This window comes from Lathyrus oleraceus, chromosome 3, assembly GCF_024323335.1.
Source record: "Lathyrus oleraceus cultivar Zhongwan6 chromosome 3, CAAS_Psat_ZW6_1.0, whole genome shotgun sequence".
Classification (NCBI taxonomy): domain Eukaryota; kingdom Viridiplantae; phylum Streptophyta; class Magnoliopsida; order Fabales; family Fabaceae; genus Lathyrus; species Lathyrus oleraceus.
The window spans coordinates 388,829,590-388,901,678 of record NC_066581.1 but is presented as its reverse complement, the minus strand read 5'-3'; the positions used below and the strand labels follow the sequence as shown (position 1 = coordinate 388,901,678).

The 72,089-nt window shown below is 38.9% G+C and overlaps 1 protein-coding gene and 1 non-coding gene across 2 annotated transcripts; one reads left to right on the top strand and one right to left on the bottom strand.

Moving 5' to 3' along the window:
- The first annotated feature begins 34,158 nt into the window (after window positions 1-34,158).
- LOC127134205 (small nucleolar RNA R71) lies at window positions 34,159-34,265 on the top strand. Its single transcript, XR_007807960.1, has one exon. It is a non-coding gene; the product is annotated as a small nucleolar RNA R71 (small nucleolar RNA).
- A 32,999-nt stretch (window positions 34,266-67,264) lies between these two features.
- LOC127131394 (uncharacterized) lies at window positions 67,265-68,644 on the bottom strand. Its single transcript, XM_051060320.1, has 2 exons — window positions 67,751-68,644; window positions 67,265-67,273 (listed from the first exon to the last, which is right to left on the bottom strand). The coding sequence occupies exons 1-2, from the start codon at window positions 68,642-68,644 to the stop codon at window positions 67,265-67,267; spliced, it is 903 nt and encodes a 300-aa protein (XP_050916277.1).
- Between the last annotated feature and the right edge of the window lie 3,445 nt (window positions 68,645-72,089).

The following is a 72,089-nucleotide window of genomic DNA, read 5'->3' as shown; positions in this document are numbered from 1 at the left end:
GATATAACATTAGTTGATATAACGTTCATCTTTATGGAAAGAAAATGAAAACGCATGGTTATTTCTGGAATCTCAAACAAAATTAGTTTTCTTCTAAATATCATTTTAAAACAAGCTTTAAATAAAAATCTCACAAATCCATCAATAAACACACAAATTCATCATGAATCAAAACGATAAAAAAATAAATTTACCAAACGGAAGAGAAACGAGATGGAGGCCAGAGCTTTTTAATGGCGGTGGAAAAATAGGCGGTGGTTGCAAGGTCACATACAAAATCATTGTTGTTGTTGTTCTAGGAAGATGGAGATCCAAAGGTTGTGTTGCACGGAGGATGATGCTTGTTAGGTGGTAAATCTGCGGTTTTAGTTAAGGTGCCGGTAGGATTTCGCTGTGAGGTGAATGGTGTGAGCGGTGGATGCAGAAAGTGTGGAGGTTCGTCGGTGTATGGACGGAGATGAGTTGGAGGTTCAGCAGCCTTGATGTGAGGTTTGGGGGTTTTCGGTGTGAAAACGAAGAGGGTTATGCGGCGGTGTGTTGGGTAGTGGTCGAATTCTTCTGCCGGCGGAGGTGGTTAGTTGGAGACGCAAGGGTTTGTGAAGGTGAGGAGCGATTGGAGGTGGGTGTGGACGGAAGCGCAGTGGCTTTGTGGTTGTTTTGACAGTGATGATGGCTGTGGAGCTTTTAGTGGATGGAGAAGAAAAGCCTCAACAGATTTATTTTTTGCTTTTCTTTTCAAGAGAGGTGAGAGAGAAGAGAGTGTGAGAGATTTTGTGAGGATTTCAGAGAGTGATGAGTGGGTGAGTTGGAACGTGAGAGAGACGTGTGGTTATTAATGATGAGAGGATGAGGTGGTGTGGATAGAAAGAGACGTTGAGAGAGGGAGAGAGACGTTACGTGATAGCTGGCAAATGAAAGAGACGTGTGGGCATTATGAGTTGTCCAATTACAAGAGAAAAAAAAGAATCCAATGTTGATTAAATATATCTATTTGCAAACAATTTTATTATCTAGTATTAAAAATTAGTTATTAAAAAAAATCTTTAAACAGTAATTTAACTTAATAATAGTAATAATAATAAAACTCTAATTTGGATTTTAGACAAAGAAATAAAAGGATTAATTACAAATAAAAGTTGGATGTAAATTTGCTCGAAAAATTAAATCAAACACACTAAAATGATCAGCACAAAATATACTTATTGAAAAAATACAGCGTTTCCTCAAATTCTATAAATTTGCACCGGTCAAAAGGCTCAAGCGGATCAAAATGTAATCGAAACAGTCGCTTAAAAAATACAACGAGCACACCAGGTTAAACTACGTGAACAGTAGATTAATAATACTGGTGTCTGCAATTTTAAATTTGAAACTTTTTACCCGCTGATTTTGCATGTTCTTGAGTAACGATTTAACCAATTTGTCTCTATTCTCAATAAATTTATTCTGACTGATATTTCAGGTATTATTCATGATGAAATACATGTCATACTGTGCATATGATGCAAATTAAAAAATGAAGTCAGATTTACAAAAATTTAAATATGCCCGGAGAAAATTGAGGTATGACAGCTACCCCTATTTAATTACCTTGAACCAGAAAGTATGAATGACAACAGGCTTCGTACATTCATGGTGGAAGATAATTAAATACGAAAAGACCCGAATTTTGTCCTTTGAAATGCAAGGGAGAAATGCAGAAAGAAAATGCAGTGAGAAATACAGTAAGAAAAGTTATTATAAGGTAAAATGAAACAGTCAAGACTCTCTAGGAATCGTTAGAACAGTATCTTGGATGTCATAATCGAGATATTCCAATAATGGAATGATACCTCAACTGTATCTAAGACTTTTTGATAATATTAGAGCAGTATCTCAAAAAAGAAATCTGAAATGAGACTCTTCATATTGATGAAGCAGCATCTCAAATAGTAAAAATGTGATTCTCTGTATCGAGTCGAAGCAGCATCTTATATGATAGAATTAAGATATTCCAACAAGGGAAAGATACCTTAATTGAATCTAAGACTCTCCAAGGATATTAGAGCAGTATCTCTATGAAATCTGAAATGAGACTCTTCATATTGATGAAGCAGTATCTCAAACAATAAAAATGAGATTCTCTGTATCGAGTCGAAGCAGCATCTTATATGATAGAATTAAGATATTCCAACAAGGGAAAGATACCTTAATTGAATCTAAGACTCTCCGAGGATACTTAGAGCAGTACCTCTAAAAAAATCTGAAATGAGACTCTTCATATTGATGAAGCAGTATCTCAAACAGTAAAAATGAGATTCTCTGTATCGAGTCGAAGCAGCATCTTATATGATAGAATCAAGATATTCAAACAAGGGAAAGATACCTTAATTGAATCTAAGACTCTCCGAGGATACTAGAGCAGTATCTCTAAAAATCTGGAATGAGACTCTTCATATTGATGAAGCAGCATCTCAAACAACAAAAATGAGATTCTCTCAAACAGAAAACTGAAATTCTCCATATAAATGAAGTAGTATCTCAGATGCTCGTCTGTTGGGGGAAATATTTTAGAAAAGACTCCCTTTGGAGGAGATTTACTGGCAAAGCTCTGCAGGGGGGAAAGCTCATAAGAGACTTTTTATGGTAACCTCTGCTTGGGGAGCAATGATAGCAAAGAAAATGTTGTGAATATCATTATTAATCATAAAGTTAAAGAATGACTGGCTGGGAAATAATTCCACGAGCACATGCAGGGTAATAACTCTATTGAATTAAATGAGTAAAGTCCGGGATACATATGGACGAGCCTGGATCTTGATATTTTATGTGTGATTTTTGTATGATGCTCCATTTTGGATGGAAGCATCATGCATGGGAGGATACATGAGATGTATGTAGTATGCAATTGCCAGGGATATTTGGCTGCGCATGTAGGAATGCGAATGATTTTTATTTTGTTGAATTTCCCATTTTATGGGAGTGTTATGCATGGGTATGCTGATGATTGATAGGATTGTGTTTTTTTTTTAATTTTCTATTTGGTAGGAAAACCATTTATGAATGATTCATGTGATGCATGTGGGAATGCAACTAGGTAATGGGATGTTTTGTAGGGTTTAATTCTTGATTGCCAATGAGGTTCGAATTTAAATGGGAACTGCCGGATGAGAGCTGGTGAAGGAGATTGAACTACCAGATGAGGACAACACTTGAAGGATATGTTACTAGACGAGAACTGGTAAAAATAATTGAAATGTCAGACGGGACTGAATTTGTTTTTGTTTGTTAGACGGGAACTGACTTTTAAAGTAGGCTACCATATGAGAACTGGTTACGAAAAATAGACTACCAGACGAGAACTGGTATCGAAATAGGTGACCTACCAGACGAGAACTGGTATTAAGAGATAATTTACCAGACGAGAACTAGTATTTGGCAAATGATTTGTCATACAAGAACTGATTTTTGATATAGTTTGCCAGACGGGAACTGGACTTTGGAATAAGTTGTCAGACGAGAACTGGACTTCGAAATAAATTGCCAGACGGGAACTGGGCTTTGAAATAAATTTCCAAACGGGAACTGGGCTTTTGAAAAAGGTTTGCCAGACGGGAACTGGGCTTTGAAATAAAATGCCAAATGAGAATTGGACTTTGAAAAGGTTTGCCAGACGAGAACTGGACTTTGAAATGAATGCCAAACGAGAATTGGACTTTGAAAAGGTTTTCCAGACGGGAACTGGACTTTGAATTGCCAAGTGATGTTGGGCTTTGGTGTCAGATTTTGTGCTTCAAGGCTTTTTGATGTCAGGTTCAATGTTGTGGGGTTAGGCCCGATGAATATTATGATATGCACGGATTTGTGTTAGAGCAAAGCGACATGACTAATACATGAGGATGATTTCCTTGCAGGTTTTCAAAATGCCCCTGCGTGGGTATTGGAAGAGAATGTTCTTTGCAACAAGGCTTCTGTCTGTCAAAAGGTTATTTTATGGGGTGGTAGCATGATTCCCTGACACTCATCTTGAACTCTGCATTTGTTGACTTGCGAAAAAGCTTTTGCTTGAACTGCTCGAAAACATGGAGAGGACTCGCTCCTGTATGGCTCATCTTGCCCCAATGTGATGGGTCTATGTGAAATGTTTACCTCGAAAGGATTTTGAAAGCAATTGTACCATAATTTGGAAATGGATTGCCCCAGAATTTCGATCCATAAAAGGATTTATCCTTGGTTAACCGACTCTTGGAGTGGTTGACTTTATGTGCTCTTGAGGTAGATTGCCCCGGTATGAGCGTTGAAGCGACTTAACTCACCCTAACTGAATATTGAAGGGGTCTGCCCCTAGCCAACAGAACCTCTAGGTGATCTGCCCCTAGTTAATAGAGTCTTGAGATGATTTACTCTGGATCAAATGATTCTTGAAATGACATGCCCATGATTAACAGATGTTTGGATATTGTTTAAGACTGGCCAATTCTTGGAGTAATCTTCCTATGGTCAACTGATGTTTAGGTGGCATGCCCCATATTCATAGGCTCGGAGGTAGTCTTAATTCTGGTGAATGATCAAGTTCCATTGGTTGTTCCTTATTGTTGGAATTTCTCTGACGTCAAGTACTGACTTGCAGTTAAAATTGTTTGTTCAGAAATGGTAATTTTAATGCAATACTCATGCAAGTTTTGAAAAGAATTTATTTGAATGATGTGATAATGTGAAACGAGTGGACCATGAGTCCAAATGTAATGCTGATTTAGCAATTTAAAGTGTGAAAGACACAGTGAGAATAATGACATCGATGTTGAAGTTTAGCAAATCTTTAGGAGTCAGTTTGCGCGATGTTGCTGTAATATGCTTTCAGAAATAACCTTACTTCAATTAGGTCTTTTAAGGATTGTAACGTGGCTTGGTTCATGGTTTTTGAAACAAAGGATGTAAGGCTCAAAATTGTTTCTGTACCCACCCTTCTTCTTGATAAACTCCAGTCCTATGCTTAGTTAATTCGCCATACACATTCAACTTTTAAGAGAGTTTGCAGGTGTAAGATCTCTTGAAATGGTAGTCATCTTATTTTTCTCTTCATAGATGTTGGTGACCCTTTGATTTTGGTATGGTGGTCACCGAATCTTGTTTTGTTTTGTTGAGGGTTTTCGTGACCTCTTTTGATCTTTGTTTTGATCCCTAACTTTTGCCTGGACCACTTTTTAAAGCTTTGGTCCATCGGGATTGCCCCTATTTTTGCCTAAATCGCCTCTTTGGGTGTTCGACTTAGCGGGCTCTTTCTTTGTTTTTTTTAAATTGTGATTGCCAAGTCATTGGTCATTGAAGAATAACCGACATAAGATTTGGATTTTCTCTGGTTCTTCGACACTTCAGGATGTGCACGAAAAATAGCACGTGGTTGATCCTCGGACGGGATGTTTCATCTTGTAATTCGAATGTGTAGTTAAGTTAACTGAACACTACCCTGCCCCAGGTTAAGCGTAAGGGTTTGTAGATCCGAAAGAAACTCCTACTTCTAGGCTCAAAGTGGTTAACTAGGGATTAACTCCTTATCTCTCCAGTGTTTGGGAATTTGAAACAATGTCTGTACATCATCAGCAGGATCTTATCTGAAAGCATACAGTCAGCAATTATGGGTATTTTATTTTCCTCATCCTCCATCCAATTTTGCTTAAAAAAATTTGATAAACGAGGTGAGGTGGAGAACATGGATGTATATTATTTTATTTTATTTTAAATAAGAAAAGAAAAAAATGAGCGAATGCGATATAATTGGTTCAAAACATGCGTCATTACTTCATTAATATTACCATTAAAGACAACAACAAATTTTTTTAAAAAACAAGTAGCACTTAATCAAAGAAATTACAAATGCAATGATAAAAAATGGCCAAAGATTTCCAATGTTGAGGATGTCCTTTTGCATGAGCCATTGGCACTTAGAAGGAACTCCATAAAGTCTTCAAACTCATTTGGGTGAGAGGTTGACATGCACCAACAGGTTTCCTTCTGGAAAGGATATGTACTTTTTGTCAATCAACTGTTGAACCTTGGCTTTGAAAGCATTGCATTCTTCAGTCGAGTGCCCTATTGACCCGGCATGATATCCACATTGCACATCAGGGTCATATCCAGGTGGGTATGGTTCTGGAAATGGCCTGAGAGATTTGGGATCCACCAACGAGTTTTGAATCAGATATGGCAGAAGTTGACTGTATGACATAGGAATTGGATCGAGAGGAGCGTTCATTCTTTCCAGATTGTTTCGAGGCCTAGATTGGTTCAAAGGATGATTTTGATATCCTCGACCACGAGATCGTTGATTTGTGTAAGGAGCATACCACGGTTGCTGGTATGGTGCTCTCGGCGTTGCTGGTTACCTGACATCGGTTATGACTGCATTGGTTTCATCCTTTTCTTCCTTTTGGGAATTGCTGAGGGATTCTGTCTCGCTAGCTTGGCTGCTCGAGGCGCCTTGAATTCTTGCACTTTTTAGGGCACTCTCGATACGTTCTCCAATTTTCACTAAGTGGGCGAAGTCCGATAACGCATTGCCTACCATCCTTTCAAAGTAAGGACCCTGCAAGGTATCCATAAACAAGTCGACCAATTCCTTATCCAAGAGTGGTGGTTGCACTTGGGCTACCGATTCTCTCCAGCGTTGTGCATATCCTTTGAAAGATTCGTTGCTCTTTTGGGATAAGCTTTGCAGCCGCCTTCGGTCTGGAGCCATGTCCAAGTTGTAGTTGTACTGCTTCAAAAAAGCATTGGCTAAGTCTTCCCATGACTGAATATGGCTTCTTTTCAATTTCATATACCAACTCAATGATGCTCCAACCAAACTGTCTTGAAAATAGTGAATCATCAGCTTGTCATCGTGAGTATGTGATGCCATTTTTCGGAAGAGCATCACCAAATAGTGCCTTGGACAACTATCCCCTTTGTACTTCTCGAAGTTGGGTAATTTGAATTTCGGGGGGATTGTTAGGCCTGGTACTAAGCACATATCAGGCCTAAAATTGTCATTTACATCCATTGCTCGGACTCTCTCCTCAAGGGCATGAAGCCTTTCAACATCAGGATTGGTCAATGGCATTAACTAGGATTGAGTAGGAATGTTCACTTGTGGAGGATTATAGTCAGACAGAGGGTCATACATTGGGTTGGTAATTACAGTAAAGCCTGATGAGGCACCAACATTCTCTGTGACACCATGTTGAAAATTGTTCTTTGATTGGGCTAGCCTAGCCTCCAACATCTGGTCTACCTTTCCTTTCATGTCGTTCATATCCATTTTCAACTCAACTTGATTATGTTCTCAGTGCTCCCTTGTCTTTTAGTAGCTCTCAAAGGTTCAATACGAGTGTCAGGAAATCAGCCTGCTGGTAATTGGCAAAAGGACGGGATGAGTTTTTTGTATTGGAAAATGATATGCAATCCATGCTGATGAAATGCGAATGCATGAAATTTTATATTTGCATGCAAAGAAAATGTAATGCAGGTATAATTAGGATCCAGGATATCATGAGTATCATATGGTACACCCTATACGGAGGTTCTATGTTCTCTACCCCACACACAAAGGATGGCTCCTAAGGTTGTTCGTTTTCAGGATAAGAACTTAGAGTCATGGACCAAGTTCAATCTTCCATCGCAATAATGGGCTAGCCACATCGAAATGGAAATTCTGAATCAGTCTACTCTAAGTGGGATCCTTGTATTGTTCGAACAGGGTGTAGACCCTTCGGTTCAATACTACACGATCGCCAATCATGAAGACGAACTTCAGTTTAAGATGAGGTTCCCAGAGTCATTGACCACGTTCAACATTTCCTCGCAATAATGGGCTAGCCATATTATGATGGAAATTCTGAACAGATCTACTCTAGGTGGAGTTCTCGTATTGTCCCAATGAGGTGTACACCCCTCGGTTCAATACTACACAACTCCGGGTTCTAAGTTCTTCTCAAAGCTCGGGTACGGAGCTTATCTCACAACATATGTCAAACACCATAGATCACCCAACATAATAGCAGAATAAATTACATAGCATAAATAATACATCAAGATATACAAAAGCAAATAAAAAGTTGTATTCTAACATTCATAGCAAATTGACTAAGTTAGGCTTGACTCTCTCTTGCTTGGAGCAGGGTCCCCAGCAGAGTCGCCATCTGTCGCATCTCGAAAAATACGATTCCTCGCGATGGTCGCGGAAATATTTATGTTCGAACAGAGTCGCCACCAAACTTTATTTATTCCAATGAAGGAAAGGGAAAATATCGATAAAACATTTAAGAAAATAAAATAATGGTCGTCGCAACCATATTCGGGTTCGGGAGTCGATTACGCAAGGGGAAGGTATTAGCACCCCTCACGTCCGTTGTACTCAACGGGAACCTTTTAATCTAATTTTCTATTTGAATGTTAGTTGACTGTTATTTGCTTGCTTCGAGTAATTAGAATTGATGATAGATATGGGTGAAGACCTCAAAAGGAGAAAAGGGGAGTTTTTTTATTAGTGTGCTCGCGAAGATACAACAATCTCATGCCTACGTATCCTTATGGTGCAATAAGGAAATCAGAGCATTCGTAGTTCGGGGAACTACTATTTTGTTGGTATCTTTTAATGAGCGGCTGTGTAGATTGCGTTCTAAGGGCTAAACGCTAGCTTGTCTACTCTCGGCGGAGGCTTAAGCATTGGTTTGTGGTGCGCATTAGAAAGGATTAACAGTGTTCTTTCGAAAAGAATTTTGGTCATGCGGGGATGACAATGTTGAATTGATGTGTTTGATGTTTTTGGTTTCGATCGCGCGGGGACGAGAAGTTAGTTTGATTCATTAGGGTGGTTTGAAGAACGACGAAAGATTGAGCAATGTGGTGCACACCAATCGTCCAATTCTTTCGAGGAATAATAAGGCGAACGCCTTCTACTCCTTTTTCGTTCGAATTATTTTGAAAGTTTGTTCGTGGATGTTGAATATGCATGGTAGTGAGGCGTATGCCTCCTACTTGCTTATTCAAAGAATAATGGGGCGAGCGCCACCTATTCCCTTATCCAAGTTTATTTAAAATGTATTAATCGGAAGTCGATGATTTGTGCAATATGGCGAGCGCCACTTATTCAAATAATCGAGAGATGGCGAGGCGAACGCCTCCCATCTTTTATCATCCGAGGTTTAAATTGTAAAAGAGATGTTCTTTAAATGTTGTATTTTATTTGCAAAAATAGTTTGAATTTTGAATTGGTAGGTTTTGAAAAGTCGATGATTTGGGCAATGTGGCGTGCGCCACTCGTTCAAATAATCACAGAATGGCGAGGCGAACGCCTCTCATTCAATCAATTGACGTTTAAGTTATTAAGTTTGTTTTCCGAAATTGGATTTGATCTAAGAGTTGATTTGAATTTATTCGATCGCGTTTTAATTTGATGACGAGAATTCGATCAATATGGCGTACGCCAATTATTCGAATAATCGAAGGATAATGAGGCGAACGCCTCCCATCCTCTTACTATCGGAAATTTAGAATTTAGAATGTTTTTAGAAATCATATTAATTTGGAAGATATGACTTGAACATTATGGTTTGATGTTTTAATCGGGTGACAAGAATTCGAGTAATATGGCGTACGTCAATCATTCGAGTAACTGAGAAATAGTGAAGCGGACGCTTCCTATGTTCTGTTTCATCCCAAGCTTTAAAATTTAAATATATTTTTAAAAATTATATCGGTTTAATTTGGAAAATGATTTGGATTTGTGCGATTAAAATTTTAATCGGAAGTCGACAATTTGAGCAATATGGCGAGCGCCAATCATTCAATTATTCGAGAGATGATGAGGCAAACGCCTCCCATTCTTTTTTCAACCGTTTTTATAAAAACATATTCATTTTTATTTTATCATTGTAAAATATATAATTATTTATGACATATAAAACATTTATTTTTAAAAAATCTTGATTTCATGTAATCATTATAAAAAGAATATAATTATTTATGACATATGGAATGTTTATTTTATTAAAAAAAGCTTGATTTCATTTAATCATTATAAAAATAATACAATTATTCTTTACCTATTACAATCCACAACAACCATGATTAGTGAGAACTTAAATCCAATATGAATGAAATGATAATAAAGCCATATTCATATTTTTCTATCATCAATCATTAATAAATATATTTTCCTAAAACAAACTCACTTACTAACACCAAACATTAGGACAAAATATACCCAAAAATAACAACAACAAAAAAAGTCAATGATAAACTTATAGCCAGTCCATGAACAAACCGAGTGAATTCACCCACCGACTCGACAAATTAGATCATCATGAAGCAAATGACTTGATTCTACAACAAACTCAAAATCATTATTAATATTTCTCACATCCACATGGAAAACACTTATTTTCTATCAGAAAACAAAAAGTATCATATAAAATGAACATATCTTCACCAACCAAAAATAGTTCCATTTTTTCAACAGTTGATATAACATTAGTTGATATAACGTTCAACTTTATGGAAAGAAAATGAAAACGCATGGTTATTTCTGGAATCTCAAACAAAATTAGTTTTCTTCTAAATATCATTTTAAAACAAGCTTTACATAAAAATCTCACAAATCCATCAATAAACACACAAATTCATCATGAATCAAAACGATAAAAAAATAAATTTACCAAACGGAAGAGAAACGAGATGGAGGCCAGAGCTTTTTAATGGCGGTGGAAAAATAGGCGGTGGTTGCGAGGTCACATACAAAATCATTGTTGTTGTTGTTCTAGGAAGATGGAGGTCCCAAGGTTGTGTTGCACGGAGGATGATGCTTGTTAGGTGGTAGATTTGCGGTTTTAGTTAAGGTGCCGGTAGGATTTCGCTGTGAGGTGAATGGTGTGAGCGGTGGGTGCGGAAAGTGTGGAGGTTCGTCGGTGTATGGAAGGATATGAGTTGGAGGTTCGACGGCCTTGATGTGAGGTTTGGGGGTTTTCGGTGTGAAAACGAAGAGGGTTATGCGGCAGTGTGTTGGGTAGTGGTCGGATTCTTTTGCCGGCGGAGGTGGTTAGTTGGAGACGCAAGGGTTTGTGAAGGTGAGGAGCGATTGGAGGTGGGTGTGGACGGAAGCGCGGTGGCTTTGTGGTTGTTTTGACAGTGATGATGGTTGTGGATCTTTTAGTGGATGGAGAAGAAAAGCCTCAACAGATTTATTTTTCGTTTTCCTTTTCAAGAGAGGTGACAGAGAAGAGAGTGTGAGAGATTTTGTGAGGGTTTTAGAGAGTGATAAGTGGGTGAGTTGGAACGTGAGAGAGACGTGTGGTTATTAATGATGAGAGGATGAGGTGGTGTGGATAGAAAGAGACGTTGAGAGAGGGAGAGAGACGTTAGGTGATAGCTGGCAAATAGGCTCAGGCGGGTGCTAATACCTTCCCTTCGCATAATCGACTCCCGAACCCTAGATTTGGTTGCGAGACCTTGTCTTTTCCTTCTCTTCAGGTTTTCTTCGATCGTTTCCTTTCCCTCCTTTGAGATAAATAATGATTGGTGACGACTCTTCTGTTCTCTTTTTTTTCACCGGTTGTTTTTCGCCTGGTTGCGACAGCTGGCAACTCTGCTGGGAAATTAAACTAAATAAGGTGGGGTCAGGATATCATCATCCCCCAAAAAGATTTTAAAAATATAAATCCAAAATAAATTGAAAATGCGAAATAAAATTCCAAGAAAATGTCAGGTTGACTATGAGACAGTGGTTAACCTTCATCCCAAAAATCAAATGCTAACAATAATTTTAAGTCATAAAAATAAAATCAATAAAAAAAGTGTGTTAAAATGGACCATTTAGAATAAATAATTAAAATAAAATATTAATATTAAAAAAATACGAAAATAAAAATTATATAAAATTAAATAAAACGTTAATAAAAGTGAAAAATATTTTTGGGTAATTTTATGGACGAAGAAAATATTTTAAATAAGAAAAAGAAATATGAAAATGGAAGGATTAATGGTGATGAACATGGTAAGCAAGCGTAGATATATCAAAACATGGCAATGGAAGAGATGATTACCTAATGGAAAATAGAAGTGGAATGGAATCTGATATGTGATGAAGCTTTGCCTCCTTGCCACCAAATTCTGATGCTCCTTTAGGGTTAGGGTTTCGGCTTCTTAAATAGGGTGGATTAGGTGTTCTCATGGCTTTTTAATAAGTGATTTATCCATAAGAATAAAAGTGTGAAGTGAGGTGTAAAATATTGTTATTTTGGGCCAAACTTAAGTGAATGGATGTCCAATGCATGGCCAAAAGAGGTAAAAAAAACGTGACTGGTTTGTGCAGCATGCTTAAAAAATCTGATTGGGCCAGCCAGGCCCAAAATCTGCCTAGAAAATCAAGTCATGGTGCCCACTTTAAATGAATGTATCTCTCAAATCATGGATCCAAATGAGATGATTCCAAGAGGATGTGAAAGAGGACATGGCAAGTTACAATTGTTGTGAAGAAAGTATTTTCAAATAATGCCTTGAAGTGCAAGAAAACTGGCCAAGAAGTCTTGACAAATTTTGAAGATTTTGGACTTAGAATGTCTCGCTCTGACTAAGCATAACTTTCTCAATTCTAATCCAAATGGAGAAAACTTTATATCTCTATAAAGCTTGGAACAAGAGGAACAACTTTCATGTTGGATAATGTTTAAAATGGAGCTTTTATCTTGATGAAAAATGGGCTTAAAGTGAATGCAACGATCATGAAAACTTGCCCTAAATGGAAAGTCAACCATTTCCAAATTAAGTAACTTTTCCAATTCCTGATTAAATGATGAATCCATGATCCAACCTTGATCAAATTTTACATGTAGGATCCCCTAGGCATGGATTTTGAGATTCCACTCACAAAATGTCAGGAGTTGACTTTTCTGGCCCCACAGTTGACTTTTCCAAAACTGTCTGATTCCCGATTCCATTGATCAATTGAAGCACTTCTAGCTCAAATAAAGAGCTGATTTTTTGTATGTAGACCTTTGTGGACATATGGAGGGCCATGGAAAAGAGTTTCACCCAAAGAATCAGAAATAAATTGATTTTATACCAAACCCTAGTTTTAGGGCAAAATGTTCAAGAACTGATTGCACTGATTGCCAATGGATCTTTCTGAGATAATTGTGAATCTTCCTAGGCCAAGATGCCTCTCTAATCATGACATGGATGAGCTCCTCTACTTCCAACCAAACATTGCCTGTTGCAGGTAGCCATGAAACCCTAATTTCTGATTAAATCCAGATGAATACTCTGATAGCTTTGAATCCTTCACTGATGAACTGAGGACCATAATAAGATACTTGGACCCCTCTGAGACCCTTGATACATGTATACTTAGAAAATGAAGTCCAGATCTCAATCTTGCTTTGTGTGGGCTCCTTCTGTTAAGGAGTGATCGATCAAAATTGGATCTCCATGTCACCAATGCAGTATGCAATGAGTATGACCTAATATGATGCTAATGAAGTGTAAAACATAATCCCATGCTTCCAGGAAAAATGAAGGGTAAATTTTGGGGTATTACACTACCCAATGAGCATCATCAGGATCAGATTGGTACCTACTCGTTGCACTTAAAGCATACAAGACATCTGGTCGAGTACATAACATGACATACATGATAAATCCTATTGCATATACATACGGAATCTTATTCATGCGACCCATTTCTTCCTAAGTTGAAGGGGATTGTGTTTTTGATAGATACAAGCCATCTTGCATAGGTATGAATCCTTTCTTGGAATCATGCATATTAAAGCGTCTCAGCACTTTGTCTATGTATGTACTCTGACTTAGGCCAAGCAATTTTTGTGATCTATCTCTATAAATAATAAATTTTATGACAATAATTTCACCTCATGTATCGAAAAAACGAGGTATAATTCTTGGACGCACCATGATTTTTTTTCTATTCGATCAGTTTTGGTTGAAAATCCCAAAAACTTCAATTTATGTTTTTATTTCAGTAAAAATGGCGCATTACTGAATATTTTATTTTTAATCTAAAAATAATCCACTTTTCACCACGGTTTTGATTTCAAACCGAGGTGAATTTGTTTCTTTGATATATATATATATATATATATATATATATATATATATATATATATATATATATATATATATATATATATATATATATATATATATATATATATATATATATATATATATATATATATATAATATATATATATATATATATATATATATATAACTTAGCTTGTAGAAATCTATTTTACTTGTCTAAAAAACAACACAAACAGAACCCTAACGAATAACCTAAACAACGAGAATCCTAAATACATATCATCCTCAATAAAAAGATGATATGTGCTTAGGGATCTCTTTCGATACTTTCCAGAATGAAAAATATTAAATCTTATACTTTTAAGAATGAATTAGTAGAAAAATAAGTGTTGAATAAAGAACTTGAAATATTGAAGAGACTCTAACAATTAAAGAACGTGAGATGAATGATGGTTATAGGATGCTCCAAAATTATCGATTAAGGATCTCCATGGGGATCGAACTCATGACCTTTAAACATTACTCGTCGGTTGAATAAAAACCGAGAGGTAAACTGGCACACGTTTTATGACACTCTTCGATATTTGAAACTAAGGTAACACCTCATATCCTACCGAGGTTAAATGTTTTTTCATAATAATGCATGCTCTTAAATTTCTTAGCCATATGACTTGGTTTTCCACAGTTGAAGCTGGAAGAAATTCCAATGTCATTTCTTTAAGATGGTGGTTGTTTCCTAGCAATTAGAAAAACTGGGGTCTTGAAGGGTTCTCATTCCTAATTTGGTTCACAACATTGCGATCTAAAATCAAAACCAATGTACATTATTTTTTGGGTGATGTTCACTACACCCTATGAACACCATAAAATGCATTTCGTGTACTCCAGATTTTAAAATCTGGACGCGTTCATTCCATAACATAATCACTTCATGACCGAGACACCCTTTTTTTAATCAAAAATTGGTCCAAATTCTAATCTTCGGATCATAGGTCTGAATTCCAATCTCCTGATTAACCCCATAATAATATTTTACACCATTTAATAGTAAGTAAAAATTTTTTTAACATTTTTTAATAAACTTACATGATAAGTCATATATAAATGAATCTCACAATAAACCATACACATTTGTCACTCAATAGTTTGATCAAAATAGAATAACTATTGTGTATATCTGAATGCAAAAATCTCAAAATATCAAATACAAAATGTCATAATCAATCCCACAAAAAATCATAATATAAAATATCAAAATATACAAAGTAAAAGGCAACTACTGCGTAGATATGACACTCATGTTCCTCCTCTTCGGCGGTACTACAACACATGATGTTCTTTTCCTAAGATGGTCTGTAAAGTGACCATCTGAGGAATGTCTTCCTCAAACTCTCTCCTAGCTATTGTCTCTCTCCCAATAGCCACAATTCCATGACACGTCAATAACACATCAACAAAATGGTATGTCCTTGTGTGTTCCTCTTCTAAAATCACCTGATGAGCTAGCCTCGAGGTACCTCTCTCTGCATTCGGTGTCGTGTAAAGAGTGACACTCTATAAAACCATTGGTTATATACGTATATCGTACTTCATAAACGAGGAGTTGACATATAACATTTTTCCCTATGAACTGGAGCATGTTGTAAACTTTTTACATAATTCATACATATGTATCAAAAAAGGAAAAGGAATAAAAAACTTACCAATACAATGGAGTAAATCTTGAGATACGTGCAATATAATGGAGTAGAGATGTGATAAGCATCAAATAAATGAATATAAGTTTTAGGAATGCATGAAAAATGATGGATCTGACTCTCTAAACGTAAATGAAGAAAAACTCTTTGTTTCTCTATTTTTGGCCTTTTGCAAATGTTAAAATGAGAAGGGAGAGGAAAGGCGCAAGTTTACTTAATCAGAAGCGTATAAATTTCTAATCTCCTTAAGAAATCCGAAAATTAGAATCCAAATTATTTTAGAAATATGTAGTTATGAGGTTAGACATAAGTGTGATGTGTTAGGTGCGTTCAAAGTCTAATCTCCGTAATTAACTATACAGACTTCAAAGTTTGAATTTTTTAACTCTAGCTTTCGTGTGCTCTAGAGATGATATGTTGTATATTAAATGCGTCTGGAATTTATAATTCAAATTTGAGGGTTAGTTTTAAAATTTCTCGCAAGTGTCTAACTCATGGTGCATTGAAGAATCCCTTTTTTTAAGCAATTGGCCATGATTAAAGGACAAAGAGAATCTAAAGAATAGAAAAAGAGATTTTGAGAACAAATCAATAATGAGAGATCATTGTTATTCCTACATTATTTTCTACATCAAATACTTACATCGTATACACTGTTCACCATATTTATACGGTAAACAATGTATTTTTAAAATAAAATAATATATTTGTGAATAGTATGTGAATATTGCACATGAACAATGACTTAAAGTAGTGAAAAAAGTTGATTAATTAAATATAAAATGTTGGTTAATGAAGTGACGAGTTGGTTAATAAACATCCGGATATTTAAAAAAAAATAGTTATAAATAAAAGTTGATTAATGAAAAGTAAAAAATTGGTTAATGAAACTATGAAATTGGTTAATAAATGTTTAAATATTAAAAATAATTTTGAATAATTATCAATGTTGATTAATACAAATTAATGAAGTTAATTATAAAAAATTATAAAATTGGTTAATAAATATTTAGATAATAAAAAAATATTTTTTTATACATTTAAAAAAAATAATATTTATATAATATTTTATTGTTCACCATATTGATTGTAGAATATATTCTAATATAATTTTTCTTTTGAGATTTTGGGAGATTAAAATGTTTGTAAATTGGTAATGTTGTTGATATGTATTTATAGAATGTAATGAGAAACATGCACAATAAATACTATAACGTGCTCAAGCAATTGCAGCAGATAATTACTACTGTTTTTATATATTTTATTACATGCATGCAACTTACATGTATAAAATAGTACTATTTTTCTGTATAGATGACTCCTCACGAGGTGTTCAGCTTTAGCTGTGCCACTCAAGCGAACGAAAGAAAAAGCTCATAGATTCCAAAAATCACCAAAACTTCTTTTGGAAATTAAATGCACCTGTCGAGTTAGCTGAACGTAGGACTGAAGAACATCAAGTAGAATGGGGTGGGTTAAAATCAAATTTTGAGCCTTATATCCTTTATTTCTCAAATCGTGAACCAGATCACATTACAACCTTTAAAATACCTAATTGAAGCAAAGGTGTTCTGAAGGCATACTACAGCGAGGTTGCATAAACCTGACTCCTAGAGATTTGCTAAAAAACATTTGTATTGATATCAATTTCCCACAACGTCTTTCACAATTTAAGTAATGATTTTGATATCAAAACTTGCATGAGCGTCGCATTAAAATTCCAATTCTTGAGTAAACAATTTTAATCGACAAATCAGCACCTAACATCAATGAGGTTGGAATGATGAGCTATAACATATGGTCCTACCAGGGGCATTCCTCCAAGATCAATTAACCGGGGGCATTCCCTCCAAGATCAGCCAGCCAAGGGAAAAATTACTGCAAGGCTCGTACTGGGGCAGGCCACCTCAAGAGCATAAGAAGTCAACCGCTCCAAGAGACAGTTAATCAGGGGCATATAGTTTCAAGACACTAGGGCAAGTCAGATCGAGATAGTCCTATGACAAGACTACTCTATAACTTGTGATTGGAGTAATCCATGAAAATACCCACCAGACCGGGGCAAAGATAGGCTACAAAGGTTCAATTTTTCTCCATGTTTCAAGTTGCTTAGGCAAGTGCAAGAGTGCATCAACAATCGTTGAGCCTGAAGCAGGCGTCGGGGAATCATGTCTTTATAACCCTTATCCTAGCCTCAAATCTATCATCCTTGCATATATCATTTTCATGCCTTAATCAAGTCGTTTCACTCAGATATCATTGCATTCGTCTGACATCATCATAAAGCCTTGTAACCCAAGAAATTATTTCAAAAAACCTCATCACCATAAATGCCTACCTTGTAATTGGTATACTTTCGACCGATTAATCCTCAATTAAAATGGTGGTATTCTCCGAAAATAATATTGTCCCTGTGGAACTTCTATTTGATATCTTCGAAGGGTTTTCTTCTGAAATCATTCCTTGACATGTTCCTGTAAGACCCCAATTTTGACCCTAAGATCCCTCATGCTATCTCATTATATGCATAGACTTTGGGATCACACCTTGGCATCCTCCTTACCCCTAATTCATTGGGTTTACATTGGGAGATATCACCAAGCACATTTGATTGTATCATACTTTATTTTTCATTATTTACTAATCAAAATACCAAAAATATGTCTATGTATAGCTTTGCTTCTTTTGTAGGTAGTGTGTGCATCCACCAAAGCCTCACCAAGCTCATATCTAGGGTTTGAGACCCTCAATGCAAGGAGACTAATCAAGTGATGGTTCACATTGACTCTAGACATCATATATGGATCCCCATGATCTCCACTTATCATTTTGATCAAGAATTCATCAAGAGTTGGAAGCTTGTTTTCCTTGGAAGCCCAAATTCAGTTGGGTATCTTATGTGATTTCCTTAGCAAGTTTCTTCATCATTTGATCAAATATTTAAAAGGATACTTCATATTACATCATCTTATACATATATTATCCTCCATGAGTCCAAAGGATCAAGATAACTTCAAATTTATAAGATGGTTCATGGTGGTTGACCAGAAAAAGTCAACTAGTAAAAATTGGGGTTCACTAGACCCTATCTCCTACAATTTTTGTCATATGAAAATTATTGAAAGATAAACTTTACTCCTCATGATATTACAAACAACTTTCATGTTTAAGTAAAGAGCTATTTTTTCCTGGAAAGTCATTTTTTATAGTGAAAGATTATAGGTCATTTTGTCTAAACCCTAGTTAGGAGGTCAACTTCCAAGGACCATAACTTGCCCAATTTTTATGATATGAAGGCCATTAAACTTTCATTTTCAAATTCAAGATGTCCTATACAACTTTTATTCTTTGATAAAATTCAAAATTGAACTTGAAAATGCATGTGCCAAGAGAAAACATTATAGGTCACTTAGGGCCATTACCATTAAACAATAGATTTTCCTCAACTTCTAAAATGCCTAACTCCTTTATGACAAATCCAAATGAGGTCAAATTTGTGACCAAATTTAATAGGTTTGAAAGAGCTACAACTTTTATGAAGGAACGTTTTCCATTTGAAGCCCATAGCAAAGGTTATTCAAGGTGGAAGAAGTGAACATTTGGCTTGGTAATTAGAAAAATTCCATTTATGTTTGATTTTCCAAACTTCCATCTCAAAATTCATCATGATAGAAGCTTAAAATGGAAACTTTTTCAACATGAAAGTTGTTCCCCTTGATCTCACCTTTCCAAAAAGTCTAAGGTCATCTCATTTGGCCAAGAATTGAGGGACTTGCATATGGTTTCTCTTCAAGGCTACATTTGGATGAATCTCATGATCACATTCCAATTTTCATTGCATGATTACATGACACACTTTCAGCATTGCACATGATGCGATTTTGACCTAATTACATCATTTCATGGGTCTATCACACGCCCTTGCAACCATGTAAGTGAAGTATGCTATTTTTGGCATTTTGATGGAAACGTGTGAAAACCAATTGCATAGCCAATAAGACCCCTCATGCTCAGAATTAGGGACACCTTGCCCAAGCTTTAAACCTGCAATCCTAACCCTCACCATTAGAGGACAAACTTGAAGGTTTTCAATTCAAAATCGAGTTTCAATTTCACTTCAGTTTTGAAGTTGAAACTCCAAGAATCCAAGCCTTTCCTTGATCTAATTTAATTCCTACAAGCTTCTGAAGTCAAGCCAAGGCCAATTGGAAGCAAGATCAAGCAAGATTCAAGCTCCCTCGAAGGTGAATTTTCAAAAACTTCACCTCTTTGATTCTCTCTCAATTCTTCACCATTCTCTTTGATTTTTGGTTGGCTGAAATCCTACCAATATAGGGATCAAGATTGAGGTGCTTTGAGGTCAAATCGAAGCAACTCAGTTCATGATCCTCAAAATTCAAATCCATGTATCTTTTGATATACTTGGAATTGAAGAAAATTGAGGCCAGATTCGAGATCCTGAGCATTTTCTCTTTGAAATAGTGTCCTTGTTTTTCATTTTCCATTGAGATGAAGTTGGACCAGTCCGGTGAAGGTCATTGGAGAAGATGACCGGAGCCCTAGCTCCGGAGGTGTGTTGGCACACGTCCTGACCATCTGATCATGTTGGAATGTTTTAATCTGAGTCATTTCCTTTGAATACCACTTGTGCCACGCGTTGACTGCAATGCACCATGGAACGCACGTTAGGCCATCAGATTTGCCACCTCAATTAATGAGGGAGATCTGATGGCCCTTCTTTTTTCTAATTTCTTTTTATTTTTTGAATTTTCATTTAATCTTTTTATTTTGTTTAATTCATATTAATTTCATTTTTAATCCAAAAATTGTGGGACTTTCATAAAAAATCTTTAAATATTTTTCTCTTCCATATTATGAATTAAAATTATTTTTTGTATTAGTTTTGATATTTTTAATGAATTAAATGTTTTGTGCATATTTTTAATTGTTTAAAAATACTTCTAACTTTTCAAAAATAGTGAATTTTTTGTCTAAGGTCCTTTGACCTTGTTTAATCTAGGATAAATCCCTTGGCCACTTACTTGGTGTTTTGAATGATTTTTGGTTTTGACCAAATTAAAATGTATTTTAATTCATTTTTAATTGAATTTTTAATTGATTAAATGTTTAAAAATATTGTTTATCCATTTTTATAGTCTTGTGATGTTTGACCTTTTGTTTGCGCCTTGGTCAAGGTTGATTTGACTTTTATTGGATCAAAACCATTGAATTTAGGGGATTGATGAAATGTACATTTCATCTCCCAAAATGAATGGATGGTTTTGATTTGATGAAAATTCTCCCTTGGTCAATTTTTGTTTCTATCTTCCCCTCCCTCTTGATCTTCATCCCTATTCTTCCCATTCCTTCATTTGGACAATGAAATCTCTAATGTATTAAGCCTAATTGGTTCATCAATGACCTTGTGTTAGATGAACCAATACAAGTATGACTGAGATAGGTCCCTCCTTCTTGATATTTTCTTTTAGTGTATGGTATATTTTAGGAGTTTGGTTCTTCTAACCAAATCTCTAACATGCATTAATTCCTAAATTTTTATTGCCCGACCTCAGATAGTTGTGACTTCTATATAAGTCCAATTACGATTGCTTAACATAGAGCTAAATTTGACCCTAATGGTAGCATTCTAGTAAGTGAGATTGTAAGTCTCCCATTCTTAATGGTATTGTGTGGAGAGTTGACCTTTTTTCCTTTCACAAGAGCTAACGGCATACTTGTTGAATTTTCCAAGTTGGAGCCCTTCTCATGGAAGATGTCTTGGTTTAAGGATTCATACTTGTGAATGAATGGTTGAGTGTTCTCCAAAGAATGACTTAATCAATTAAAAAACACCACTAACACTTGACTAACCTTTGACTAACATTTGACTAATTCTTGTTAATATTGCTTTACTTTCAAGTCATTTACTTTATGCACTTTAAATTTCAGTCATTTATCATTCATTGCGATTTACATTTCATTTAACTTGTTTATGTTTATGTCATTTTCACTTTGCTCATTTGAGCCATATCTTATGATTGTATATATATTATTTGTGCATTTTGGTTTTGTTTGTGGTCTTAGGACCTTAAAATACTTAATAACAACAGAAACCCTAAAAAACATCTGGTGGACTATTGATCTTGATCTGAACTCTTAGACTTAGAACTAGGCAACATTCCATGTGCAAAAAGGACTTGGCCAATGCCAACATTCTGAGTCCAAGTTATTATGAACTGAGCCTCCATCTGATGCAAACTTTGAATCTTGTTTGAATTCATTTGCTACTCTATCTTTGTGCTTAATTGTTATTTTGATCTTGTGTCTCATGCTTTGCTCTGAGTTGACCAAGGAATATTTCATCTGATACATAAGAAGACAAAGAAGACTGCTAGCTTTTGGGATTGCTTGCTTGGATGTGGCTATCTTTATTTGATGCCCTGATCTTCATAATGTTTGGATACTACTTATTTGCTTATTGCTTGTTGCTTGTAAAAGTCCAAGGGAATATGGGTTTCTATATGACATTCTTGTCTGTTGGATTGTATCCCATTGGTCATATCTTTTTAACTCTCAACTTTTAATTTTATGCTTAGGATAGCCTATTCATCTCCTCCACTTCTTAAATTTCAAAATATCTCCCTCTTTTCAAAAACTTTCTTTGCTTGTGATTTCAAACTTAGACTTTGTTTTAATAATTAGAAACTTTGGCCTTATGCCATTGAATTTTTGAACTTCTTTTCTTAAATCAAACTTGTAAATAAACTTAATCATATTGACTTAAATTTCAAAAGGCAAAAAGAATTAACAACCCCATTCAAAACTTTGGCCTTTTGTTCCCTTTTACTTAAACTTTTTGTTAAAATCAATTCACCAACTTTCTTTGAAATTTTTACCACAAACTACGACGTTTTGATCCCTCATTTTTATATTGGTACGTAGGCATAAGTCTAAAGGTCTTGTCAAACATAAAAATATAATCAATGAATTATTCTCTCATTCCCATACTCTATTTTTCTCAAACATCTTTATACCAAAAAACACACATGCACACATAAAAAGGGCTCCCTAGGAGTACCTAGGACACTTTGGGTGCTAACATCTTCCCTCTGTGTAACCAACCCCCTTACCTGTAATCTCTGGCATTTTATTAGTTTTGATTTGAAAACTTCTTATCTTTGGGTTTTTTTTCGTACTTTTCCCTTTTCCTTTGGAAACAGTAAAAGAGAGGTGGCGACTCTGGTTTTATTGACATTAAGCTTATCCATAGCTTGGTGGTCATGAATTTACTGCTACATAAATTAAGTGGAGACTCTACTGGGGAGTAGTCCTCAGTGGGTTTATCCTACTTTTTTATGTGTGTATATTTATATATTTGATTCTTGTATATTTATTTGTGATGCGTGTTTTTCGCAAGTGTACGAATCACGTCAAAGTAATATAAAAGATTATCGAATCCACAGAGACCAAGTGTCAATCTATCAAACCTGTTGTTATGGTGTGTATCTAAGGCAACTATTTTTAAGGGTTTTAATAAGGGTGCAATGGTAAATAAAATTATAATTTTAAATAATAAATAAAGACAGGCTCGAATGTAATTCACGCAATCAATGATAATCCAGTACTTGTTAGTGGAACTACTTATGGGCAATGTTTTCTCCTTTGAAAAGAACTAATTTAACAGGAACTGTCGCTTTCGCGTATTCAGAACCGAGTTGTACTCTCTAATCAACCCCTCCTATTGTCACGGATAAAAAGGTGCGTACTGCGTTAGAGTAGTAAACCTATTTTTAAGAAATATAGTATCTTAACTAAGTTGAAAAGTATTTTAACCTGGACTTCTTAGCAAAAAGAGGTTCTTACGAACCAGAGTTTAAACTTCCTAACGCGTCCGAAAATCGTTTTAAAATCTCTTTTCTTTTTAATCTAAAATCTCCTAATAAACTAGACAAAGCGCTTTTGGCTGTTTTTGAAATAGTTAAAAACAATTACTTGAATTGAAAGATAAAATAGCCCTTAGGTGTTTCCACGAACAATTATACTGATTACTGGTTTAATTACGATCCTTACATTCTAACCTTTATAGAATTAGTTAGACATGATAAAGTAAATATTCTTTTTATAGTTTTTCATAAAAGTAATTTAAAGCGAGTGCGGATAATAAACAAAGTAAAGTGCGAGTGCAGGAAATAAACAACGTAAATGTGCGAGTGCAGGAAATAAACAACGTAAATGTGCGAGTGCAGGAAATAAACAACGTAAAGTGCGAGTGCAGGAAATAAACAACGTAAATGTGCGAGTGCAGGAAATAAACAACGTAAAGTGCGAGTGCAGGAAATAAACAACGTAAATGTGCGAGTGCAGGAAATAAATAAAAGTAAAATACGAACTTGAATTAAAATGGCGGCAGGATTAACTTCCTCCAGAGTGCTCCAAAAACTCGAACCACAGACAGATTACAGACTCGATCACTCGATTGCAGAGGCACCCCGATGTGGAATGGCAACTGCTTTATAACTGATATATGCCTAGAGAATTCTAATTCTGGATGAAGAAAAACGAAAATCTAAGGTCCTATTTATAGTAAAAACTGAAAGCATGAAATGACAGGGACGCCCCTCCACTAAAAAGTGGAGGTTACTGATTTTGGCCTTGTGGCGCCCGCCACAGGCCTATGGCGCCCGCCATGGTCCCTACAGGGGATGATGGAGTGGGGATCGTGGGTCTTGACGGTTGAGGAGTGGTCTTGAGACGTGGCCACGTCATGGCTAACCCCATGGCGCCCGCCACGGTGGGTGCCGTAAGTGCAAAACGCTGAATTTCTAGGTTTTCGCCCGTTTTCACTCCTTTTTCGCTCCTTTTCCCGATTCAAGCTCCGATTATTATAAAAACCTGAAAACATAAGAAAACAAAGAAATAACAAAGCAAAACAACAATAAAAGCTAAGAATGCATGCGAAATCGGAGTCAGAAATACGGTGAATTTTAGTGTGATCAAATTCTCCCACACTTAAACCTTTGCTTGTCCTCAAGCAAACATTAAAGCTTAAGAAAATATGGTGTCAACACTTGTCTTTGGGCTAAAGGGATTCTAAGTTCAAGTCAGGATGCAGTGACAGATACTAACTAAGTGAACCAAGGGTACCATAGTAACACAAACACAAACTTCAATCCTATATTAACCACTCCATATCATCCCACAATACCTAGGCCTATCTTCTCATCTTTTTGTGTCCTTTTCATTCAGGCGCAATCACATTAAGCCCGTTATCTGTACATGCTTCATAGTAGAGTGACCGGTTAGTGATTCTGATCCATAACATAAGGTTTCTGGCACATAAGCATGTGTAAACCTGTTTTATTTCGCCTAAATGTAGCTGCGGGGGATCGGATCGTAATCCGCCCTACCAAGTTCAGTGCCAGATACCTCTGAACCAACTAACAATAGGTGACTTGCAAAAAAATTTTTTTTTTTTTTCTCTTTTTTTTCGGTTTAAATGACTTTGTGAGGGTCACCTATACCAGAGTTTGCCTTTTTTTTTTTTTTTTTTTTTTTTTATTATTAGCACTGGATCATTCACTTATGTTCATCGGCCCCCTACGTAGAGCATGCTTAAGCCGGAGCTGACTGCTAAGATAAACTACTTAGGACAATTTTTAAAATGATAGTAAAGGCCAAGATGGTGGGGTTTAGGAGTGATTCCTATATTCAAGAGGTCTATGGTGCTAAAATGGTTCTGATGTTTCAAAAAGTTGACCTAGGTCACTACATCCTAATCTAAACCTGTCCCAAAGCCCAAAAAAACATGTGAAACAACATCATTTTCTTTTTTAAAAATTTTCTGGTAAGGCTAAGGAAATGGGAAAAAATGAAGATGAACTAAAAAGACACTATACTGGTGACTCGTCAGACTCATGCATTATCTAAGAAAATTAAATTACTGAAAGGAAATAACTGAAAGGAAATAGTTAACTAAAAAGGGAAATGACAGAAAGCAATAAAATCCCCTCCCACACTTAGATCGAACATTGTCCCCAATGTTTCGAAATAAGATAAGGGGGGTAACCTGAAAAAGACTACTGAGGAGGGGCACTAGTGCCTTCGCCGTCCTGATGTGATGGTCTGGAACGACGGGATCTACTACGATGCTGGTCCCTCCGGTCGAGTCGTGCTGATAAAGCAGCCTGAGCACTCCGAACCTCTCGAAGGTTACCTAAGATGGAACCCTGAGTGGCCTCGACAAGCTGGTAGTGTTGGCTGTTGAACTCTCTCTGACGGTTCTGCTCTAATGAGATATCGTTCAAGGTACGGCAAACGTTGCTATAGGCACGATCCGAAACCAATCGCGATTGTTGCATGAAGCTCATATTGTCCGTCAGCTGCTGTGAAATAGTAGAGAGAAGGCCATCACGCCTTTCTTCTCTAGCTGTCATATCACGCCACATCTCCTCGGTGACATGGAATCCAGGAGCAGTACCTGCAACAGGGTTAGAGGAAGATGGTGCGGTGTGTGACTGTGAAGGACGATGGGGGGACATGTGAGGGATGGGAGACTGCTCTCTCCGATCATACTCATCATCAGTGTCATGTGCCTCCCCATCGGGAATATTAGGAGGAAGTGGACCCAAAACACGTGGAGCATTAAGATCATAGGTCCAGTTCCTTTCATCACGTACATCAGTACGTCTACTGCATGGTAAAGCAACAGATGGGATAGCTACCCCATGAACCATCAACTCATAACCACCTTCTCTCCTTGCTCGGCACAATTTCATGTCTTTCAGAAATTTTAAATTAATTGTGCGAGGAGGTAGTGGTTCAAGTGTAGCTATCTCATCGTTCAGGCCAAGAGCCCGAGCAATATACGTAACAAGCCCTCCAAAAACAATCGGTCCTGTTTTGTTAGTAAATAAAGTCATATGAGCAAGCATAAACGGGACCGGATTGATGTGGGTTCTAGTGAGGCATCCTTGCAAAAATAGGAGTTCACGAGCATTTACCTTGTTTGGACTTTCCCGGCCAAAAATAGTACATGCCAAAAGAAGTCTAAAAACTCTTATGGCCGGGTTGTGAATGGTCGACGCAAGTATCCCTTCGAAAGAATTAATTGAAGAACTTGAAAGCCTTTGCCAGAAGGTAAATACCTCGGCCGACCACTCCGCATCCAAAGGTGCCTCACAAATTGCACCTTCCCTATGAGGGATTCCTAACAAACCTGCTAGATTGTCGGTACTGAATTCATACTCAATTCCGAACAGTCTAAAAATAACAGTACCGACAGTGCTAGCAGTGTTAGGACTGACAGTGTATATTAAAGAACTCAAAAACTCAGTTGTCAGTCGCTCATAGGTAGGTTCCTGATTAATGAAAATATTATGCAAGCCTAGAAATTCTAATAAATTAAAACACTATGATAAATACCCAAAGCATACAGACAGTTATCGTCGACGTACCTAGTCGAGAGAATTTCTCGACTTTGAAGCCTCTGAATAATTTTCCGTTGCCTTTCGCCCGGTCTTCCATCACGAAGAAGAAATCCGTTGAACTCCATTGTTGAATGCTCCTTAGGTAGTGAAAATGGTAGAAAAAGTGGTTTATGAGGGGATGATAAAGTTTTGATTTTTTTGGTTTTTTTGATGGATGAAAATGGAAATGGATGTTGGATATGTTTTATGGATGGTGGGTATTTTGGAAATGAGGGAGCTTTAATGGGGTTCAAGGAGGATTTGGAAGGTTGGAAAAATGGGTTTTTGGTGAAGAAAGGGATGAAAATGGTGGAAATGGGGATTCAGCCCCGTACTTGTTGTTGGTACGGTGTGGCGCCCGCCACAGGGCCTATGGCGCCCGCCACAAGGCCAATTCCTGGGCCTTGTGGTTTTGGATCCTCCTTTTGGGCCTTCTTGCACCTTTGTCTTCCGGGGGGTCTGAATAGCGTTTTCTTCTTCTTTTCAAGGCTTGAGGCTTGCATATTTTTGTAAAGACAAAAATGAAAATATTTTTGTCTTATATTTTTTTTTCTTTGCACGACAAAAAATAAAATAATTAAAGAAACAAAAGAAAAAGAAAAAGTTAACATTAGTGCATAATATGTATATATATAAGAAATTCAGAGTGCATGAAAATATAAAAGCTGCAGTAAAGTAAAATATGTCTGGAAATGCGATAAATAAAATACTAGGGTAATGCTGTCAGGGTAGAATGAGTCATGTGGTAGGCGTCTTTTCCTGGCTTGATCCACGAAACTCAGCTATCTCCCTCCGAAGCTCTTCAATCTCCTGATGTAGAGCATCGGTCTCTGAGGCATGAGTGAGATCAGAAACCTGCATCTGTAACTCTAAGTCTGCCACTTCCTGCTTGAGCAGGGCAGTCTCCTTACGGAGCTCATAAATCTGTGTTTGTAGGTCAGGTGGCTGCAGAGACAAATTGTTAGACATAACAGTGATCTGGGGAGTAAGAGGTGTAGGAGTGTACTCAGCGGCGGGAGGCGATTTCGGCTCTTCGACAGTCTCTCCATAACCCTCTAGAGCATAACTCCAATTTTCAGGATCATGGACACTGGTCATCAGCTGATCTGGTAATGTGAAATAGTGTATCGCTTCGCCGTCGATCAGCAGTCTAAACATGTTGGGCTCAAAAGAAGCCCTCCTCATCAGTCCTCTATCAAGACAAAAATCAATATCCAGGGTGGTGTAGAAGCAGAAGGTCCTGAGGTGCAATAACTTGCGAGACAGACCCAATGCAGTAGCAATCTGTGTAACAATCCCACCGACATGGATGATGCCTACGGATGATCTGGCAACACTAGCCAAGCCCTTTAACAGAAAGTTGCCACAAGCAACAGGGCGAGACTGAGTCGCACAAAACAGTAGGAAAATCTCCTCTTCACTTAGCAGTGTCTCTGTATCTGGAAAACCTAGGAAAGAATGTGCTAGAATCATCTGGAAGTACCTCAATGCAGGGTTGTGGATTACCTGAGAAAACTGGGTAGAAGGATCTTGGCTCCCTCCGCCGGATATTTTAGTCCAAAACTTTTCCACTTCTCTGCTCATAAAATACCCCATCGGTGTATCTGGAATAGCATCAGGAGTAGTCTGGAAACCTAGCAAATCACCAAACTCCTTGTGAGAGAATGAGTAGTCAATCCCGAACAACCTGAAAACAGCGAGTCCATCGGGTCCAGCCCAGGGGTCATAATGAAACGAGCTGAGGAACTCAAGAGTCAAGTTCCTATAAGTGTTGTTCCTGTAGTCAAACTGTTCCCACTGGAGTTGATGGCATAAAAATCTGACGCTTGGCTCTATCCCCAAGGCATCCATGCAGTCATGGTCAGGGTACCTGGTAGGAGCCATAGGGCGTCTCATGTGAACATAGTAACGCTCTCTCTGTGCATCATCTCTAAAGGCCACGTGCATGTCATCAGGGTTCTGCATTCTGTACAAGGTTAGCAAACAAGTCCTGGAAGCACATAAAACATTCAATCGTTAGTCCTGACATAATAATAATAATATAAACAAAATAAAGTAAAAGTAAAAAATAAAAAGTACAAAAAATAAGAAAAACCATGGGTTGCCTCCCATGCAGCGCTTGTTTAACGTCATTAGCTCGACGACCGATATTTAAACATCATTGGAAGGATATGGTGGATCACTCAGAGAATGGCAGGTGTATGTTGTCGGGATGTCACCTCCTTCGTAGGGCTTCAACCTCTGTCCATTGACGATGAACGGTTTACATGTCTGGTTCTTGATTTCAATAGCACCGGATCTCAGGATCTTAGATACTTCGAAAGGGCCAGTCCATCTCGAACGGAGTTTACCTGGAAAAAGTCGTAACCTAGAATCGAACAGGAGAACAGATTCGCCTATTTTGAAGTCTCTTCTTATGATTCTTTTGTCATGCCAAGCTTTTGTTCTTTCTTTGTATATGATGGCATTTTCGTAGGCAGATTGTCTGAGCTCTTCTAATTTGTGGATGTCAAGGATACGTTTCTCACCAGCTGTCAAGTAATCCAAATTCAAAGTTTTGATGGCCCAATAGGCCTTATGTTCCAATTCAAAAGGTAAGTGACATGATTTTCCATAGACCAGTTGATAAGGGGTTGTTCCTATAGGAGTTTTGAAAGCGGTTCTATAGGCCCATAATGCTTCTTGAAGTTTCTGTGACCAATCCTTTCTAGATATAGAGACAGTCTTCTCGAGGATTTGTTTTATCTCCCTATTAGATACTTCCACTTGTCCATTGGTCTGTGGGTGGTATGGTGTTGCTACTCTATGCTTAACTCCATACTTGCTTAAAAGTTTATCAAATATTCTCGATATGAAGTGCGATCCTCCATCGCTTATGACTAAACGGGGTGTTCCAAACCTGGGAAATATATAATTTTTGAATAATTTGATGACTACTCTGGTGTCGTTTGTGGGTGCGGCGATAGCTTCAATCCATTTAGACACGTAGTCAACAGCTACTAAGATGTACTGATTTCCAAAAGATGGTGGGAACGGTCCCATAAAGTCTATACCCCATACGTCGAAGAGTTCTACTTCTTGGATATTTCTTAACGGCATTTCATTACGTCTTGAAATATTTCCTGTGCGTTGGCATCTATCACACTTGACAATGAAAGCATGGACATCACGCCACATAGTAGGCCAGAATAGGCCAGCTTGAAGAATCTTGGCGTAGGTCTTAGATGTGCTTGCATGTCCACCATAGGGTGCAGAGTGACAATGCTCAATTATATTATTTACCTCTTCTTCTGGAACACAACGGCGGAAAATGCCATCTTTACCTCTCTTGAAAAGAAATGGTTCGTCCCAATAGAAGTTTCTCACATCACTATAGAACTTCTTCTTCCGGTGGTAGTTTAGATCAGGGGGTATGATGTCAGCGGCTAGATAATTAACAAAGTCTGCATACCAAGGTACATCACTTATGGCTAAGGATTTTTGAAAATACTCATGAGGGTTTGGGTTATCTTCTTCAATGGTTTCTAGTTGGGCTATCAGTCTATCATAGGCAAAATCGTCATTTATGGGAACTGGATCAGGTTTCAGGTATTCTAGCCTAGATAGGTGATCAGCTACCACATTATCAGTGCCTTTCTTATCACGGATATCCAAATCAAACTCTTGCAGTAATAGAATCCATCGAAGTAACCTAGGCTTGGCATCCTTTTTGCTTAGTAAGTAACGAATGGCAGCATGGTCGGTATAAACTATAATCTTGGCTCCTACTAGATAAGATCTAAATTTGTCTATTGCAAAAACTACAGCTAGGAGCTCTTTTTCGGTTGTTGCGTAATTGAGCTGTGCAGCGTCTAGGGTTCTACTGGCATAATAAATCACATGTAACTTCTTATCTTTTCTCTGACCTAGAACGGCTCCAACAGCGTAATCACTGGCGTCACACATTATCTCAAACGGTTCTGACCAATCAGGGGGTTTCATTATAGGTGCTGAAGTCAGAGCTTCCTTCAGAAGATTAAATGCTTCAGTACATTTTTCATCGAAGATAAATTCAGCATCTTTCATTAAAAGACCAGTTAAGGGCTTTGTTATTTTGGAGAAATCTTTGATGAAACGTCGGTAAAATCCGGCATGTCCAAGAAAACTTCTTATCTCCCTGATAGTCTTCGGCGGTTTTAGATTCTCTATGACTTCTATTTTTGCTTTATCTACCTCTATACCTTTTTCGGAAACTATATGTCCTAAAACAATCCCTTCGGTGACCATGAAATGACATTTTTCCCAATTTAGCACAAGGTTTACCTCCACACATCTCTCCAGGATTTTCTCAAGGTTGACAAGACAATTTTTGAAATCTGATCCACAAACTGAGAAATCGTCCATAAATACTTCCATAATTCCATCTAAATAATCAGCAAAGATAGACATCATGCAGCGTTGGAAAGTTGCAGGAGCATTACAAAGTCCAAAAGGCATTCTTCTATAGGCAAAAGTTCCAACTGGGCATGTAAAGGTAGTTTTTTCTTGATCTTCGGGGTGAATAGGTATTTGGAAGAATCCTGAATATCCATCTAAATAACAAAAGTAAGAGTGTCTGGCTAGGCGCTCCAACATTTGATCTATGAATGGTAATGGGAAATGGTCCTTCCTAGTTGCTTTATTTAATTTTCTATAATCTATGCACATACGCCAACCTCCATCGGTTCTTTTTGCTACAGGTTCGCCCTTCTCGTTTTGCACGACTGTGATGCCTCCCTTTTTGGGTACTACATGCACGGGACTCACCCATTTACTGTCCGAGATCTGATATATTATACCTGCCTCTAGTAACTTAAGAACTTCAGTCTTAACTACCGCACTCATTATAGGCTTTATTCTACGTTGGTGTTCTCTGGAAGGTTTTGAATCTTCTTCAAGCAAAATCCGATGCATGCATACGGATGGGCTTATTCCTTTTAGATCAGAGATCTTATATCCTAAGGCTGAGGGGTACCTACGTAAAACTTCTAATAATTGATCGGTTTCTTTTGGTTTAAGGTAGCACTGACTATAACTGGACGATTCATATCTTCATCCAGAAATTCATATCTCAGGTTTTTAGGCAGTTCCTTAAGTTTTACGGTCGGTTTCATAGGGCAAGGCATAGGATCTGGGGTAAGAGATAAACATTCGTGAAGGTTATCATCAATGTAGGGTGTTTTATAATTGTCATCTTCCAAAATAAGGGTTGATGGCAATTTTATAGATTTATTTTCTTCTTCTTGTTCTAATTCCCTAATGCATTCTTCGATGATATCTAAGGCATAACAAGAATCTCCTATCACAGGTGCCATAAGAAATTTTGACAATATAAATTCTATCTTCTCTTCACCTACCTCAAAAGTTAGTTTTCCTTTTTTAACATCTATTACGGCTCCAGCAGTCGATAAGAACGGTCTACCTAGGAGGATTGGTATGTCGTCATCTTCTTTAATGTCCATGACAACAAAATCAGTAGGTATAAACAACTGACCCACTCTAACAGGGACGTCTTCAAGTATGCCTATAGGGTATTTAACGGATCTATCGGCTAATTGAAGCGACATCTTAGTAGGTTGTAATTCTCCTAAGTTTAATCTCTCACAAACTGCTAAAGGCATTAAGCTCACACTAGCTCCTAAGTCTAGAAAAGCTTTTTCGATGACATGATTCCCTAAGATACAAGGAATGGAAAAATTTCCGGGATCTTTATCTTTCTTTGCTAACCTATCTTCGGAAATAGAATTACATTCCACGGGTTTCGGATCTTCAAGTCTACGTTTATTCGTAAGTATGTCTTTGAGAAACTTAGCATAAGAAGGTATTTGGGTGATGGCTTCTGTAAAGGGGATTTCTACGTGAAGTTTTTCTATAACCTTAACGAATTTTTGATATTGATTATCGATTTGGGTTTTCTTTAATCTTTGAGGGTATGGTATTGGTGGTTTGTATGGCGGTGGTGGTACATAGGTTTTATTTTTAGGTTCTTCTCCTTTTTCTTGACTTTCCGGGGTTCAGGCTTCTCTGGTTCCTTTTCCTCACTCCTCTTAGAAGTTTCAGGCTCACTTAATCTAGGGTTTAAAGGCTCCTTATAAGCGGTTCCACTTCGTAGAGCAATGGCATTAGCTTGCCCTTTCGGGTTTTGTTGAGGTTGTCCAGGGAACTGTCCTCCAGGGGTAGTCTGTGGGGCTTGGTTTAACGCTACCTGAGAGATCTGGGTTTCAAGCATCTTATTATGAGTAATGATTTGATCAACCTTGGTTCCTAACTGGGTAATTAGTTCGTTAACATGGACGCTTTGGTTCATGAACTCTTTGTTTTTCTGTTTTTGAGCAACGATGAAATCTTTTACAATTTCTTCAAAGCTCGGGTTTGGCGGTACAGGTTGCATAGGTTGATTTGTTCTAGGGGCTTGGTAACCTTGTTGTCTCGGAGGTGCGGTATTTTGAATAGGGTTATTATTTTTGTAGGAGAAGTTTGGGTGATTCCTCCATCCAGGGTTATATGTGTTAGAAAATGGGTTCCCTTGGGTATAGTTCACTTGCTCAGTGTTGGTTTCATTTAACAGATTGCATTCGGCGGATTGGTGTCCTTGCGTTCCACATATCTCACAATTCGGCGAAACTGCGGCTACAGTATTCGGAGTTGTACACATATGTTCGACTCTAAGGGCCAACGCGTCCATTTTAGCCTGCATCATGTCTATAGAGCTTAGCTCATGTATTCCTCCTTGGGCTTCCTTCTTTTCCACTGTCGCTCGTTCTACTCCCCATGATTGATGGTTTTGGGCCATATCCTCGATAAGGGCACTAGCTTCAGGGTAAGGTTTATTCATCAGTGCGCCACCAGCGGCAGCGTCGATGGTCATCTTAGTGTTATAATGAAGTCCATTATAGAAGGTTTGGATGATTAGCCAATTCTCTAAGCCATGGTGTGGGCATGCTCTTAATAGTTCTTTATATCTCTCCCAGGCTTCGAACAACGACTCTCCTTGGAGTTGGGTAAATCTAGTTATAAGGTTTCGAAGAAGAGCGGTCTTACTTGGGGGAAAATATCTAGCAAGAAAAACTTTCCTAAGGTCATCCCAAGTTGTTATTGAATTGGGTGGAAGGGAATCTAACCATGATAGAGCTTTATCTCTGAGGGAAAAGGGAAATAATCTTAAGCGTATCGCCTCAGGAGAAGCTCCATTGGTTTTAAAGGTGTCTGCTAACTGAAGAAAGTTTTTTAAATGTTGGTTTGGGTTATCAGTAGCGAGACCTGAGAATTGTCTTTGTTGCACTAATTGCAGCAGGGATGGTTTAAGTTCAAAATTATTGGCTGGGATAACGGGGTTTACTATACTGGAACTAGGTTCCTCGTTTGATGGTTGGGCGAAGTCCTTAAGAGGTCTTCGGTTTTGTTCTTCGGCCATAGCTATCCTATTCCTATGGAAAAATAAACGTGCGCGAGCGTAACGTTCAGGTTCAGCTAGAGGGTCTACTAAACTTCCGGCACTGCGAGTCTTTCGCATTGACCGGTGGGTAACAACCTTAGTCTAAACGGTATAACTACAGGGTAATGAAATTTGACGAAATTGGTCCCCGGCAACGGCGCCAAAAACTTGATGCGTGTTTTTCGCAAGTGTACGAATCACGTCAAAGTAATATAAAAGATTATCGAATCCACAGAGACCAAGTGTCAATCTATCAAACCTGTTGTTATGGTGTGTATCTAAGGCAACTATTTTTAAGGGTTTTAATAAGGGTGCAATGGTAAATAAAATTATAATTTTAAATAATAAATAAAGACAGGCTCGAATGTAATTCACGCAATCAATGATAATCCAGTACTTGTTAGTGGAACTACTTATGGGCAATGTTTTCTCCTTTGAAAAGAACTAATTTAACAGGAACTGTCGCTTTCGCGTATTCAGAACCGAGTTGTACTCTCTAATCAACCCCTCCTATTGTCACGGATAAAAAGGTGCGTACTGCGTTAGAGTAGTAAACCTATTTTTAAGAAATATAGTATCTTAACTAAGTTGAAAAGTATTTTAACCTGGACTTCTTAGCAAAAAGAGGTTCTTACGAACCAGAGTTTAAACTTCCTAACGCGTCCGAAAATCGTTTTAAAATCTCTTTTCTTTTAATCTAAAATCTCCTAATAAACTAGACAAAGCGCTTTTGGCTGTTTTTGAAATAGTTAAAAACAATTACTTGAATTGAAAGATAAAATAGCCCTTAGGTGTTTCCACGAACAATTATACTGATTACTGGTTTAATTACGATCCTTACATTCTAACCTTTATAGAATTAGTTAGACATGATAAAGTAAATATTCTTTTTATAGTTTTTCATAAAAGTAATTAAAGCGAGTGCGGATAATAAACAAAGTAAAGTGCGAGTGCAGGAAATAAACAACGTAAATGTGCGAGTGCAGGAAATAAACAACGTAAATGTGCGAGTGCAGGAAATAAACAACGTAAATGTGCGAGTGCAGGAAATAAACAACGTAAAGTGCGAGTGCAGGAAATAAACAACGTAAATGTGCGAGTGCAGGAAATAAACAACGTAAAGTGCGAGTGCAGGAAATAAACAACGTAAATGTGCGAGTGCAGGAAATAAATAAAAGTAAAATACGAACTTGAATTAAAATGGCGGCAGGATTAACTTCCTCCAGAGTGCTCCAAAAACTCGAACCACAGACAGATTACAGACTCGATCACTCGATTGCAGAGGCACCCCGATGTGGAATGGCAACTGCTTTATAACTGATATATGCCTAGAGAATTCTAATTCTGGATGAAGAAAAACGAAAATCTAAGGTCCTATTTATAGTAAAAACTGAAAGCATGAAATGACAGGGACGCCCCTCCACTAAAAAGTGGAGGTTACTGATTTTGGCCTTGTGGCGCCCGCCACAGGCCTATGGCGCCCTCCATGGTCCCTACAGGGGATGATGGAGTGGGGATCGTGGGTCTTGACGGTTGAGGAGTGGTCTTGAGACGTGGCCACGTCATGGCTAACCCCATGGCGCCCGCCACGGTGGGTGCCGTAAGTGCAAAACGCTGAATTTCTAGGTTTTCGCCCGTTTTCACTCCTTTTTCGCTCCTTTTCCCGATTCAAGCTCCGATTATTATAAAAACCTGAAAACATAAGAAAACAAAGAAATAACAAAGCAAAACAACAATAAAAGCTAAGAATGCATGCGAAATCGGAGTCAGAAATACGGTGAATTTTAGTGTGATCAATTTGTATGATATAATATGTCTGTTGTGCTTGGTGATCTCTAAGTGGTGAGATAAGTTCTAACCCGAACTTGAGTGCAACTAAGTTAGTAGGATGGTATAGTCATGTTCAACTTGTATGGAGTAGTCTTTAACAAGTTGGCTTGAGAACCATCTACTCAGTGGAGACCCTTTTGGAGTTACTAATGTCACACAAGTTATTTGTGGTTAGGCGTTACTTTCTCTGATTTGGGGTCCGAGAAGATGAGGACTGTAGAACATTTAACCCAACTTGGGCTATTTAGGATTTAGTGCATAGGCTATTTAGGTGTAGACCTGATAACAGTTGTTACACGATACTACACTCAGACGAGTTTCTCTTGAGAATATTATGGGTTGATGAGTCAGTCATCCTAACATATAATATATGATAGATGGGATTAAGACTATGGGAACTTTTATAGAACATGATCTACATGTTTTTATCCTTAGTACACTCATTTGGGATGGCTCTTAACCTGACTCCATGCTCGTGACTCACAACAAACCCTTTGATTCTCGGTTGATCCGATCAAGTCTCATCATATCAATGGAATTTGGGTGTTGATAAGGTGAAAACCATAATCCACCAAAATGGATGATTGATATTGATGATGACTTGATTCATCCCTTGACCTTTATTTGTGTTTGTGTTGTGTGTGACCTCTTGTGTGTGATTGATTTCATTCATGCATACATGCGCATCATATCATTCATCACAGAAAAATAAATTTCAAGGAACTGAGGTCTTATTTGCAAATATTTTCAGACTATGGATTATGGACGAAGGAACATTAAGAAGTACATTTTTAGATGTCCTAATTTGAAAGAGCTAAGGAAGTTGTCATCCTTTGTATTGGATCCCTTGGACTTCAAGCAATGTCATGGGAAGCTTTTGTATGTGTTATCTACTAATATGGTTGAAGGACTACTGAGTGTTTTGGTTCATTTCTATGATCCTCTCTACCGGTGCTTCACTTTTCCTGATTATCAGCTTGTACCTACGTTAGAGGAGTATGCATATCTCTTAAGAATACCTGTATCTGACAAGGTGCCTTTCAGTGGATTGGAGGAGATTCCCATATCTCATATCATAGCTGAAGCTCTTCATCTGAAGAAATCTGAGATTGATGCTCATTTGGTGAAGAAATGAGGTATTCTTGGGTTGACTTTTGAGTTCCTCATCGGTAAATCTATTGTCTTTGCTCAATCCGGTAGTATGGATGCTTTTGAAGCCATCTTTGTATTGCTCATCTATGGTCTATCTTTGTTCCCTAACATTGACGGTTTTGTTGATCTTAATGCCATTAGAATCTTCTTGGTTGGGAATCATGTTCCTACTTTGTTGGGTGACATGTATTTCTCTTTGCATTTGAGGAATTCTAAAGGTGGTGGGACTATTGTGTGTTGTGTTCCTCTTCTGTACAAGTGGTTTATCTCGCACTTGCCTCAGATGCCTGCTTTTTTGGAGAACCGACAATGCCTACGGTGGTCCCAGAGACTTATGTCTCTCACTAATGATGATATTGTTTGGTATGATTTTGCATTGAATAGTGTGGACATTATTGATAGTTATAGTGAGTTCTCTAATGTGCCTCTCATTGGTACACAAGGAGGAATCAACTATAACTCTGCTTTGGCTCGTCATCAACTTGGGTTCCCCTTGAGAGATAAACCTAATAACACTCAGTTAGAAGGTCTTTTCTATCAAGAGGGTAAATATCCCTAACATTTGAAGCAAATGATGATACATGCTTGGCATAATGTGCATAGGAAAGGAAGATCAAAGCTTGGTCCATGCAACTGTGTAGCTTTGGAAGCTTACACTATTTGGGTGAAGAAGAGAGATTTTGAGCTGAAGATGTCGTACGCTTGTGAAAGACCTATGTCTTTGGTTGTGGTTGAGCCATCAACTCTCCCTAACCAAGATATAGAGGAGTTGGAAGACGCGCTCATTAAGATGAAGCAAGAAAAAGATATGTGGGAAGAGCGGTTCCATACTTTGAGCAGAAAGCATGAAGAGTTGCAACTTGAGTCAAAAGACAAAGATGCGCTTATTGAGATTCTTGAAGATCGAGCAGTAAAGAGGCAGAGAGAGCCAGATGGTCTATTTTCCTCTAGCGTGCCTCAACCTTCCGGTGCTTGGAAGAAGATTGTTGATCAGCTAGTTCTTGAGAAGGCTCATATGAAGACATCCTTTGAGTCTGAGATTCGACGCATCCGAAGGAAGTACGCACCCACGACGAGATCATCTGATACAGTTGCTAAGGGATCCTTAGGATGATAGTTTCCTTTTCTCTTGTATTTGTACTTTGGTTTCTGAAATTGTACTCAGTGTAATCCTTCCAAATTTTATGAATAAAAATAGATTTTATGGTTAATAAATTGTTATTATTATTATTATTATTATTATTATTATTATATATTTTCAAATAGAACTTCATATGTTCCTTGAAATTAAACAATAAAAAACATTGCATTTCATGCATCATTTGCATAGCAGGTTTTCTTCCGCCAAATGTCTTATCAGTTCTTCTTATGTGCATCAGCCAAGTTGACTCACTGTTATAACACTCATGTTAATCAACCAAGGATCATGGAGCATCTACAATAAGAGAACCGAGATATGAAGGATGAGATTGTCAGGTTAACGGCGCTGATGGAATTTGTCATTGTTGCACAAAACCAGTCATCACCAACTCCTGCAACTCCTCCCCAGAGGACTGTTATCTATGAGGTGGCTACCTCAACTGTTCGTGTTGCTGCTGCCAGTTAATTTGTTCCCTCTATGCCTGTTGGATTCCCTTGAGGGATGTCATCGAACTTTATTCCAGAAGGGTATGAACCCACCTTTGTCTCTTTGTCGATGTCTAGCTCGATCATGTCAGTGTCACCTCCTGTTGTTCACACTCTGCCTCGTATTAAGGACACTATCTACCACTCTGAGCCGTCTGAGGGTCTAGATGTGTATGAGAAGATGGATGAGATGAAAGATCAGTTCCTCGAGTTGCATAAAGAGTTGAAGACTTTGAGAGGAAAAGATTTTTTTGGGAAAAGTGTTGCCGAACTCTGCCTGGTCCCCAATGTTAAGATCCCGATGAAGTTCAAAGTTCCCGACTTTGAAAAGTATAAAGGGAATACTTATTCGTTGATCCATCTTGTGATGTATGCCAGGAAAATGTCTACTCAGACTGATAATGATCAGTTGCTGATTCACTATTTCTAAGACAGTTTGACTCGAGTTGCCTTGAGGTGGTACATGGGTTTGGACAGTTCAAGCATTTGTACTTTCAATGACTTAGGCGAGGCCTTTGTCAAGCAGTATAAGTATGTTGCACCCCAAAATTTGCCCTCTATTTTTAACTCTAACCAATTTTTTGTTTCACATTCATTTGCATCATCTTCATAGCATAACATTTTTTCTGTCTTAATATTAGCCGGAATAATTTCTCGGAATTTACAAACAGACTGGTCAAATCCCAAAATTTGCCCGTTAATATTACAAGGCATTTTTCAAGGCACTCCAACTTATTTTTCAAGGCATTGATCTTAAAGGAACCAAGACCCAGCACACAGATGGCCAAATCCAGAAAATGGCTCAAACTGGCATGCTTGCTAGGCGAGCAATTCCTTCGCCTAGCGAACCCGTCGCTACGCCACTCGCCTAGCGAAGCTTGCGAATACCAGAAAATTCTGGGCTTCATTCTGAGCCCATTAGGTCACAAAAGAGCATTATAAATACCACAACTTCAGTCAGAAAAAGGAAACGGAAACAGAACGAAAACGGGAGATAGAGAGAAGGCACAGCAAACCCTGGAGGCTAACCCAGAGAATTCAGAGCAACCCTAAAGGAAACCCTGAAGGAAACTCATCTGCACCAAGGTTACCTCCGCCCAACTCAATCCGCCGCCCAACTCAATCCGACTTGCCAATTCAAGGTTGCAATTTAATCGCAAACAGGTTTGCATTACTATTACCGCTTTATGTTCCCAATTTACATGTGATATTATAATTGAATTCATAAATATATTTGAGGTTTTGCATGTGGATTTAAATATGCCTGAATATCTTGAATGTTTAACCATGTAATCTCTGTAATGGATGCCATAGGGTGTGAAGCTTTCCGGAATTGTACTGTCATTAAAACCAGAACCCGCAGCCGCTCGCTAGCACATCGCTAAGCGAGCATGTAGCGAACATTCGCTAAGCCTTCGCTAGGCGAGGCAGGAGCGAACGTGACAGTTGCTGATTTTTTCTGTTCTGATCTGTTTTATTCTAACCATGTGTTATTTTGCCTGACATCCCTACTGCTGTGTTTCTTTTGTGGTGTAATTCTCGATTGCCCCTGATTTGGTATTCTGACCTGTTTGCTGAATTTTGTAAGGGTTCACATACTCCCGGAAAAGGTAGCTGGCTAAGGTATTCCACTTTATTTGTGGGATACCCTTGTGGAGATTCACCCTAATTACCTAATTGATTATAATGTGGACCTAATTACCTAATTGATTACAACTACCTAATTGATTGTAAAATATTGCCTTTGAATATGTGATCTTGGACCTCTCTTTGTTGCCCTACGGTATTATGGTCATGTCCCGCGAATGTGGGGATACACTTAGCAAAGACCCTTCGATTAAATCATCATGTCCTTATAAAAATAAATCATTGTCCCTCGGATGTTGCCTGCGAATATATGATTTTGTCCCTCGATGACCTGTCGTTATAGCCTACGGTTAAATGATGATCGTCCCTTCGAATGCTAAGGTATCCTTACAAATGTTGCCTTCAATGACCAATCGATGACCCTACAATGTCCCTTTACATCCAAAGGGATAAGACTACTTACTTCTCAATGGTAAGGACAGTTTTACCCTCATAAGGATAGGAAATGCCCATAAAGACCTTGGGTGGGTATAACCCTTAATTGCTGGCTCACCTAAAACATTTTTCATACCTCACACTTTGCAAATACTAGAAAATCACCACTTGGTATACATTCGTACTAGAATCATTGCCAAGTTATATTTTTCTAAACCGCTTTCAAAATTAAACGAGATAAATACTTTGTATACATTCGTACAAGAATCATTACAAAGTTAAACTCTCTTTTCAAAACATTTTTTAAGCAATCCACAAACACTTTTTTCAGACAAAAATAAGTGATCCAGCAATTAAGAGCCCATGGATAACCATGGATACAAAGGGTGCTAACACCTTCCCTTTGTATAATGTACCTCCCGAACCCAAAATCTAATTAAGGTCTTTCCTGTTCTTTTCCACCTTTCCTTATTGGATAAAAGAAAAGTCGGTGGCGACTCTTGCTAACCGCGACATTTGCTTTCCAAAGCAAAAACACACAAAGTCAGTTCACCGTATGACAGAACTGGCGACTCTGCTGGGGACTAACTTAAAAAAGAGAGGTTACCTTAAAAACAAGATCACTTATTTGAATTGTCTGATTTACTTTTAAGGGATTGTTTGGGTATTTTATGCTTGAGTGAAAGATCCTACACCCGGATCTAGTGTACCTTAGGTAAGTAGCAAAAGATCATCGCGACTATCCGGCGTATACTGGAATGGTCTAAATGATGGCTACGGTTAATGTGACACTTTGGATGTCCTGATGTTCCTCATGTTTACTTGAGGAAAAATTTGGCGTCCGCGTGGTGTCATCAAAGCATTAACCAGACCTTTAGAACCCTAATTGACTCATCCTAGCCATTAGAAAGTAGTGAGATAACTGACTTCGGTTCCGACTGGGGTTGGTTGAGACTCGATACTACACTCTTTGAGATTGGACTTTAGGAAAGCTTCGGTCAACCACTTGGTGTTGCACTGAAGTGGACTTAAAGAAAAGTCAATGATTGGAGATCCTTTTAGAACCCGGTTACTATTCTAGGACAGGTTGAACCAACCAAACTTCAGTGGGGAGGGTACTTACCTATGGAACTCATGCAAGCCTTAAAACTTAGGGGTGATTGTTGTGTGACTTGCTTGTGCTTGTTACTTACTTAACATCATAACATCATAACATCATAACATCATGACATCATGACATCATGACATCATGGCATTGTACTAACCATTTCAAGGACTTTAAACATTGAAAACATTTCATACATTGCATAGCATAACATCACATTGCATAACAGGTACTCTAAAGGGATCAATGTTCTCACGGTTTTCCTCCAAACAGAAAAATGGCCCTCGAACAAATTGTCAAGGATCTCCAGGCTCAGAATACTCAACTCCAGGAGATGATCTTGAACTTATCCAAGGGGCAGGAGGAACTGAAGGCTCTATTGCTCGAGAAAAAAGACAAGAAACCTGTGAGTTGCATTAACCCGGGAAGAAGGCTTAAAGGACAGGCTGCAGGAATCAAGATTAGAGTTCCGAAGGATCAAGAAGAGGAGAATGTTGACCTCTTCAACCCTGAGGACGACGATGAAGATTATGAAAATGAACAGTACTCTCCAAAAGATGATAAGTATAAGTTGCTGGAAGAACGCATGCTAGCTATGGAGGGTCAAAAGACGCCCAGTCTGGATTTCGAAAGCTTAGGTCTGGTCTCTGATGTGATCATTCCCCGCAAATTCAAGGTCCCTGCTTTCACTAAGTATGATGGGGCATCTTGTCCTCAGATGCATCTGAGAGCTTATGTGAGAAAGATTCAGCCGTATACCACTGATAGGAAGCTATGGATCCATTTCTTCCAAGAGAGTCTGTCTGGCACACAGTTAGAATGGTACTATCAGCTCGAGAGCTCTGACATCCGCACCTAGACTGATTTAGCAACAGCTTTCTACAAGCATTACCAGTATAATTCTGAATTAGCGCCTACTCGGCTACAGTTGCAGAATATGACTATGGGATCTAAAGAAAGCTTCAAAGAATATGCTCAAAAATGGAGAGATTTGGCTGGCAGAGTCAAACCCCCCATGACTGATCGAGAATTAGTGGACATGTTCATGAGCACACTGATTGGCCCATTCTACAGCCATCTATTGAGGAGTTCCTCATCGGGTTTCACTGAACTTATATTGACAGGTGAACATGTTGAAAGCGGCATTCGAAGTGGAAAGATACAGGCGGCTACCTCTGATCCTCCGGAGACTCCTAAGGTCATCACTGCTCCTCTGCCTAACCATGACGAGACTGTCAATGCTGTGGAAGATGCTGATAACGATTGTGACTTGGATAGTTGGATTTTCCTAACAATTGGTGACAGACTCAATAATTGGAAGGCTGAAGACACTATCCTGATTTCCTTTAGTCAGGAGTAATTGTTATTGCTTATTTTAATGTATTAAATTTTGTTAAGGGTTTTGTCATTTTCATAAGCATATTCACATTCAATAAATCAATGGACCTTTTTGCATTCAAATATTGCGCTCTTTATCTTTCCTGTCATCTTTCAAATAAGCTATGTTTTCTTGCACACACTCACGTAACAATTTGCCGATCCATATCCACTCTGGATCCTGTTGGTAATAACTCTGCTACTGTTCATTATGACTTTGAAAATCCGATCTACCAAGCCGAGGATGGAAGTGAGGAAGATTGTGAAGTACCTGAGAACTTGCCAGACTGTTACTGCAAGAAGAAAAGACCATACAGCCGCAGGAATAACCAATTGAAACTGTGAATCTGGGTACTGAAGTAGACAAGAACATTACTGAGGAAAAATCAAGAGATAATATGGAATGATGAATGTCAAGAAGCTTTTGACAAAATCAAGAAGTATCTCCAAGAACCTCCAATTCTGATGCCACCAGTTGAAGGAAGACCTCTAATCATGTATTTGACCGTGTTAGAAAATTCAATGGGGTGTGTGTTGGGGCAACATGACGAGTCTGGTCGAAAAGAGCATGCAATATACTACCTTAGCAAAAGGTACCAGCTGTGAAACAAGATACTCACAGCTCGAGAAAGCTTGTTGTGCTTTGGCTTGGGCTGCTCGCCGACTAAGACAGTATATGTTGAATCATACCACTTTATTGATTTCTAAGATGGATCTTATCAAATATACATTTGGAAAACCTGCTCTCCCCAATTTGAACAACAAGATGATTACTGAACTCTGCACGCAGTTCGAAGTAAAATACCATTACTCTTCTCCGTACCGGCCAAAGATGAATGGCGCCGTGGAGGCTGCTAATAAGAATATCAAGAAGATCATACAAAAGATGACAGTAACATACAAAGACTGGCATGAGATGTTACCATTTGCTCTTCATGGTTATCGCACTTCAGTCCGAACCTCGACAGGGGCAACTCCTTTCTCTTTAGTCTACGGAATGGAAGTCGTCTTACCGGTGGAAGTTCAGATTCCCTCCCTAAGAATCATGAAGGAGGCAGGTTTAGACGAGGATGAATGGATTCAAACTCGACTCGATCAGATAAATTTGATTGATGAAAAGAGACTTGCGGCTGTTTGTCATGGGCAAATATATCAGAAGCGCATGACCCAAGCATTTAACAAAAAGGTCAAGAGACAGGTGTATCAAATTGGCGACTTGGTAATAAAGCGTATCATTCTACCACAAGGTGATCCCAGGGGCAAATGGACTCCCACATACGAAGGGCCATTTGTAGTTAAGAAGGTATTCTCTGGTGGAGCCATGATACTCGCTACAATGGATGGCGAGGACTTCCCACATCCCGTGAATGCAGACATAGTTAAAAAATACTACGCATAAAAGAGACCCGCTAGGTCGACGTACCTAGGCAAAAGTAAGGGCATCCCGGCGAACCAAAAGGGTTCGGGCAAAAATTAGGGATAAACATGTACACCCGGCAAGTCGAAAACCTGAAAAGGCGGCTTGGGCAAAAAAGGGTATCCTGGTGGACTGAAAACCTGAAAAGGCGGTCCAGGCAAAAATTAGGGATTAAAAGCGTATGACTATGTCCCGTTCTCAGTCAGCTTCATCCAAGTTCAAAGGACTGAACAAGCCAATCACTTTTATCCGACAGCAGGAGATGAGAGGCTTGAAGACATAATGGCAGTAGTAGAATTAAAATCAATAGGACTTTTTCTGCATAGCTTTCTCTTCGTTTTCTTGGCAATTTCCTCTTACTAGGATTTCTGTCTCCTTGTACACAAATTGCCTGTTTATAGGCCCTCTTTCAAAATCAATACAATTTTATTTCCAAAAAAAAATGCTTTTGTTTTACTTTCTCTGTTTTGTTTGCGTAAATGTCCATTGATTTAATTTGAATTGATATATGCATTTGAATATGATCGATGTTTATCAAAATACATACATAAAACGGAAATAGCAATTACTACAAGACTTCGGGATCGAGGATAATGTCTAACTATGCTTTCCAATGGATCCGGTTGCTAATTCTATTCCCCAGCAAAACCAGCTATTTCCCAGAAGAGGTTGGCATCTCCAGACAGATTGGTCATCTCTTCCATCCCCAGCCAGGCTCTGTTGAGTGTTTCTACCATTAGACAGAAATCAAATACCCCCAGCTAAGAAAGGGGCATCAATACAAGTATCTCCAACCAGAAGATGGGGATTTATTTTCCCCAGGGAGTCGCCAGGAAAAACTCCTCATGCATAATTCATTCATTACATCATTTCACAGCATACGCATGCATACAATGTTCGCATTTATTTTTCGAAAGCATAAAACATCTCATGCATCATGACATGGCATGAAGCTAACTTTTCTTTTCAGGTTAATTATCCTCCTGATACAGTCAAAACAAAGGTTCATTCAGACAGACATCTTTATCGGTTACATTCGAGATTCAGATGCATCTTTCAGATACAATCCATATGGACATTCATTCCGACAAGCACTCTGATGGAGGCATCTTTAAGCCCACCCCAAATATTCATTGCAAATACAACATATACAAATACTATCAGATATAGCCTAGCGCACGGTTCATTCTGACTCAGCTCAGCATATGACTCCTTCAACTCAGACACGATCTAACGTACGATCCATTCTGACCTTCAACTACTCCAACACGGTCTAATGTACGACCCAGTTGGACCTTCAAATCCTCATATGCTGCCCAGCGTACGGTACATTCCGAGGTGTAGTCTAGCATACGACTACTTTCTTCTTCAGATACAGCCTAACGTACGGCTCATTCTGCAACTCAGAGACGGTCTAGCGTACGACCCATTTGGATGTTCATCCCCTTAGATGCTACCTAGCGTACGGTACATTCTAAAGCGTAGTCTAGCGTATGACTACCCCTTTCATCATCAGATACAGCCTAATGGACGGCTCATTCTGCCCCTCAGATACGATCTAACGTACGATCCATTCTGACCTTCAGCAACTCCAGTACGGTCTAGCATACGACCCATTTGGATCTTCAAATCCTCAGATACTGCCTAGCGTATGGTACATTCCGGGGTGTAGTCTAACGTACGACTACTTACTTCTCCAGATGCAGCCTAATGGACGGCTCATTCTGCTACTCAGATACGATCTAGCGTACGATCCGTTCTGACCCTTATATCTCAGATACAGCCTAATGGACAGCTCATTCTGATACTCAGATACGATCTAGCGTACGATCCATTCTGATCTTTTATCCCCAGCGAAGTCACCAACCTAATGGATAACTCATTCTGTTATTCAGATACGATCTAGCGTATGGTCCATTATGATCCTTTAGCCCCAACAACGTATGATCCATTCTGATCTCTCATCATCAAACTTCCTGGATGGCATCTTTCAAGGCAAACGGCCTATACGAAGATTTATTCCCTGATCCAGGATATTTCCAGAAGAGATAATCATCACGAAGATTTATTTCTACTAATTTATTCAACAATTCAAAACAGTTTAGAGACGATCTATACGAAGGTCTAGTGCTGATACTTAATTCAGAAAGAAATCGCCACGAAAATTTGGTTCTGACACTTAAATTAAAAGTATGTTCTTAGATACGATTCAGAGACGGCCTATACGAAGACCTAGTACTGATATCCAGTATCAACATCAAAATATTATCACCTCCTATTATTATGGATGGCATCTATAAGCCCATCTCCAGTTCTTCCAAGTGGCATCTTCAAGCCCGCTTAAGCATATACAACCATCATCAGTGTTACTTTACGCACCGGCGAGTGAAAATTTTTGGGCTCTTGTGTTCAATCCCCTTAAACCTTCCAAGTCACGAATGGCACACAGGCCAATCTAACTCCTCAGGTTTCAGAAAATTGAACAGGCGCAGCTGTTGCACCCCAAAATTTGCCCTCTATTTTTAACTCTAACCAATTTTTTGTTTCACATTCATTTGCATCATCTTCATAGCATAACATTTTTTCTGTCTTAATATTAGCCGGAATAATTTCTCGGAATTTACAAACAGATTGGTCAAATCCCAAAATTTGCCCGTTAATATTACAAGGCATTTTTCAAGGCACTCCAACTTATTTTTCAAGGCATTGATCTTAAAGGAACCAAGACCTAGCACACAGATGGCCAAATCCAGAAAATGGCTCAAACTGGCATGCTCGCTAGGCGAGCAATTCCTTCGCCTAGAGAACCCGTCGCTACGTCACTCGCCTAGCGAAGCTTGCGAATACCAGAAAATTCTGGGCTTCATTCTGAGCCTATTAGGTCACAAAAAGAGCATTATAAATACCACAACTTCAGTCAGAAAAAGGAAACGGAAACAGAACGAAAACGGGAGATAGAGAGAAGGCACAGCAAACCCTGGAGGCTAACCCAGAGAATTCAGAGCAACCCTAAAGGAAACCCTGAAGGAAACTCATCTGCACCAAGGTTACCTCCGCCCAACTCAATCCGACGCCCAACTCAATCCGACTTGCCAATTCAAGGTTGCAATTCAATCGCAAACAGGTTTGCATTACTATTACCGCTTTATGTTCCCAATTTACATGTGATATTATAATTGAATTCATAAATATATTTGAGGTTTTGCATGTGGATTTAAATATGCCTGAATATCTTGAATGTTTAACCATGTAATCTCTGTAATGGATGCCATAGGGTGTGAAGCTTTCCGGAATTGTACTGTCATTAAAACCAGAACCCGCAGCCGCTCGCTAGCACATCGCTAAGCGAGCATGTAGCGAACATTCGCTAAGCCTTCGCTAGGCGAGGCAGGAGCGAACGTGACAGTTGCTGATTTTTTCTGTTCTGATCTGTTTTATTCTAACCATGTGTTATTTTGCCTGACATCCCTACTGCTGTGTTTCTTTTGTGGTGTAATTCTCGATTGCACCCTGATTTGGTATTCTGACCTGTTTGCTGAATTTTGTAAGGGTTCACATACTCCCGGAAAAGGTAGCTGGCTAAGGTATTCCACTTTATTTGTGGGATACCCTTGTGGAGATTCACCCTAATTACCTAATTGATTATAATGTGGACCTAATTACCTAATTGATTATAACTACCTAATTGATTGTAAAATATTGCCTTTGAATATGTGATCTTGGACCTCTCTTTGTTGCCCTACGGTATTATGGTCATGTCCCGCGAATGTGGGGATACACTTAGCAAAGACCCTTCGATTAAATCATCATGTCCCTATAAAAATAAATCATTGTCCCTCGGATGTTGCCTGCGAATATATGATTTTGTCCCTCGATGACCCGTCGTTATAGCCTACGGTTAAATGATGATCGTCCCTTCGAATGCTAAGGTATCCTTACAAATGCTGCCTTCAATGACCAATCGATGACCCTACGATGTCCCTTTACATCCAAAGGGATAAGACTACTTACTTCTCAATGGTAAGGACAGTTTTACCCTCATAAGGATAGGAAATGCCCATAAAGACCTTGGGTGGGTATAACCCTTAATTGCTGGCTCACCTAAAACATTTTTCATACCTCACACTTTGCAAATACTAGAAAATCACCACTTGGTATACATTCGTACTAGAATCATTGCCAAGTTATATTTTTCTAAACCGCTTTCAAAATTAAACGAGATAAATACTTTGTATACATTCGTACAAGAATCATTACAAAGTTAAACTCTCTTTTCAAAACATTTTTTAAGCAATCCACAAACACTTTTTTCAGACAAACATAAGTGATCCAGCAATTAAGAGCCCATGGATAACCATGGATACAAAGGGTGCTAACACCTTCCCTTTGTATAATGTACCTCCCGAACCCAAAATCTAATTAAGGTATTTCCTGTTCTTTTCCACCTTTCCTTATTGGATAAAAGAAAAGTCGGTGGCGACTCTTGCTAACCGCGACATTTGCTTTCCAAAGCAAAAACACACAAAGTCAGTTCACCGTATGACAAAGTACAACGTGGATATGACGCCTGATAGAGACTAATTGAGGTCTATGTCTCATAAAGATAAGGAGACATTCAAAGAGTATACCTAGAGATGGAGAGAGTTGGCTTCCCATATAAGTCCACCTCTTGAAGAGAAAGAAATGACGAAGATCTTCTTAAAGACATTGAGTTCGTTTTATTACGAACGTATGATTGCGAGTGCTCCCAATGATTTTACCGAAATAGTAAATATGGGGATGAGGCTAGAAGAAGGAGTCTGTGAAGGACGTTTGTCTAAGGAAGAAGCATCATCCATCAAGAAGTATGGTGGTTTCTCCAAGAAGAAGGGGGGAGAAACTAATTCAGTGACAGTGGGGAGGAAGAGGAGGCTTCATGTCAGAAAGAGTTCTCAACCTCGTCAACATCAACACCAAGTTTCATCAGTAATTCTTGTATTTTCCAACAATTCTAACCAATCAGTTCCGATTCAACAACAACCGCAACAAAGAAACAACAACAACAACAATCATCACCAACAAAATTTTGAGAGGAAGAAGGTCTCCTTTGACCCTATTCATATGACCTGTGCAGAATTATACCTGTCATTGGTCCTAAAAAATCTAATTCAACCAAGAAATCCTCCGCAAATTCCTGAGCCACTTCTATGGTGGTTCAAACCTGATTTGTGTGCTTTTCACCAGGGAGCCTCTGGCCATGACATAGAGAATTTCTATCCATTGAAATATGAAGTCCAAAAGCTTGTGAAGATTGGAATGGTGTCCTTTGAGGACAGAGCGCCAAATGTAAAAGCCAATCCTCTGCCTGCTCATGGTAATGCTACTGTCAACATGGTGGACGGTTGTCCAGGGAACTTCCGAGTTTTTGATGTGCGACCTATTCGTAGGTCGTTGGTGGAAATGCATAGAACCTTGTGTTTAATCATTGACTGTGAACATGACCATGATGGTTGCTTGATCTACGGTGTGAACCCCCGTGGGTGTATGGTTGTCAAGAAAGATATCCAGAAGTTGATGGATGAGAATGTAGTCCAGATTCAACAGTCGAGGGATATAGATGATGTGATTGTGCCTGTATTCAAGACCCCTAAGCGGGTAGTTATCCAGTTTGATAGCAGCAACATTAATAATGTTAATAGATCGGTGTCATACCCCAATTTTGGCTTATCTATATTATATCATATTCATATGCATTCATATAATCCTTTCACTCAGTCATAGCTATTATTTTTTGTTTCATCTGTATCATTATCATTTGCGTTATGAAACTAAATCAATGGTTCGAGGGTGACTGTAAGTATCGTTTTCGTTACTTATATTTCATCAGCAACATTGTCATGTTTTATTTTGTTAAGCGTATTTTTGTTTGAAAAGTCATTTGCATTATCCATTCCATAAACATTATTGACCAAAGCCAAAATTTTGATTTATTTCTATTTTCGTTTTAATGCTTTTTATTTTATTTTAAGAAGAAGGAAAAAAAGGGGTTGAATTTCATTCTACTTGAATTTTCAATTTTGCTTTAATAAGATAGTTCATTCTGAAAAAAATTCTCATCAATTAAATGTTTTATTATAGTTTATATATATGCCGCCTTATTTCAATAAAAAAATCTCTTTATTTTTTAAAATAGTCATTTTAATAGTGTTATAATAACATCTTATAATCATTTTAATATTTTTCATTTCTCTTTCATTTAAATTTCTTGTTTAAAATGACTCATTATAACTCATTGTACCCAAAATTGAGATTGAGCTTTTATTGCAGTATTGTTTTCGATTGTTTTGTTTAGCTTTTTAGTAAAAATAATAATATTGCTAATTAATGTTTCTTTTATAAAAAAAATAAAGCTAGTTTGTAGTGAAAACAAGCATGTTCATATCAGTTAAAATTAAATTTTACATTGCATTCATATCATTAATTTTTTATTTATTTGCATCAGTAGAAAAGTAAAAGAATTTTATATTAGTGAAATTCATATCAGTAAGATCAAACTTTGCATTTACATCGGTATATATCAGTATACATTAATCTCATCAGTACAACCAAAATCAATACGTCAGTAAAAGAGAAGAAGTGAAATTTTTACAGTGCAGAAAAGACAAAAATCACAATAAATATCTGCATTTGCTCAGAAATGGATTTCTTCACCACCTTGTCCTCAATTCCACTCACTTGCACAAAATCAGGGATTTCATATTGTGCTTCAAACGGATTTCTGCTCATCCTTATCCTCAACTCCACCTGATTTTCATTCCTTTAATCTTCCTATAAATAAACTCATGGAGGACCCTAAAAAGACCTCAATTTTTTCACACTGTTACTCTGCTCGAAAATCATACAAAAACCTCACCAAAGTTCATACTCCTAAAAACTACTCAGAGTTTCTCACTGAAGCTATGAGATAGTTGAGCTATACCTATCATCACAATTTGTGACCTAACCGCAAAGAACAAAGAAGCAGAAAAGAGAAGGGAGTGTGAACAAAAAGAGAAAGAGGAGGAATCGAACAGAGCAAGTGGGAACAAGAGTTGTTAACATATGTTTCATTAAGCATATGTGAATACAAAGGAGGTATCAATACAAGAGGTCTGATGAATGATGCCCTGTTTTTGATAAAAATCTTTGAGTATAAACTCAGGGTCATTATCAGATCTGATAGTTTTGATAGTAGTTTTGAATTGAGTTTGAATAAGTTTAACAAAGGCTTTCACATAGTTACTAGTTTCAGATTTTAGTTTCATTAAAAAAATCCAACAAAAGCGGCTATGATCATCGACTATAGTAAGAAAATAACGGTAACCAAACATGGATGGGGTAGAATACGGTCCCCAAATATCCATATGAATGATATCAAAACAAGCTATAGAATTAGTGGAACTGTGTGGAAAGGGAAGCCGTTTTTGTTTCGCAGCAAAACATGAATCACAAGGGATAGTATGATATTGAAAATCACGTAGAGGATACAATTTATTTATTTGTGTGGCAGTGTCATTGGATGGATGTCCAAGACAATGGTGCCACAAGTTACAAGTATTAATCTGCCTATTGTTAACAGGAAAAGAAATAGCAGTATTGTGGGGAGATAGGTGATGATGAAGACGTAGATAGTAGAGGCCCTGATGTAAGTCAGCTGTGCCAATCGTCTTCTGGGTATGGTTCACCTGTATGGTGCAATGAGTCGATGTGAATTGTACATTACAATTCAAAGCAGCAGTGATACGAGGTATAGAGATTATGTTGGTAAAAAAGTCAGGGATGTATAAGACATTAGTGAGATGAAGGTTATGGTTTAGGTGAATGGTGCCACATTTGTTTGTAGAAATGGTGTGGCCATTAGGGAGTTTGACAGTAATCATGTTCATATTGTATAATGTATGAAAAAGGGATCGACGATGGCATACGTGGTCCGTAGCACCGGTGTCTAAGATCCAATCATCAGTAAAAATAGGAGAGGGTGGTGTAGGAAGAATACCTGAATTTGTATTTATATTGGAGTGAAATTGTTGGATTTGAGTAGGTACCGAATTTTGTGATTGCTGAAGGAGAGCAAGGAGGGCCTTGTGTTGATCAGCTGTGAAGGTGGGTTGAGTGGTGTGTGCTTCTGATTCCAGGTCTTCATTGTTGTTAGGGTTCTCAGTGTATGCTTGTCATACCCCAAAATTTGCCCATTAATCTTGCAAAACATTTCTCGAAGTACTCCGACTTATTCTGCAAGGCACTAACCTTAAAGGGACAAAAGCCCAGCTCACAACAGACCCACTCCAGAAAAGGGTCTAAACTAGCTTGCTCGCTAGGCGAGCAATTCCTTCGCCTAGCGAACCCTTCGTTATGACACTCGCCCCAGCGAAGCACCAGATCCAGTAAAAGCCCAAACTAGCTTGCTCGCGAGGCGAGCAACTCCTTCGCCTAGCGAAGCTTGCGAATATCAGAATTTCTGGGCTTCATTCTGAGCCTATTAGGTCATCACAATCACTATAAATAGCCAAGCTTCAGTCACGAAAAGGAGGACGAAAACAGCGAAAAACGGAGGAAGGAGAACCCTAGCAAGCAAACCCTAACACTCACGGGAGGCAAACCCTGAAGGAACTCGGCGGCATCAAGGATTACTTCTGCCCAATTCAATCCGATTTGCCGATTCAAAGTTGTAATTCAATTGCAAACAGGTTTACATTGCTATTACTGCTTTATGTTCTTAATTCGCATATGGCATTATGATTAAATTTATGAAAATATCTTGAGTTTGGCATATGAATTTTAGTATGTATCTGAATACCTTAAATGATTAACCATATAATTGCTGTAATGAAAGCCATAAGGCATAAAATTGGTTGAAATTGTACTGATATCAAAACCAGAATCCGCAGCCGCTCGCTAGCACCTCGCTAAGCGAGCATGCAGCGAGTACTCGCTAAGCCTTCGCTAGGCGAGGCAGGAGCGAACGTGACAGTAGCTGATTTTTCTGTTCTGATTTTTCACTCATGTTTTATCATAGCCATGTATCATTTACCCGACCTTATTTACTATTGGGATCTTTTTTTTGTTGTGTAATCCTCGATTGCACCCTGATTTGGTATTCTGACATGTTTTGTTGAGTTTTGTAAAGGTTCACATACCCCCAGGAAAAGATTGCTTGTTAGGTATCCCGCTTTATTTGCGGGATACCCTTGTGGAGATTCACCCTGAATTGCTCAATTGATTTTAATGTATTAATTTTATGGCAAAGATCCACCCTAAATTGCTTAATTGATCTTAATGTATTAATTTTAATGTGGGGATTCCTCCTAATTACCTAATTGATTGTAAAATACGGCCTTTGAATATGTGATCTTGGACCTCTCTCTGTTGCTTTACGGTATTACGGTACAACGGTCATGTCCCGCGAATGTGGGGATATACTTAGCCAAGACCGTTCGATTAAATCAGCATAAAATAAATCATAGTCCCGCGGATGTTGCCTTCGAATATATGATTTTTGTCCCTCGATGACCCTTCGGTGTAGCCTACGGTTGAATGATGATAGTCCCTTCGAATGCTAAGGTATCCTTACAACTGTTGCTTTCAATGACCAATCGATGACCCTACGATGACCCTTTTACATCCAAAGGATAAAACTACTTACTTCTCAATAGTAAGGACAGTTTTACCCTCATAAGGATAGGAAATGCCCATAAAGACCTTGGGTAGGTATAACTCTTAATTGCTTACTCACAATTTAAAAATACTTTTCATACTTCACAAATACTAAAAAATCACCACTTGGTATACATTCATACTAGAATCATTACTGAGTCATATTTTTCTAAACCATTTTCAAAACTAAACGAGATAACCACTTTGTATACATTCATACGAGAATCATTACAAAGTTAAATTCTCTTTTTCAAAACATTTTCTAAACAATTCACGAACACTTTTTTTCCAGACAAACATAAGTGATCAAGCAATTAAGAGCCCATGGATAACCATGGATACAAAGGGTGCTAACACCTTCCCTTTGTATAATGTACCTCCCGAACCCAAAATCTAATTAAGGTCTTTCCTGTTCTTTTCCACCTTTCCTTATTGGATAAAAGAAAAGTCGGTGGCGACTCTTGCTATCTGCGACATTGCGATTAAAAGCAAAACACCCCAAGTCAGTTCACCGTATGACAGAACTGGCGACTCTGCTGGGGAGCCTATTAAAGAGAGGTTACCTTAAAAACAAGATCACTTATTCAAATTGTCTGATTTACTTTTAAGGGATTGCTTGGGTATTTTATGCTTGAGTGAAAGATCCTACACCCGGATCTAGTGTACCTTAGGTAAGTAGCAATAGATCATCGCGACTATCCGGCGTATACCGGAATGGTTAAAATGATGGCTACGGTTAATGTGACACTTTGGATGTCCTGATGTTCCTCATGTTTACTTGAGGAAAAATTTGGCATTCGCGTGGTGTCATCAAAGCATTAACCAGACCTTTAGAACCCTAATTGACTCATCCTAGCCATTAGAAAGTAGTGAGATAACTGACTTCGGTTCCGACTGGGGTTGGTTGATACTCGATACTACGCTCTTTGAGATTGGACTTTAGGGAAGCTTTGGTCAACCACTTGGTGTTGCACTGAAGTGGACTTAAAGAAAGGTCGATGATTTGAGATCCTTCTAGAACCCGGTTACTATTCTAGGACAGGTTGAACCAACCAAACTTCAGTGGGGAGGGTACTTACCTATGGAACTCATGCAAGCCTCAAAACTTAGGAATGATTGTTGTGTGACTTGCTTGTGCGTGTTACTTACTTAACATCATAACATCATAACATCATAACATCATAACATCATTTCAAGGACTTAGGGATTTAACTTTGCTCTGTTTTGTAAGGCTATGACTCCCAGGAAGACTATCCGGATTAATCTTGTGGCAATCTCTCCTCAACTAAAGGATTTAGTGTCAGACCTTCCTGATCAGACTCAGTTCATCAAGAAACATGGTCATCTCCTCAATTTGGTTACTACTGGTTTCAAGGAAGATATGATGAGAGTCCTATTCCAGTTCTTCGATCCCAAACATCATTGCTTCACCTTCCCAGATTATCAGTTGGTACCCACATTAGAAGAGTTTTCCAGGCTGCTTGGGATACCTATCCTTGATCAAACACCTTTCAATGGGTTAGAAAAGATTCCGAAGTCTGAAGAAGTTGCCGCGGCTTTACACATGACAAAGTCCGATATTGAAACCAATTGCGTAACAAGAAGTGGAGTTAAGGGTTTACTTGCCAAGTTTCTGATAAATTAGGACAGAAAAACTCTATTCCTATGGAGCCTTATCTCAGATGGGTACGCGCCAGAGCTCGTGAACTCGTCATGCCATATCTTGCGGTCGGACCATTGATCGTTGAACCAGAAGTTGAAGGAGGTACTCCTCAGATCATTCCTTATCCAGATATGCCTACCGATGTTGAAGAATTGAAGAGATCCTGGATCCAGTTGAGAGAGGAAAGGGATACTTTTGAAGCCCAGTTCAGTGCAGAAAGGAAGAAGGTACTCGAGCTCACCAGCCAGCTTAATGAGGAACGAAGACTCAATGCATATCTTCGCCCAAAAAGAAGCCGTCCCTGGGAGACTTGAGCTTTCATTGTATTTTTATTATTATTTCTTGTAATGAGCAATGATTAAGAAATTAGTAATAAAAGTTCCTCTCTTTTTGGTAGTTTACGCAAAGTTAAATTCCAAAAGTCCTTGAAAACATTTCATACATTGCATAGCATAACATAACATTGCATAACAGGTATCCCAAAAGATCAATGTTCTCACGGTCTGCCTTCTAAACAGAAAAATGGCTCTCGAACAAACTGTCAAAGATCTCCAGGCTCAGAATGCTCAATTCTAGGAGATGATGCTGAGTTTATCCAAAGGACAGGAAGAACTGAAGGCTCTCTTGCTCGAAAAGAAGAAAGACAAGAAAGCCGCGAGTTACATCAACACGGGAAGAAGGCTTAAAAGACAGGCCGCGGGAGTCAAGTTTGGAATTCCGAATGGTCCAGAAGAGGAGACGGAGAATGATTCAGAGGAGGAGAATGTTGATTTCTCCAACCCTGAGGATGACGATGAAGATTATGAAGGTGAACAGTACTCTCCAAGAGATGATAAGTACAAGTTGCTGGAAGAACGTATGCTAGCTATGGAGGGTCAGAAGGCGCCCGGTTTGGATTTCGAAAGCTTGGGATTGGTCTCTGATGTGGTCATTCCTCGCAAATTCAAGATCCCCACTTTCACTAAGTACGATGGTGCGTCTTGTCCTCAGATGCATCTGAGAGCTTATGTGAGAAAGATTCAGCCGCATACCACTGATAGGAAGCTATGGATCCATTTCTTCCAAGAGAGTCTGTCTGGCACACAATTGGAATGGTATTATCAGCTCGAGAGCTCTGACATTCGCACCTGGACTGATTTAGCAACAGCTTTCTATAAACAGTACCAATATAACTCTGAACTAGCGCCTACTCGGCTACAGTTGCAGAATATGACTATGGGATCCAAAGAAAGCTTCAAAGAATATGCTCAGAAATGGAGAGATTTGGCTGGCAGAGTCAAACCCCCCATGACTGATCGAGAGTTAGTGGACATGTTCATGAGTACATTGACTGGCCCGTTCTACAGCCATCTACTGGGAAGTTCTTCATCGGGTTTCACTGAACTTATACTGACAGGTGAACGTGTTGAAAGCGGCATTCGAAGTGGAAAGATACAGGCGACTACCTCTGCAAGCACCAAGAGGTCCTACCAGGGGAGGAACGAATCAAATGCTGTGTACGGTCAAAAGGGTCGTAACAAGAAAAATCGTGACCTTACCATTGGAGCAGTTACGATTGCAACACCGCCATCTCAAAACTTCCAGCCCAAACAAGACAAGCCAAGAAGACAGTTTACCAGGATCAATATGACCTTAGCACAGGCACTGCAGGGAATGCTAAAGGCAAATCTGATCACCCTCAGAGATCCTCCTGCGAAACCCAACACTACTTCTTCTCGTTATAATCCCAATGCCAGGTGCGCATATCACTCCGATAGCCCCGGACATGATACAAACGATTGCTGGTCATTGAAGAATAAGGTTCAGGATATGATCGAAGCTGGAGAAATTGAATTTGAGCCTCCGGAGACTCCTAACGTCATCACTGCACCTATGCCTAATCACAACAAAACTGTTAATGCTGTGGATGACTATTCTCACATTTCTAATGTAGCTGACTTAGCGTCTCCTCTCCTGATCATCAAGAAGAATTTAGTACAAGCTGGTTTATTTCCAGGTTGTGCTGAAAATTGCGATCTCTGCATACTCCGATCCAATGAGTGCTTGAAGTTGAGGAAGGGTATTCAACGGCTGATAGATGATCGTACAATTCTCTTCGAAAAGATTCCCAAGGCGGAGAACCCTATTGAAGAAGTAGCTGTGATTGCTAGGTCCAAAGTTCCAGTGAAGATTACCGTTACTAGAGCACCCGTGAAGATTACTGTTGAGCCCAAGGTAGCTCCCCTAATCATTACTGCACCTGGCCCAGTACCGTATTCCTCAAACAAAGCTATTCCGTGGAATTACGGAGGTGATGCTTACATCCATGGCGTAAAGCAAATCGATAATTCTGCTAATCCTAATGGCATTGTTGGGACTAGTAAAATTACTCGAAGTGGAAGGATCTTCTCTCCACAAATCTCACCTCCCACTCCTGAAACTCGAGGCAAGGAACCAGTCAACCCTTCTCAGTCAAGGACACCGGTCGAAGTTACTACTGAAGATGTTGCCAAGCAGGAAATGGAAGAAATGCTGAAAATCATCCGCAAGAGTGATTTTGATGTGGTAGAACAGCTGGGGCATACTCCGTCTAAGATCTCGATGTTATCCTTGTTATTATCTTCTGAATCTCATGCCAAAGCGTTGATAAAACTCTTGAAGACTGCCCATGTACCTCAGGAGACATCTGTCGATCAGTTCAAAAACTATGTTGCCAACCTGACTGTTGACAATGGCTTAGGCTTTTCCGATGCTGATCTGACACCAGCAGGAAAGAATCACAATAAAGCTCTGCACGTCTCCATTGAGTGTAAGGGGATCACCCTGGCTCATGTGTTGATCGATAATGGCTCTTCTTTGAATATGCTACCGAAAGCTGTACTCGATAAGCTTGACTGTAAGAGCATCGAATTGAAACCTAGTGATACTGTGGTGCGTGCGTACGACGGTGCAAAAAGTGTTGTCCATGGTGAAGTGGTTCTCCCTATCAAGATAGGACCTCAAGTCTTCAATACTACCTTTCACGTGATGAACATCCGTCCTGCCTATTCATGCTTGCTGGGACGACCTTGGATCCATGGGGCAAGTGCTGTAGCTTCATCTCTCCATCAAAAGCTGAAGTATCCAATAGAGGGTAAAATCGTCACTGTGTGTGGAGAAGAAGAGTATATTGTCAGTAGTGTGCAGGCCTTCAGATACGTCGAGATGGATGGCGAGTTCGTCGAGACTCCTTCTCAGTCATTTGAAGTGGTCCCTCCGCCCAGTCCTGTCCTTAAGCCGACTCCCCTTGTGCCCAAGGTTATTCATGCTCCTCCTGCCATGATTTCTCTGAAGGACGCTCAAGCCGTGGTTGAAAATGGTGGTCGTACTGGTTGGGGTCAACTGATCAACGTACCGTACAAGTCTGACAAGTCTGGTCTGGGATTTAACTCTGAAAGGATGGTCAAAGATCAGGTTAATGCTGTAGAAGATGTTGATAGCGATTGCGACTTGGATAGCTGGATTTTCCCAACAATTGGTGACGGACTCAATAATTGGAAGGCTGAAGACACTATCCCGATTTCCTTTAGTCAGGAGTAATTGTTATTGTCTGTTTTATTGTTGCAAAAATTTTTAGTTTTACAATTGAACTTCTTAAAGCATTGTGTCTATGCCCGAGGCACAATAGCTAATTTGTTAAGGGTTTTGTCATTTTCATAAGCATATTCACATTCAATAAATCAATGGACTTTTTGCATTCAAATATTGAGCTCTTTATCTTTCCTGTCATCTTCCGAAAAAGTTATGTTTTCTTACACACACTCACGTAACGAATTGCAGATCCATACCCACTCTGGATCCTGTTGATAATAGTTCTACTATTGTTCATTATGACTTTGAAAATCCGATCTACCAAGCCGAGGATGGAAGTGAGGAAGATTGTGAAGTACCTGGAGAACTTGCCAGACTGGTACTGCAAGAAGAGAAGACTATACAGCCGCATGAAGAGTCAATCGAAATTGTAAACCTGGGTACTGAAGTGGACAAGAAAGAAGTCAAAATAGGAGCAGGCTTGGAAAACAGTATTAAAGAAAGATTGATTCAGATGTTACATGACTATGTAGAGATTTTTGCTTGGTCTTATGAAGACATGCCAGGATTGGATACTGATATAGTAGTGCATCGTTTGCCAACGAAGGAAGATTGTCGTCCTGTTAAGCAAAAGGTTCGCCGCATGCGTCCTGAAATGTCTGAGAAAATCAAAGCCGAGGTTATGAAACAATTTGATGCAGGTTTTCTGGCTGTTACTTCTTATCCTCAATGGGTTGCTAATGTGGTACCGGTACCGAAGAAGGATGGTAAGGTGCGAATGTGCGTCGATTACAGAGATTTGAATAAAGCGAGTCCCAAAGATGACTTTCCACTCCCGCACATTGATGTTCTGGTAGACAATACCGCTCAACACAAAGTATTCTCCTTCATGGATGGATTCTCTGGTTATAACCAGATTAAGATGGCACCTGAAGACATGGAGAAAACTACGTTTGTGACGCAATGGGGCACTTTCTGTTACAAAGTAATGCCATTCGGTTTGAAGAATGCAGGAGCAACATACCAGCGTGCTATGGTAGTTTTGTTCCATGATATGATCCATCATGAGATAGAAGTATATGTGGATGACATGATAGCCAGATCTCATACTGAAGAAGAACATCTCGATCATTTGTACAAATTGTTTGAGAGGTTGAAGAAATACAAGCTGAGATTGAACCCGAACAAATGCACCTTTGGAGTAAGATCCGGTAAACTCTTGGGATTTATTGTTAGTGGTAAAGGAATTGAGGTTGACCCGGCCAAGGTGAGAGCTATTCAAGAAATTCCAGTTCCCCGTACAGATAAAGAAGTCAGAGGTTTCTTGGGACGTTTGAATTAGATCGCCCGGTTTATCTCCCATTTAACTGCTACCTGCAAACCCATCTTCAAACTACTGAGGAAAAATCAAGAGATGGTATGGAATGATGAATGTCAAGAAGCTTTTGACAAAATCAAGAAATATCTCCAAGAACCTCCGATCCTGATACCACCAGTTGAAGGAAGACCTCTAATCATGTATTTGACCGTGTTAGAGAATTCAATGGGGTGTGTGTTGGGGCAACATGACGAGTCTGGTCGAAAAGAGCATGCCATATACTACCTTAGCAAAAAGTTTACCGACTGTGAAACAAGATACTCACTGCTCGAGAAAACTTGTTGTGCTTTGGCCTGGGCTGCTCGCCGACTAAGACAGTATATGTTGAATCATACCACTTTATTGATTTCTAAGATGGATCCTATCAAATATATATTTGAGAAACCTGCCCTCTCCGGAAGAATAGCAAGATGGCAGATGATTTTAACAGAGTATGATATCCAATATACTACTCAAAAAGCAATCAAAGGAAGCGTGCTGGCCGATCATTTGGCTCATCAAGCAGTGGATGATTACCAATCTATGAATTTTGAGTTCCCAGACGAGGATGTCATGCTTGTTACTGATCATGGAAAACCTGGACTGGATGAAGGGCCTGAACTGGGATCCCGATGGACTATGGTTTTTGATGGATCTTCTAATGCATTGGGCCACGGTGTTGGGGTTGTAATTATTTCTCCCGGGGGTTACCATACACCTTTCACTGCTAGACTATGTTTTCATTGTACCAATAATATGGCTGAGTATGAAGCATGTATTTTGGGACTCAAGGCTGTTATAGACCTGCGAATCAAGTTTTTGAGTGTGTACGGAGATTCAGCCTTGGTAATCAGTCAGATCAAAGGAGAATGGGATACTAAACATCCAAATCTCATCCCTTATCGAGAGCGGGTGATGACGTTAATCCCACACTTCGAAGAGATTACATTTGAACATATTCCACGGGAAGAGAATCAGTTGGCGCACGCACTGGCTACCATGTCATCTATGTTCAGAGTCAGATGGGACAATGAAGCTCCCAGGATCACCATTGAATGACTAGATGAACCAGCATATTGTTATGAACTTAACGCTGCTGAAGCAGAAGAGAGACCTTGGTTCCACGAAGTAAAAAGATATTTAGAAGCTCAGGAACACCCTGAAGGGGCGTCCATCAATGACAAAAAATTCCTGAGGAAGTTCTCCGCTAAATTCTTTCTGAGTAATGGAGTATTATACAAACGTAATCATGATTCGACTCTGCTTCGCTGTGTGGATAAAAAACAAGCAGAAAAGATTATGGAAGACATGCATGACGGTATTTTTGGGACTCACTCTAGTGGACATACAATGGCCAAGAAGATTCTGAGATCAGGGTATTATTGGTCTACCATGGAAGCTGATTGCCACCATCACTCCAGAACCTGTCACAAGTGCCAGATCTATGCGGATAAAGTACATGTGCCTCCTGCTCCATTAAACGTGTTGACAGCTCCTTGGCCCTTTGCAATGTGGGGCATTGATGTGATTGGGGAGATTAAACCTACTGCTTCTAACGGATATCGCTTCATTCTTGTTGCGATTGATTACTTTACAAAGTGGGTAGAGGCGGCCTCATTTGCTTCTGTCACCAGGAATGCGGTGGCACGGTTCATCAAGAATAGTCTTATTTGTCGGTATGGCATCCCTGAAAGAATTATCACTGACAATGGTACTAATTTGAACAACAAGATGATTACCGAACTCTGCACGCAATTCAAGATAAAACACCATAACTCTTCTCCATACCGGCCAAAGATGAACGGCACCGTGGAGGCTGCTAATAAGAATATCAAGAAGATCATACAAAAGATGACAGTAACGTACAAAGACTGGCATGAAATGTTACCATTTGCTCTTCATGGTTATCGCACTTCAGTACGCACTTCGACAGGGGCAACTCCCTTCTCTTTAGTCTACAAAATGGAAGCCGTCTTACCGGTGGAAGTTCAGATTCCCTCTCTAAGAATCATGAAAGAGACAGGTTTAGACGAGGATGAATGGATTCAGACTCGACTCGATCAGATAAATTTGATAGATGAAAAGAGACTTGCGGCTGTTTGTCATGGGCAGATATATCAGAAGCGCATGACCCAAGCATTTAACAAAAAGGTCAAGAGACAGGTGTATCAAATTGGCGACTTGGTAATAAAGCGTATCATTCTACCACAAGGTGATCCCAGGGGCAAATGGACTCCCACATACGAAGGGCCATTTGTAGTTAAGAAGGTATTCTCTGGTGGAGCCATGATACTCGCTACAATGGATGGCGAGGACTTCCCACATCCCGTGAATGCAGACATAGTTAAAAAATACTACGCATAAAAGAGACCCGCTAGGTCGACGTACCTAGGCAAAAGTAAGGGCATCCCGGCGAACCAAAAGGGTTCGGGCAAAAATTAGGGATAAACATGTACACCCGGCAAGTCGAAAACCTGAAAAGGCGGCTTGGGCAAAAAAGGGTATCCTGGTGGACTGAAAACCTGAAAAGGCGGTCCAGGCAAAAATTAGGGATTGAAAGCGTATGACTATGTCCCGTTCTCAAACAGCTTCATCCAAGTTCAAGGGACTGAACAAGCCAATCACTTCTATCCGGCAGCAGGAGATGAGATGCTTGAAGACATAATGACAGTAGCAGAATTAGAATCGATAGGACTTTTCCTTCATAGCTTTTTCTTTACGTTCTCGACAATTTCCTCTTACCAAGATTTCTGTCTCTTTGTACACCAATTGCCTGTTTATAGGCCCTCTTTCAAAATCAATACAATTTTATTTCCAAAAAGGTGCTTTTGTTTTACTTTTTCTGTTTTGTTTGCATAAACGTCCATTGATTTAATTTGAATTGATATGTGCATTTGAATATGATCGTTGCGTACCAAAAATGCATAAGATAGAAATAGCGATTACTACAAGACTTCAGGATCGAGAAGAAGGGCTAACCATGCTTTCCAATGAATCCGTTGCTGATTCTATCCCCCAGCAAAGCCAGTTATTCCCCAGAAGCAATTGGCATTACTAGACAAATTGGTCATCTCTTCCATCCCCAGCCAGGCTCTGTCGAATATTTCTACCATCAGACAAGAATCAAGTATCCCCAGCTAAGAAAGGATCACCGATATCAGTATCTCCAACCAGAAGACTGAGATTTATTTCCCCAGTAGAGTCCTCGGGAAGAACTTTTCAGATGCATAATTCATTCATTACATCATTTCACAGCATACGCATGCATACATTGTTCGCATTTATTGTCAAAAGCATAAAACATCTCATGCATCATGACATGGCATGAAGCTAACTTTATTTTTCAGGTTAATTATCCTCCTAAGGATGGTATCTTTAAGCCCATCCCGGCCATTTATTGCAAATACAGCATCTACAAATACGATCAGATACAGTCTAACGTACGGTTCATTCTGATTCAGCTCAACATATGACTCCTCCCACTCAGATACGATCTAACGGACGATCCATTCTGACCTTCAACTACTCCAATACGGTCTAATTTACGACCCAGTTGGACCTTTCATTTCTCAGAGACTACCTAGCGTACGGTACATTCTGACCTTTACCTCTCCAGATACAGCCTAATGGACGGCTCATCTTGCAACTCAGATACGATCTAGCGTACGATCCATTCTGATATTTCATCCCCAGCGGAGTCACCGGCTTGATGGACAACTCATCTTGCAACTCAGATACGATCTAGCGTATGATCCATTCTGATATTTCATCCCCAGCGGAGTCACCGGCCTGATGGACAACTCATCTTGCAACTCAGATACGATCTAGCGTACGATCCATTCTGATATTTCATCCCCAGCGGAGTCACCCGCCTAAGGAACAACTCACTCTGCTATTCAGATACGGTCTAGCGTATGATCCATTCTGATCCCTTATCCCCAGCAGTGTATGACACACTCTGACTCCCCAGCGAAATCGACAGCATAATGGATGACTCATTATACGGTCTAGCGTATGACCCAGTGTGGCACCCATGTCTGCAAATTGGTCTAACGTACGACACAATTTGAAGCTCTCATCATCAAACTTCCTGGATGGCATCGTTAAGCCCATCTCTTGATTGACAAGTGCAAATTTTTGGGGCATTCTAGTGTTCAATAATCTTCCATCTCCAGACCACGAACGGCATACTTGCCATCCTAACTCTCTCGGTTCAAGAATATTGAACAGGGGCAGCTGTCATACCCCAAAATTTGCCCATTAATCTTGCAAAACATTTCTCGAAGTACTCCGACTTATTCTGCAAGGCACTAACCTTAAAGGGACAAAAGCCCAGCTCACAACAGACCCACTCCAGAAAAGGGCCTAAACTAGCTTGCTCGCTAGGCGAGCAATTCCTTCGACTAGCGAACCCTTCGTTATGACACTCGCCCCAGCGAAGCACCAGATCCAGTAAAAGCCCAAACTAGCTTGCTCGCTAGGCGAGCAACTCCTTCGCCTAGCGAAGCTTGCGAATATCAGAATTTCTGGGCTTCATTCTGAGCCCATTAGGTCATCACAATCACTATAAATAGCCAAGCTTCAGTCACGAAAAGGAGGACGAAAACAGCGAAAAACGGAGGAAGGAGAACCTTAGCAAGCAAACCCTAACACTCACGGGAGGCAAACCCTGAAGGAACTCGGCGGCATCAAGGATTACTTCTGCCCAATTCAATCCGATTTGCCGATTCAAAGTTGTAATTCAATTGCAAACAGGTTTACATTGCTATTACTGCTTTATGTTCTTAATTCGCATATGGCATTATGATTAAATTTATGAAAATATCTTGAGTTTGGCATATGAATTTTAGTATGTATCTGAATACCTTAAATGATTAACCATATAATTGCTGTAATGAAAGCCATAAGGCATAAAATTGGTTGAAATTGTACTGATATCAAAACCAGAATCCGCAGCCGCTCGCTAGCACCTCGCTAAGCGAGCATGCAGCGAGTACTCGCTAAGCCTTCGCTAGGCGAGGCAGGAGCGAACGTGACAGTAGCTGATTTTTCTGTTCTGATTTTTCACTCATGTTTTATCATAGCCATGTATCATTTACCCGACCTTATTTACTATTGGGATCTTTTTTTTGTGGTGTAATCCTCGATTGCACCCTGATTTGGTATTCTGACATGTTTTGTTGAGTTTTGTAAAGGTTCACATACCCCCAGGAAAAGATTGCTTGTTAGGTATCCCGCTTTATTTGCGGGATACCCTTGTGGAGATTCACCCTGAATTGCTCAATTGATTTTAATGTATTAATTTTATGGCAAAGATCCACCCTAAATTGCTTAATTGATCTTAATGTATTAATTTTAATGTGGGGATTCCTCCTAATTACCTAATTGATTGTAAAATACGGCCTTTGAATATGTGATCTTGGACCTCTCTCTGTTGCTTTACGGTATTACGGTACAAAGGTCATGTCCCGCGAATGTGGGGACATACTTAGCCAAGACCGTTCGATTAAATCAGCATAAAATAAATCATAGTCCCGCGGATGTTGCCTTCGAATATATGATTTTTGTCCCTCGATGACCCTTCGGTGTAGCCTACGGTTGAATGATGATAGTCCCTTCGAATGCTAAGGTATCCTTACAACTGTTGCTTTCAATGACCAATCGATGACCCTACGATGACCCTTTTACATCCAAAGGATAAAACTACTTACTTCTCAATAGTAAGGACAGTTTTACCCTCATAAGGATAGGAAATGCCCATAAAGACCTTGGGTAGGTATAACTCTTAATTGCTTACTCACAATTTAAAAATACTTTTCATACTTCACAAATACTAAAAAATCACCACTTGGTATACATTCATACTAGAATCATTACTGAGTCATATTTTTCTAAACCATTTTCAAAACTAAACGAGATAACCACTTTGTATACATTCATACGAGAATCATTACAAAGTTAAATTCTCTTTTTCAAAACATTTTCTAAACAATTCACGAACACTTTTTTTCCAGACAAACATAAGTGATCAAGCAATTAAGAGCCCATGGATAACCATGGATACAAAGGGTGCTAACACCTTCCCTTTGTATAATGTACCTCCCGAACCCAAAATCTAATTAAGGTCTTTCCTGTTCTTTTCCACCTTTCCTTATTGGATAAAAGAAAAGTCGGTGGCGACTCTTGCTATCTGCGACATTGCGATTAAAAGCAAAACACCCCAAGTCAGTTCACCGTATGACAATGCTGAAGCATTGTTGACCTGGGGTTTCTTGAGATATGGTGGAAGACCATGTTTCTTGAAGCAAACCTCAATTGTGTGTCCGGATTTGTTGCAAAAAGTGCACATCTTGAGGCTTTTACCACGCCCAACTGCAGAATTTCTGGGATTGTTATCAGTGCTAGAGGATCGGTGTTGTGTCTTGGCAAAATTGGCAAGAAGTTTATCTTCTTCAATAGGTGCAATCATCTGCCGTTCCTGTTGTATTAGCATAGAAAAAACTTTGTTAATAGGTGGTAAAGGATTGATAAGCATTATTTGGGATCGAACTAGAGCATATTGCTCGTTTAATCCCTTCAAGAATCGAACCACGTAATCAGTTTCACAGTAAGATTTGATAGTGGGAAGAAGGGTGCAAGAACATTTGATAGCGCAAGTGCAAGTAGGGATAGGTCTGAAATTGTCAAGCTCCTGCCATAGCTTTTTGAGATTGGTGAAGAATTGAGTGATGGTTAGGTCGCCTTGTTTGAGATTGAAGAGTTGTTCTTGAATATCAGATATGCGGAAGATGTCGCCTTGGTGGTGTCGATCACGAAGCTCCGTCCAAATCTCAGATGCAGTATCCATCCACAAAATGCTCTGAGCAATGTCTGGTTCAACAGAGTTGGTAATCCAAGCCATGACCATGGTATTGCATCGATCCCACGCTAGAGTAAGGGGATTCGATTCATCAGATCGAAGAAGAGTTCCATCAAGGAATCCAATCTTGTTCTTGGAACGAAGAGCGACGACGATTGAGCGACTCCAAGAATGGTAATTGAGGTTGGTGAGTGGTGGAGAAACGATAGCAATGCTAGGGTTGTCGCTAGGGTGCATAAAATACGGATCCATCATGTCCGTTTGATAGCTTTTGGATGAGCTACGGTTGTTGTTTTTCTTGTTGGACGGTGGAGCGGGTGGCGGTGATTCTTCGTCGGAGGCCATGTGATTAGGTCAAGAGCAGAAAAGGGGAAAATTGCAGAGAGAAGAAGGATAAAGGATAGAGAAGAAAGGGGAGAAGAAGGAAGAAACGAGTGGAGGAGAAGAGGAAAGGATAAGGTAGAACACGTGTAGGTTAGGAAGATGGAGTAGAAGCGTGAAAAATTATTCTCACTGATACCATGTTAAGAAATGTGGTCGAGCCTAATTCAACCCTACAAAACCGGTTGGTAGAGTGAGGACTGCCCCCACTTATAAACACATGTTCATGCCATATATTGTCCGATGTGGGACTCTTAACACACCCCCTCACGCCCAGGACTGGACATCTGGAGCGTGGAAATAAATGGTGGGTGGCCCGATAGCGGAAACCATAGTAGGTGGCCCACCGGATCTTAGACGAGGCTCTGATACCATGTTAACATATGTTTCATTAAGCATATGTGAATACAAAAAAAACTGATAAGAAAAGAAGAAGAATGAAAATCTTGTATTATCTTTCATTGAGATTAATGGCATACCAATGAGCCATTTATACAGCAATTAGAGTAACGGTCAAGAGGACAAAGAGGAATGGGCCAAAAAACATAATGGGCCAAAGATAAAAAAGGAAAGGAAAATAAGTTATGGGATTTTAACAAGAGCTACCCTTACATCTTCTAGCCTCACTGGAAAATCGATTTCTGCCAAAAGGTCGTCGGGATCTAGAAAATTCCAAAGCTCCGATTCGGTACTTTCTGTCATCTTTTGCCAATGAAATCGCTTTTGCATGTTGATTGAACAAAATCCCCATGAAACAATGTTACACTTTGATGCAAACTCTCAAAATCGAATTGATTTAGGTTTGATGATCTTGAATTCTTGCTTCAGATGTTATTATAGTTGCTATAAAAAATTTGTTGTTGATGTACTCTTGAAAATATTCACTGTTGATACATTAGATTGTTGAAATATCGATCAAAATTTAACAAAGAATGAGGAATAAAAAAATCTAATCAGGAAGAGAGAAAGGAATTGGTTGGATTTTCATTTTTTGCAAAAAAAAAAATCGTTCACATCAAGAAGGGAAAGGGTTTGGTTTTATCGTATGAAATAAAAGCAGAGAGAAAAGAAGATTAAATATGTGAGATTTTTTAGAAAGGAATTTATTCCTATTATCATTTAGGTTTTTTACCAGATAACCCAGTTTTTCAAAAAAATTCCCAAAATACCATAGGTTTTAGAAAAATTCCCAAACTGCCCTACTTTTAAGAGGAGGCGCCAATTGAATTGGCGACTCCTCTTAAATCTTGAATGGAGGCGCCAATTCAATTGGCGACTCCCTTAAAAAAGCCTCAAATGACAAAACCTCCAACATGAAAGTTGTAGAACCTTTCAACACAATGAATTTGGACATAAAGTTTGCATCAATTGGATTTTTTATGAGAAAGTTATGGGCAGTTGAAGTTGGACTTCTGATTTTTTCAACTATTATCTGACCTATAATGTTTTGTATTATCGCATGTGTTTCTTTTAGAGTTATGAAAATTTGTCCAACATAACAATTGAATTAGACATCTCAAATTTTCCAATGCACTTGGTCCCATCTCAAAATAATTAAAAATGAGTGAGTTAGGTCCTTGCGAAGTTGACCCAAAATTAGGGTTTCTGTCAAAACATGTGTATGTGAATTTTGCCAAAAGGGACCAATTTCAAGCCCTTCTGTTTGAATGATAAAAGCCTCAAATGACAAAACCTTCAACATAAAAGTTGTAGATCTTTTCAATACAATGAATTCAGAATAAAATTTTGCATCATTTGCATTTTTTTTTAGAAAGGTATGGGCACCTGAAGTTGGACTCTTTGACATTTCAATTGTTATGTGGCCTATAATGTTTTGTATTATCAAATGTGTTTATTTTAGAATTATGAAATTTTGTCCAACATAACAATTTAAGTAGACATCTCAAACTTTCCAATGCACTTTGTCCCACCTCAAAATCATAAAAAATGAGTGAGTTATGTCCTTGGGAAGTTGACCCAAAATTAGGGTTTCAGTCAAAACATGTGTATGTGAATTTTGCCAAAATGGAGTTTAGACAAAGAAACCTAATGTTTGGAGTTTACACAAAGATAAATTTGATATAATACGACTTGATATTAATAAAAATTGGAGTTTACACAAAGAAACCTAATGGTGATGACCGGGATCACCTAACCGACCTCCGGTCCCACATCCCCTAGCTATCCTAACCCTTGACCCTAACCCACGTTGACGATTCTGCACCGGTGTTTGTTCATCTGAGGAGCCAGAAGCGTCACCCCAACAACCTTTCCAACCTTTCCTAGACGCATCATTCACACCGGTGCAGAATCGTCAACGTGGTTTAGGGCCAAGGGGTAGGATAGCTAGGGGATGTGGGACCGGAGGTCGGTTAGGTGATCCCGATCATCACCATTAGGTTTCTTTGTGTAAACTCCAATTTTTATTAATATCAAGTCGTATTATATCAAATTTATCTTTGTGTAAACTCCAAACATTAGGTTTCTGAAACCTCAACGGACCTTCTCCTATAGGAGGTAATGACGCTCCTAGCCCCTCAGATGAACAAACACCGATGTAGAATCGTCAACGTGGGTTAGGGCCAAGGGTTAGGATAGCTAGGGGATGTGGGACCGGAGGTCGGTTAGGTGATCCCGGTCATCACCATTAGGTTTCTTTGTGTAAACTCCAATTTTTATTAATATCAAGTTGTATTATATCAAATTTATCTTTGTGTAAAGTCCAAACATTAGGTTTCTTTGTCTAAACTCCATTTTGGCAAAATTCACATACACATGTTTTGACTGAAACCCTAATTTTGGGTCAACTTCCCAAGGACATAACTCACTCATTTTTTATGATTTTGAGGTGGGACAAAGTGCATTGGAAAGTTTGAGATGTCTAATTAAATTGTTATGTTGGAAAAAATTTCATAATTCTAAAATAAACACATGTGATAATGCAAAAGATTATAGGCCACATAGCAATTGAAATGTCAAAGAGTCCAACTTCAGGTGCCCATACCTTTCTCAAAAAACATGCAAATGATGCAAAATTTTATTCCGAATTCATTGTTTTGAAAAGATCTACAACTTTTATGTTGAAGGTTTTGTCATTTGAGGCTTTTATCATTCAAACAGAAGGGCTTGAAGTTGGTCCCTTTTGGCAAAATTCACATACACATGTTTTGACAGAAACCCTAATTTTGGGTCAACTTCGCAAGGACCTAACTCACTCATTTTTAATTATTTTGAGGTGGGACCAAGTGCATTGGAAACTTTGAGATGTCTACTTCAATTGTTATGTTGGACAAAATTTCACAACTCTAAAAGAAACACATGCGATAATACAAAACATTATAGGTCAGATAATAGTTGAAAAAATCAGAAGTCCAACTTCAACTGCCCATAACTTTCTCATAAAAAATCC

Excerpts from the sequence above, each read along its gene's own strand:
- LOC127131394 (XM_051060320.1), bottom strand. The coding sequence starts at position 68,644 with ATGGCCTCCGACGAAGAATCACCGCCACCCGCTCCACCGTCCAACAAG.